Source organism: Phalacrocorax aristotelis, chromosome 7 (genome assembly GCF_949628215.1).
Source record: "Phalacrocorax aristotelis chromosome 7, bGulAri2.1, whole genome shotgun sequence".
Taxonomy (NCBI): Eukaryota; Metazoa; Chordata; class Aves; order Suliformes; family Phalacrocoracidae; genus Phalacrocorax; species Phalacrocorax aristotelis.
In genome coordinates this window covers 25,868,892-25,933,482 of record NC_134282.1, presented here as the reverse complement: position 1 = coordinate 25,933,482, position 64,591 = coordinate 25,868,892, and the positions used below count along the sequence as shown (strand labels likewise).

The window sequence follows — 64,591 nt, the reverse complement described above, 5'->3', positions numbered from 1 at the left end:
AGTCAAAAGGGCCACTGAAATGGCAATAAAGAGCATCTTAAACTCCTATAAACTGTTTAGAATCTATATAAGTAAAATCTTCAAATGGGGTCTGATTTCAGTCCTATCATGACTCATTACTCCTTCTATCAGACTTATTTCTAGCAACAACAGTAGCAATCAGACATTTTTAAGCTAGCACTAATATTAATGGTGCCTAGAAGATCTGCAAAAAATAACTATTTAAATCATGCCGCCTCCCACTGCAAGTTATTCTATCATTAACACCACATGGATTTTTCTACTTGTTTGCATTTTTTTTTTAACTGAAAGAACCTTTTGCTTTCATTGTTATGGCATTGGTACAGAGGAAAGACTAGAACAAATCATTACAGGATGAGACAGCTCAGGACCTGAAACAAAACATGAACCTGCCTCTTCCTCATGGAGACTTCACTTTTTTACTAACCACCAGAGTATTGCCCTTTCCTGTTCACAGTCAGTGACCAGCCCCAAGTACCCAGTGACCACAAGTCAAGCTTCAGAATTGTGAGAGTAATGCTTCCCCCCACCACCACCAGAAGGGAGTTTCTTGAATCCATATTTAAAAGCATTTTATGATTGCTCCCAAGATTTCCTCCAGGACTGTGGTGGTTAGAAATCTGTTTAAAATGAGAACCCTGGCTCCTCATAAATTGCTTGACTATGGACAGGGAGGCATTAAGACAGATAACGTTTTTTGGAGATACGAGTTTTATCAAGAGTGAAGAGCACTGGTCCTCCATATCCCTTCCAGTATTTCTGCAGCTAGGAAGTACTCTCTCATGACTCTTTTAAGACTCCAGGACCTGCCATCCTCTGGTCTTGCCCTAGTCCCCTCTCCCATTTCATTAATGAAACTTAATATGCCTCAAGGAAACAGGATGGAGCTAACCTACTGGAAAGCTGCTGCCTTCCGTGCCTTTCTCACTGCCTTTTGCTAAAAGATCACAATTTTGCTTTGTTGCATTTGTCTTACTCAAAACTCTGGTGCTTCTAGCCCTACAAATAGCATCTTGGCTACCAGAAATCCTACAGGGAACTACAGGGCCCTGAGCAGAATTCTTCAGCTGTTTTAGCAATCCCCCAAAATAGGCCAGGACACATTCTTCTGATTGTTCTGAACCTGCTGGCAATCCTCCATTATTCAGCATCTAAGAAGACAGAAAAGCCTCCCTAATCTGCACAGCAATCAAGGGATGCACTGTAGCAACTAGGTTTCTTGCAGTATTTGATGGACTGTTTCCATCTGGCTGGACTATTTCCCAGCATACTGCTCTGAGCTTTGTAACACCTCCTATTTATTCACAAATGCACTGCAGTATTTAGAGCCATCTCTTGCATGAGTTAGTCATTGCTGGGTGGCCATCCATTAAAACCTCCACTGGGATATAAACAGCAGACACATGTCTGCATTGGAACTGAAGGTGTGACTACAGCACACATAAACACACCCAAGTTACTGCTAGTGAACTGGCTTGCGTGGCAATGGCAGTAAAGCTAGGGACTTCAGCTTAGGCTGTACAAAAAAACCGAGGAGCTTTGAAATTCACTTGGCAGCCAGCATGCATGCAATTATGTCATCATTATCAGTGAGAGAAAAGCCAGGACGGGCAGACCTCTACCCACTACGTTCTGAGGAATACACAGCCTTTGTGCATGTTGCAGCAGCATTTTGCCTCATATTAAGGGAAGAAACTGAAAAACATAAGGCTTTCTCATATGAAGGCCTGTAAGTGAAAGGATTCAGAACTTGAGTTTAGCTAAATGTAGATGGCCAAAAATGTAGTGTTTATGTGAACCACACAGACCACAAGAGCCTCAAAAAAAAAAAGAAAAAAAAAAAAGAAAAAAAAAAAAGAAAAAAAAAAAAGAAGCAGGATACAGATATCTTTTGAGAGAAAGCAACTTTTTTTTAGCATACTCTCTGACATGTGCTGCTTGGGACAGCTATGTCCCAAGAATAGGAGCTCACTGTATTCTCAGACATCTGGTTCTTGTCACAGCAAGTTCGGAGAGGTGCGAAACTGAAAAGTGTGTGCGCTTAAAGTTAACTGGGCTCCTCTGATCATCAAGGAAGTTCAGCTCAGGTTTCAACCAGCAGCTTTCGGTTTGTCATGAAAGAGACTATTCTAGTTATAGCAGGATGTAAACAGCCTGTGTGAGCATTACTCTTCTTTGGGAGACCTCTGGCCACCTGCTTGAGCATTCATCCTCACTCCTAGCTTGTTAGAAGTGCCCTGGGATTTGGTGAGGAGGAGTGGCAGTAAACACATGTTTTGTTCTCTCTTTTAGATAGCCTTCAAATCTTTGCTATATACCCCAGGAGAGAGGTGAAAAAGCTAGTAGGTTTCCACAAATGTTACTGTGGCTCTACCCGAGAGCCTCACCCCATTTTACCTCAGGGTCTCCCAACCTGCCCCACCCCGAGCTGCACCACAGCCCTCACACTCCAACCCTGGGCACACTGGAGCAGGGCACTGAAGTTTGCTGGCAGGTCCCCAGGGCTGTCTGGGAAAAAATGTACCCCCACAGATGCCACCTGCACCCCAAGAGCCTTACCCCAGCCCAGCGCTGTGCCCCTCATGGGGCCTTTCAGAACAATCGCCCTCTGCCTTCCTGACGGGTCTCCGTGAAGCCTCCAGAGGGGTCTCTGAAGGGACCCACGCTCCCCGGTGATGGCCAGGGAAGAGCCCAGTCCTCTCCCTCCACCACCACCTCCGCCGGGCCGCCCCAGCCCGCGGCCTGGCTCTCCACAGCGAGGCGGGAGGCTGGACTGTCAGCTGCAGCTTCTGCAGCCCCTGCATGCTCCCTTGAGGGCCGGCTGGGAATGGCAGGTGGGCACCCTCCGGCCTCTCACAGCCCTCACCAGCCAAGGGGTCGCAGCCCCCGTTTCTCCGGCTTCCCTCCCAGCGCAGCCCCGCGGCGGGCAGGACCCTCGAGCCGCTCCCGCTCCGCCGAGGGTGCTGAGGAGACGCTGCCACAGCCCCGCGCGTCCCACCCCCGCGGCCGTTCCCGCCGGCGGCGGGTGGGCAGCTGGCAGGGCAAATTCCCCCGCAGCGGCCCGCTTCGCTGCCCCGTCCTTTGGGGACGTCGACGGGGGCGAACGTGGGCCGCTGAGGTGCCGCCGCCGCCGCCGGCGGGCGGGAGCAGCGGGCCCGTGGGACGACCGACGTGAGAGGTGGGCGGTTACAGGAGCGGTAAAGACACGGTTTTTTGGTGCAAGGCTGATGCTGAGAGACCTTAGGAACTGGTGGGTGCCTTACGGGAACATCCCTGCGGCGCAGCTGGCTGCAGCAGGGTAGCAAACTCTCTGGCGTTGGTGTCGTTCTCTACAGCTATGCAAAGCCCCTCACGTTGCTGCGTTTAAACCACGTGAGGGCAAGGCATGTGCTTGCTAGCACTTGCTAGTTAATCGGTGCAGCGATAAAAGTTGAAATCTGAGGCATAACGAGCTGCTCATCTGAAAGTAATCGAGGCTGTTTGTTTGTAATGGTGTGTGTCAGGGATTGAAGCTCATTTGTGTCTCACAGGTGAGTGCTCCATGGGCTGAACTCATGCGAGGAGCCCCAGGAGCTGGCACAACAGAGAGCAGAGCAGGTGCCTGCAGCTGTCTGGTGAGCACATCAGCACTCTGCTTCTGCTCAGAGTCTGGTCTGCCTGTGCCCTGCTGCCATCAACACCCATAGCCACGCAGAATATACATAAGACTGTTGTGGGTTGTTATCTGGCACATCCCTGGTGCATCACCAACACACAAGTTTCCTGGTGTTCTGCTTATTTCTGTAATCACAGCAATATGCCTTTCTTTGTTCCATATGGTATTAAGACACGTGCTCCTTTTTATTGTATCGTCAACTGGATTGTGGCCCTCTCATTTGTGTTATCATGCCTGTCGTTACCTTCTTCATTTTTTAAGATGATGAGGGTTCTCAGCTCCTGCTAAAGGCCCACTGATAGGAATGTGTGGTTTAGTACTTTCTCCGATTACTGTTGCATTTCAGGTTGTACCAGCTTTTAGCATATTGGTGTTGCATCACAGAATGATTTGCCTTTTTCCTTCCCTTTCTGCAATTTTCTTCTCAAGAGCATTAATGCATGGATACAATTCTATTAATATTAAGCAAGCTGTTGCTTTCAAAAGCCCTTGTAATTGAGTAACAGATGCTTATGGCTGAATCCATTTAAATACTCAATATAAGACTAAAGTTACTATTCAGGGACGTGGTTAGCATCTTGAGTACTCATCAACATTCGAGTGGAAATGCTGTGGTGATCAGCACCACACAGAGTCAGTTTGGAGTTCTCAGGTTAGAAAATATACTATAATGCTATAGAAGTTCAGGTGGCACTTGCACTGTATGTCTGGATGTAAATGAATCTGAAACTATGGTAGAATATGGATTAACAATAGTTTTATAGTAGTGTAACAGTTTTCTTCTAAATAGTTTATTTGTGGTAACAAAGGAACTTTTCCGCTAGCTCTTATTGCATTGTATTAAAGTATAAAGCTATAAATATATTTAAAACATGGCTACAGAAAACTAAATTGAGAAGTGTGTTTTATCAACTTAAAAAATGATGCATCTTTATCTTGCTGAAGTTTTGAAGTATTTCTAAATATCCTTTTACTTAAATGGTTTCCCACAGTTAGAAAGACAAGGCAAATATAATGTGCATCTATACTTAACTAGTGTTAAGCTTCAAACTGTAGTCTGTGCTCTCTTATGCCAGGTTTAACTCTCAATTTATTTTCTTTATTTCTCAGACAGTTAAGACTTACGAAGTTGAGACACTTTAAGATGTGCCTGGAAATTAGCACTTTCTTCAAGGAGTCGACCAACTGATTTATAAAGCATGCTGCAAAAGGTACAGATGAGCTTTTGTTAAACAGTTAGATCAGGACTAATTCTTCAGAGAGGCTGGAACTTCCCTTCTTCTTAAACATGGCACTTCTCAAAGCAGTAAGTGCCTATGTTTAGAAACTATCCACTTTCCAAATGGCATACACTTGATAATCTACTAACTTCCTCAGAATAAGATTACAGTAGGTAGTATTTTGATCTCAGTATTCTGATTCTCCCAGTACTGATTGATTGATAAGCCAGGTTCTTCCACACAGAGGAGAATTAGAGGAATAGTGAATTTTGGTTCCTCAAGCCTCATATATAGGCGAGGGATTTAAAAAAAAAAAATTCTTCATAAGCAGTAGGGTTTTTTTGCTGAAAAACAAATTTGCAGTGCTGGAAATAGTGATTCATTAATGTCATGTAAAGCAATAAAGCAGTGTTGATCGGAGACCAAACATAACACAGAATCCAAGTGACTTTAGTATGTGACATAGAATATGGTAACTAAAATATAATACATAAAGCATATGTACATCAGATATGACATATGAAAAATAGTTAATAAAATATGTTAAACAGCATATAAATGCATGTATCTTAGTTACAGAATAAATCATATATGTATTGAAAATTTTATTAATGTGCTACTCAGATTTTTAAATGGTACCTGCTTCAGATTTCTTCCCTATTCTTGAACTTAACAAGTTTGCACTACCCCTCTTTTATGTGCATGTACACCCTCATTATGCATGTGTATGTATATGTACCATGCACATACGTTGTCCAAGAGTACCACTGGTTTGTATCCTTTTCATTACGTAGAAGCTGGAATATGTGACATTGTTCGCTCTTAAATATCCCTCCATTTACCTGCAACTTCATTGTGCAGCCTGTGCATTTGCCGCAAAGCTAAGCATTTACAATATCTTGCCACCAAACACTCCAACTTATTTTGAACAATTAAATACTGTAAGTGAAGCAAAATGTTACTCAACTATTTGTTGCTAAGTTCACATCACTTATATTTGACTGGAATACCTGAAAGCCATTTTAATACTTTGCTTTTGGAAGGGACACTTACCTGACAGTTCATGTGGTTCTGATATTTCTTCCTACTTTTTTTCCAGGCATTTTTACTAGCATGAGATTATTAACACTCCAGTTCTGTAAAGTGGTGAATGCTCTCTCCATTCAAAGCAGGAAGTGGGGTTTTATTAAGGGTATTCAGGTACCTGTTCTATGTCCTGGGAGTTCCCAAAACACCTCTGAAACTCTAGAAAACTTCATTAAAAGAAGGAATGTCAAGGATTGATGTCTCTAGCAGAATATAACTTTTTAAAAAGAATTTTTCTACATTTCAGTGAACCATCAGAAGGGAAAAAAATCTTTTTTATTCTTTGGAGATTATCTTTAGCACAAAGATATTGTTCTTTTAATTATTATTCTGATTGTGTGGACATAACCGGTCACTGCTTCTATTCTTGTAAAAACAAGACATTAAATAGATGAGCAGTTTCACAGAAGCTGATCTGAAATTCTGTAGCCACAAAAGTCTGTGCAAAGTTTTTAATAATTTATCTTAAATTTTTGTATTATCTATTTAAAAGTTAAAAAGCCATCTAACACCAAAGGGGAATGTCAGGATGTTAGGCTGAAAACAGGTGGAAGGAACTTGTTCTCACAGCTACACACTGCATGAGAAATTGAATATTCAAATATATGGGTTAATTTCACCAGCATGTTCTCATTTCTTAAGGAGGTGTTTCTCATGTAATATAACAAGTTTAATCTAAAGATTTTCCTCCGAACTAGTTTACAGCCAATCTTGGTAAACCTCTTATTCAATATGATTCTGAGGAGGTAGATTTTCTGTTAGTTCTTTAAACGGAGAATGATTAAGCCCTGAAAATTTTTGAGCTTCCCCCAACATTGTACTAGCAGTCATGCAATTCCATGGGGAGAACTAGAATAGACTACCCACAGGCATTTTTTCCATGGTGTGTAATGCAGATCCACAGTTGTTCTCTTGGCAGCATGGGCTGAACCCAGGACGTTTGAATCTCAGAGCGCAATACACTTATTTCTAGAACTAGATGTGTCCATAAGCTCAAAGGCTGCAGGTGGCTCATAAATCTACATGCCTCCCTACTTCCCCAACAGAAGTCTGTGCATGTGGAACTGTGGGCTATGTGTGTCAACGCTGGGCCTGCATAAGTCCCTGTCTGCACTCATTCCCTATGGTTTGTATCATAAGGGAACCACTGTCCAGGCACAGACAGTGCCACAAAGCCCAGCTTTAAAGTCTGGGAGGAGAGCAGAAGGTGGCCTACAGAGGGAAGCTGTTTGCTTCTCTCTGCATGAAGGGCAGTGAGCACAAGAGAGGAGATCGGGATACTTTTAATATAAGCAGCAGCAGGGACTGGGTAGCTCTGACAGGTGAGTAGGACTTACAGGGAGAAGAGCAGCAGAAGGAGAAAGAAGGCACCAAACTGGGAAATAAATAATGTTAGACAAATGGTTTGTTGCTCTGTGCCTGTAAGGCAGGAGGAATAATAGTCTCCTTTGGAATATTGTCTCCTTTGCTTTGTGGCAGCAAAGTGAATTTTCTCCTTCTGTTGCCTTTCTTTTCCTCCATAATGTTGGTTACTCAACTTGCAATCCAGGGAAGAGATGAGCAGTATGTTACAGAGTAGGGAAGTTCTGCCTCTCTGTTTCTTTGAGGCTCTGTGTACTTTTACAAGAGACAGTTGGTGAGTGAAGGTAGTGAAGGAGGCTAGTGTAGTAATTACAAAAGGAAAGGGATCACTTTTATGAGGAACAACTAGTTTTTGTACAGACTCTGTCTGTTGCTGAAATGTTAAGCCCTATGTTTTTTTATTGTTATTTGATTAGCCCAAATCTAATGTGTCATTTAGCATTTCAGGAAAGAATGCCTATATGATGAACTTGGCATTTCAGGCTTTTATAGTTTAAATGGCAGATTTTTAGCAGTCCTCAGAGATGTAGTTTTGTGCCATGGAAGAGGGTCTTGGGCACCTATAATCTATATTTTAAGGAGGTACTGGTGGTAAATTGACTGCATTCTGAAAGTTGACTTGTATTAGCAGTCTTGGGATGTTGGAGAGAGAACCTCTCTCTTCTTGGTAATTGTAGAGTAATACTGAGAAAGTGCATATCGTATCTAGGGGATGTGGTTTCATCTTATAGCATCATAGTCTTGATGCATACAGTTTTTAAAAATGCAGACATCATTTAAATGCTGTGGATATATATTATTGCCATTATAAAAGATTTAAGGTAGAAATCATCTTAAATTTAGACATCAAAATTCAGGCATCTAATTGAAGGTATTTGTCCGGGAGCCTTATATTGTAAATATATAGAGAGAATTATTTCCAGAGAGTCTTTCATCAACCTCTGTAGTTATTTGTTGCCTTCTGTTTACTATAGACAAAGTATGGACAGTTACCTTGGCAAATAAAGCTAAATGAGATTAATTCCTTGCCACTTCAGTGAATTTTAGGAATAAGGTTGCCGTGTTCTGTACCAAGGTGTGAGCTCACTGTTGAGCCAGGAAGCAATTATTTTAACCTTGCTTCAGTGCCCAGCCTCATAGGTCCTTCTTCCGCTTTTCCCCAAGACAGCAAAGCTCAGGGCAATCAATCTTGATCATCTGGTTCCATCTACAAAGCACAGTTGGTTTTTTTTCAGTTTATTCTCAGAGTGTAAGGCAGCCAAGACCAAATTCGAACTGGGGTATGACTGTTCTGTTAAACTGACTCCAAGGTTGCCACAAAAAAAAACAAAGCTGGGTTAACAATGTATCCTACCTAGTACTTTGAGACTGGTTTTTAAATTGGAAAAAGAAGGCTTTGTATAAGATAAAGTACAGCTGTTGTCATGGGTATAAACAGCATGTTTTCTCTCCTTTAAAACAGAACCAAGAAGTTATCTTTTTGTTTATGATTTTCAAGTACACATCCTCATCCTATTCACCATTTCTGCTCATGATAAATACATGTCTTTGGACAATATAGGGCATACTATATTATGCTTCCTGATATTTTCATTTGTATGTTTACAAAATATCTTTCCCCAGGCAGTGAATCTTGCCATATTAATGTAATCTGCAGTCTAGAACCTTGTTTCTTTAAGATGGTTAAACAGTTGCCATAAAATATATAAAGTATTTCTGTAAAATTCAAGAAAAATTAGCACAACGGAGAACAATTTTATCACTTTATAACAACTGCCCAAGTGAATGCTGCAGATACCTGCATTTTAAAAATATAGTGGTATTCTCAGTTGTTGTGTGGTCCGATGTGATCGAAACATGCCATCTTTTTTTCTTAAACCTTCTTGTCATGGCATGAATTTTTTCACAAACCCACTGAAGGGTTTTTTGGGGTTGTTTTTTGTTTGGGTTTTGTGGGTTTTTTGTTGTTGTTTTTTTTTTTCCCCAAAAAAGACTGTTAGTTACCACCCATCTGCAGACACAGTTTCAGGGAGGTGTGGTTGTCAGGAACTCCTAACTATATTAATCAGTTAGACTAGCATGATTTTCTGCCACAACATCTCTAGTGGGATCTCTAGAGAGAAATCCTTGTTGATTCTGACATCGATACAACGTCATGGAAATATGTCATGCTATATTACACATGGCGGGGCAGCATCCATATCTACAAGTGGATTCTTCAGCGTTGTACCTGCAATATAAGCATAAACATCTTAAGTGTTCACATATTTATTTCAGGTTTTTACTTAACAATCTATTGCTGAAAAAGTGAACAAAGGAAAATAACTGAAACCAGAAATAGAAACTGGCTTCCACCAGAGTGCAACCAGGGCCAGATTAGCAATGACATAAGAATTTCCTGTTTTGTTGATTCAGAGTAAACACTGTTTCAGTCACAGAATACTGCAGCGCTTAGCACTAAAATCCATCTCTTCCTGGAACTCCAGTAAATCTGTTATTTAATGGGTATCAAGGTATCTACTGCCATAACACACACTGAGAATACTCTTACAGAGCAGAGGGTGAAAAAGCTGTGAACAGTGTCATTGCCTTGAGCTGTGGCATTAGAAATTAAAGGAGGCCCCCCCCAGCCAGATGCCAGGTCTTACTCTCATTTTTTCCCATTTTCAAATGTCAAGTCACAAGCCCCTGTGTACCTCTAAGCTATGTACAGTAGCTCTTTGTGGAGTAGGAAATAGGTCTTCCATGCTGGTGAGGATAAACAAGTACAGAGTAACTTGCCAACTTTGTACCATATGCCATCTGCATCTACCTGAAGTGTCTTTTTAGCAGGAATTTTGTCATTAAGCTTCTGAATTTTCATGAAATAAATAAAGCACTGCCTGCCCAGATCCTTCACCACTCATAAAAATGTGGTTATATCTTTTTCATGATTCTTAGTGATGCAGCTCAGTGGTTTCCCAGCCTTTTTTTCAGAGTGGTGGTGATCTTTGATCATTTCTGTTTGGCTTCAGTATTCCTCCACCAACTGCAGCTATCCCATCATCCCCCCTTCCCAGCCCAGACCTCTCAGCCTTCCTTTTATTTGACGATCTCCTGTTCCCTTCCCATGACATCAGCTGTTGGCTCAGACAGCAGTGACACTAAAACTGAGCAAATAGATTTGGACAGATCAATCTATTCCTCTCTGGTGTCATTCATGTGTCCTCTTCCAGGCCTGGCAGAGTCCTTTTCCAGAGCTCATGTAAGGGACTTACTTGCTTTGTGGGTTAGAAGGCACTGATTTAAAGAAGTCCAGGATTAGATGTTGAATGAGGCAATAGAGGAAAGTATATGCCTACTTTCCCCCCAGACAGTTCTTGCTAAGAAACTGCCTTAGGTACTCCTAAAAAATAATACCAAATCAGCTGGGATGGACCTCTCTGGTGTATTGAGACTTACGAGCTCTTATAGCTGTAATTCAGCTGCACTTTCAATTCCCTTGTGCCAGCTGCTAACCTCTGCCAGCTGTGAGGAGGAAGCAACAGAAATGTGACAGGCAGGCAGAGGAGGGCAGCCTGCCTGATGAACAGGGCAGGGCATTCCCAGGAGGGGACCAAAGTCACCTCTGTATCAGCAGGAGCTCACTCTTAACATGTTCTCAGTGCAAGCTCTTAAGTAAAAAACAGTTATTGCCCTCATACTATCTTTATTTATATTTCAGTTTATATAAAAGGAAGACACCTTTGTACTCTTTCAATACTTGTTATTCTTACTCAGAAACTCATGCTTAGGGTCTCCTGTACACAATCAAGACTGTCAGCTTCCCTAGGCAGTAATATAAATGGCTCCCCAGTTTGTACCCATGTTTAAAGTGGCTGGGAATAGCTGCATTCCTGCCTGCTCCCCTGACCCAGGCACGCTCCCCAAGCTGGGAGGAGGCCTAATCCTTTGAGAATCCCAAACACAAATACTGCAGTGGTATTTGGCAGGCCAGCACAGGAATTTGCGATATTCATAAGCTTACTACAGTTTATTTTCATTGGTCTGTAGACAGTTTTTCCAGGGGTTAAAAGTGACTGATGAACCAATTCGCCCCCTCTAGCACCGTGCAGTACAGCTGCCGGAGCGTGTCAGGTTCCCGGCGGGGTGAGGCAGGATTCCCCGCGGGAGGACAAGCGGCAGGACTGCCAGTGGAGCTCTGACACCTAGTGGCTGATCTCCGCCTTCCAGACCCTGGGTGCGTCACCTCTGCGTGTCTCTGCTATAGCAGTCTTAGGCAGCGGGGTCCTTGCTTCAATGTTTTTACATAATAGATTTACTTCTGTGGGTGGGCTTTGTATGCCATGATTGATGAGACCAGGACGACTGCAGTGTGGAATTTATCAGGTAGATTCCCAAGTTGTGTTGTTCCTAAGGTTTTTTGCTAACAAGCACAGTTTCTTTGCCATGACCGAAGTCATTCAGGATGCTTGCCAAAAATGAGAGGTTTTTGGCACCTGAAAATCCCCATGTAACCTGAATGTTGGCAGTCCCTGAAAAAGCAAAGAGGTTTAACATGTGCCTTGAAAAATTCTACAAACAGCTGCTAAGTGCAAAGACCTTCTTGAGCTGTTTGAATTGCTGTGACCTCCTTCTGTTGAATGTACTCTGCTACGCTCCCAGTGTGCCCCTGTCTTCAGAGAGGTGCTTCTGTCAGCTTGTAATGTAGTTAGCAGATCTCTAAAGTCCCATCTGCTGTAAAAAATCACACTGATGCCCTGTCACCCTGGTGAAAGAAATGTCATATCCATTTTAAAATAAGGTAAGTAAAAGAGTCAGGGTGGTGATTTGCTTATTCAAAAATCCTACGTGTCAGCATCAGAGTTGGTAATGGGATAGGGAAGTTCTTAATGTGCGTCCCGTGCTCTGGGCCCTGGGACATGGTTTTTGACAGCCCAGAAGACAAGGGCTGGAGACAATACAATTGTTCTGGTAGCAACTGTGAGAAATGAGATCTTACCTGATGATCTGAATTGCTATGAACTCAAAAAACTGCCTGTAATCACTGAAAAATCTGAAAACAACTGTGAGCATCTTGGCCTTCACAGGAATACAGAAAAGATTTTGATAGTACAGCATTCCAGTATCCATGTGCCCTGTTTATAGCTGTGTCACCTGGCATAGACTGCCGTGTACATGCTTATGGTCTCAGAAAGTTTAAGCCAGAAGGACTTTATTACATTGCTTGTGCAGTTAACCGATTTCATGAAGCAGTGTGTTGTCGGCTGGTGAGCACAAGGTGGCACAGCAGAGCAGGAGTACCAGTCGGTTGAACAAGAAAGGATTGCAGCAGGGCGGTAGGTCTGGTAGCTGGCTATTCAGGTCCTGATTGTGCCCGGCAGCGCAGGAGGGTTCTGCAGCCTGTAATTTCTGAGGTCGCCATCCTTACTGCTAAATCCAGTTCTCTGGTAGAGTGTCTGACTTTTTAATATGTCCTAGGCAGCTCAGTCATTTCATCAGCAGATTCCCTAGAATTTATGGGCGAATATCAGCTCAGCCTTTACTGGGATTATTTATCAACTCCTTCTAGCAGCTCCCCTTTTATGATACAGTTTTCATGACATCTCAGCTGTACCTGCAAATTAATACTGTGGGACAGTCTTAGTAGTGTCCTGACTCTCAGTTCCTTCCTCCTACAAGCACATTTGAAGATTTTTCTTGTCTCTGGTGTGACTTTTTCTTTTATCAGTTGAATTTCTAAGCATTGTTTTACATGCTTTGAATTTTTATGTTATTTTTCTTTTTGCATCATGCAGTTTTCTAGAGGTTACCTGAGGAACATATTCTAATCTTTTGTTCACTGCAGCAGAACACTGGCCCTTTAAGGCCAGAAGGGGTGTTTTGCAAGATCGGTTGCTCATGTGCCTAAGGAAATCTGTTTAAAAATATTTGATGCAGCCTTTGCTAGAGAGAAGAGTGTCTTGGGAGCTATTAATGTCAGAGGCAAGTTAGAATGTAGGGCCACTGGTCCCTTAAGGGCCTGGGATGAAGAATCTTGTAGTATGGCATTATAAGGTTTCTGCTTCTCCCATCTAGGACAAAGATTTGTCTGTGTTATCAGCCCCAGAACTGAGAGTGATTAGATGAGTGAAGTTAACCATGTATCTGAAGGACTGCCTAACCTAGGAGAAAAGCCTGCTGATTGCAGTTGAAGGGGAACAGGAGGAGGAGGAGATTCTAAATCAAGGAAGTCAGGACTGGAAGCCTAATAACAGCATCAGTTAAGAGATCAGTAGAGACCCCAAAGCTACCCCTCTCCCCCGCCTCCCCCCCTCCCCCCCTCCCCCCCAAAAAAATAAATTTAAGTAGCCTCTGGGAAAGGGAAATTGAGGCAGACTCTTTGCAGGAGCAGTTTCTACTATGAGGGAATGCCCTGAGGCATTCTTTGTCTAGCCTGGCCATTGAATTGCTGTAACCTTGATGTCAAGGTTATTTAATAGCTCTGCTTTAGCATTATCACACAGAGCTAATTGCTCCAGCTGGTTGCGTAAATTAGAAGTTAGCTGGGAATTTTCTGACAGAATGATATTCAGATGGGGAATACACTACATTTCAAAAGTTCAAATATTCTTTGTGAAAATTCAGTTTTACTGGAACAAAAAGATTCTTCCTGGAAAATAAGAAAAATGCCTCACTGCCTGGAAGATTTGCCAATTAGTAAAACAGAATTGACCATAAGCAGCATGCACAAAACAGACAGATAATCTATCTCAGTGGTCTGCCATGGACATATTCAGAAACTCCCTTTCCATGAAGAATATGGTTTTAAAATAATTGCCCAATTTTTTAAAAAATAAAATATTTTGCAGGAAGGGCTTTCATTTCCCAGCCACTACAGTTTCTATGGGCATGGATCATTTCTCAGTAGTGCCTTGAGTGGACTACTGCACACTAAAAAAAAAACAGTACTATGATTTCTATTCAGAAGCACACTTTGTAGGAAACTCCCAATACTACTGGCAATACTAGGTTGGATTTCAGTCCTGCTGAAGACTGACCACCCACATAAAAAGGCTGCAGCTGTGCTGGTGCCCCATGAGGTAAGAGGAACTCTGCGCAAGGGCCAAAGGAGCTTCATGTTATAAACTGGTCCTTTATGTAATATTATATCTCTGAACACTGTGCATTTTTGCTTGCTTGCAGTACTCAGATTCTCAGCCGGAGTCAGAATGAGCTTTAGACAGGCAAGAAATCCAGTGCACACTCCCTGTCCTTCTCCAGCCTTTATATGCCACTCTAGAGATCTTAAGAAGCCAAAGCAATGTTTTCTACGTAGAGAAGAGGTTGGTTCCTCCATAGCTCAAAGGCCAGGACTGTACTACAGATTTTGCTATGACACAGTGATGCACAGATCAGCACAATGGGGTGTGACCTGACAAACAGTAACGTTGCTAGAAGCCACCTGTGTAAAAAACTGACTGGTCACTCCCAGAGAATCAAAAAGTTATACTGTAAAAACTTTTTTTGCTCTTATAAGCTGTATCTGCCTTAGAATGCTGTGCCAGCATAATGTACTGCATAATATTATAATACATAATACCCATGCTGACAAAGCACATTCAGTGTGGACCCAGCCTACCCTGCTAGCCCCTGCTTTCCGCAAGCTACACAACAGAAAAGGCACAGAAAGAAGAAAAAAAAGACAGAGCCTCTTGAACTCTTTCTTGCTGAAGAAACATAGTCGTGTATTAGTAATGTGGTCCCTGATTGTTCTGCAGTTCCGAACAAACTGTTCAGATCAGTTTGTATCTGTCCCCATAATTCAGTGACAAACTGCAAATGTTAGGCAGCCCTGCCTTTCTTAACTGCATCCCATGTAGTTTACCAGAGACTGGTGTTTTCCTCTACCTGCATAACTACATTCTTTCTTTGAATCTTTTCATGTCTGCGGACCCATCCTAAAAAATTTCAGACCAGAAGATGAATTAGTGGAAGTATTTCGTGAGCATGTGAACAAATGGGATTATCACAAGGTCATAAAATAACTGATATATTGTATAGAAATTTATCTTCCTTTTTCTTTTTCTTTTTTTCATCACAAGTGACTTGAATAACATCCTTCTAAAACATTATCTCTGGAAAAATAGCGTCTGAGCTCTATTGTGTTTTCATAAGTACTCAACTGTCCCTGCAAGTTAAAATATCATCACATGCTTAGTGCACTTGATTACAGGCTGTCAGAATTTGTCTAAAATCTCTGATTCCAAAATTTGCAGTTTTGCTGTCTGCAACTTGTCCCCTTCCTCATTGTCTGCTTCACAGCTCACGTTCAACCTCTGAGTCAAGGTCACAGACAGCTTGAAAATCAATTTTCAATCCCTCTGTTACGCCTTCTTCAACCTTATTTCTTTTCTTATCTCTGTTTATGAAAATGCTGCCTGCACAGCCCTATGTCTGATGCACGGGACAAGTTCACATGTGCAAAATCTTTGCCAAATAGGAAGCCTATATTAAAATAGTCTGTAAATAATCTCTTCCTCTAGCTATCATGAGCCTTTCAGATCATTTATATTGGGTAGTCATTTGAATCTTGTCAGTGCTGCATTGTGCTGCTGTTGATTGAAATGGTAATGAATGCAATACAGTCTCTCAAATTCTTCAGTTTTAAAAAAAGGTACTGTTTACAGGCAGTTAGGAGTGTTAAATTGCATCTGTCTCATTGAGAAGTACAAGCTGGCTGTGTCTGCAGGGTACAGTCAGTCTGGACTGCAGCGAATCCTGTGTCATCTTTGTGTTGCACATCTGTGGTAATTTGCTGATTAGCTAGAGTTAGGGTCAGCACACAAGACCCTAGTAATCATTAGTAAGTATCAAACTGGTCTAAGTATGTTTGCAATTACTTTTCCTAAGCCAACTCCTTTTCTTTTTCTGGGTACAGCCCACTATCCTGCAAGCTGCTCCAGTGCTCTTTGACTCAAAATTCTCTCTGTTCTCACATCCAGACTGTGTCTGCACCTGGTCTATTCTGTACATAAAATCCTTTTATCCATATGACTAAGGCTCTAATTCATGTTCTGTTCATTTTGCTTCCGAGGTATCAAAATTTCTCTTTCTTCTGGCCTTGATAAGCATAGTCTTGCCTGTTTGTATCCGCTCAGAATGTTGTGGCAAAGATGGTATTTTTCTGTCTGCTTATACTAACCCAAATACCTGTCACTTTGCATGCTTCCCATCATTTCTCTTACTCTATTCACATCTATCATTTGGTGGTTGATCTCCCTTCCAAGGCTTCAGAAGGCCAATCCTAGTCTACCTAAATATTGATTCATGTTTATGGTTAGTCAACAATACCAGTCTGCATTGTCTCCTTGTTATGTTTCCAAAGAAGAAATTTAATGTTTTGTCCTGTGGGGGCTTCTGGTGTTCCAAAGTCCCTCCCTGAAAATATGATAATACTAGATGACACTTCTGTTTCTGATGGGCTGGCTGGTACCCTCTCATTTTTTCCTTGTACTGTACCATCTGTCTGTATCCATCTGTGGGTGTTTGCTTTGCATTGTCATTTCTAGACATCATTTCTAGCTCTTTGGAGTACAGACCCAAAAACTGGTCTTTGTTTAGGCAGCACTTACCATGAGGGGAGATGGAGGGTAAAGGGGAAGGAAGTCAGGCATCTGGGTCTGGAATATGCAGGCATGGCAGCAGCAGAAGTGATTACATGATAGTTATTCTTTCATTTTGCAAAACTGAAATTGAAATTTACTCTTGCCTGGATATTCTCCATGGTCAAGTAACCTTGATGCTATAGCTTACAAAGTCCTGCTCATTTTTATCTCTTTAAGGCCAATTGTTGTGACACTGTTTTGGTAGTAAGCATATAGATCTATATAATTTTTTGCTAAGCTTCACTAGAATGGAAATCTACATGAAGCAGGGATGTGACACACAGAGGAACAAGCCTAATTTTCCATCTGGAACAATTCCGCATTTAAAATGAATGCTTACTCTCTCAGGAAGAAATGTATTTCACTTCCTCTTATTGAGGAAGGCCAGACAGCAAGATATAGAGCTAGAGAGTAATTGCCAAGTGTTACATACAAATTTATGGGATTCATTTTGAGCCATGATGAAATAAGACAAATGCTTGACTTTTTCTGTCATATAAAGTATTGGGTCATGTAGAGTTTTTAGAGAGGTAAAAATAAAATTGAATCATTTCCAGTGCAGAACTTCTGCTAACTTGTCAACCCTTCAGCAGAGGAATGAGACTGACTGGGGCAGCCTTTCATACTAAGGGAGGAATATTTTATTCCAGGAACTTGTGGAAAGGGTTCGCATCTCTATACCAGAACTCCTCCCTCTGACAGAATGGGAAGGCATGAAAAGATAATAGCAGCTCCTTGATGCCAGGCTCACATACACTGCTTCATGGGAGATGTCTAAAAGTTCATAGGTCTCTAGTGTCAACTCAGAGTTTTCTGTGTTAGCCTTGAGGGGAGACGGTGCCTTTCTGAGCTCAGAGGTTGTGGAGCCCTCATGAAGAGACTTTTCAACACACTAATCTTTTCCGAAGAAGATAACTGTACCATTAGAGAAAATTGCACTCTCAAAGGGAGTTACTAGCAGGTGAAAATGCCTTACTAACAAAGTTCTTGTTTTTCTTGCAAGTGCCTGAATCACACATTGCAGGCAAGGTAGACTGAGGAAGCCATCTGTACCTCTGGGGCTTTAAAAACTGTTGTGGTGTTTGAAGGGCGATTCTCTAAAAATGCCTCTCTGAAAGTAAAGGTAAAGAGACCAGGTAGATTCATTAGATGCCAAGATCTGGTCCAAGCAGTCCAGGTTTGAAGTTTGGTGACAGGTATCCATCCAAACCCGTAAAAATTTTACTGTGAGAGAAACACTGCTGTCATCAGCTCCTTGACCTTTGTCTACAGTGCTCTGGAGAGAGCACCTGTCCCAGCATCTGGATTTGGATTCAGATAGACTAACAGTAACTGCAGGAGAGGCTGAGCTAGGACACGTACTGTATTGCACCTTCAGACAAAGCTGGCTGAAGTGTGTTTGGCATTTAACTCGGACTGCCAAGAACTCCAGGTTCTTTACCAGACAGGGCTGTGAGGGCAGCATTGGCCGTTGGATTTTATCTTTCTGGTCTTCAGCAAAGTCAGGCACTGAGGACCCTACAGTGCAGTTTTCCTTTACAGTCCTGCCAGTCTAATTTGTTTGTTGGCAATAGGAATATTTTCTTTAGTTGACCTTACCACACCTGGTAACTGTGTTTCTAACCACAATTCACACATTTGACCTCCTAACAAAGAGCCTAAGCATTAAAAATGTATGAGACCATGGTGAGGGGGGCAGCTGAATGCCTGCATTAGTGCTGAAGCTGAATTATTGATAGAAAGAGTGATTTTTACTTTACTTTTAGCTATTGAATAATAGATTAAAAGCTGCACAATAGGATTATTTTCATTACTCACGTAAATGACTTGTTCAGTTAAAAAGAGTGAGGAGAACAAATGAAAAGTGCCCTGGGGTGGCAAATATATTAGACATAAAATTTTTATGTTCTAGAGTATTTATTCATTTTGGACATATATTCCAATAAATGTTTTGATTTAACAGGTCTAATAAGGAATGTTTTGTATAATTTAGAAGATAAGATTATACTTGGTTTTCTCTGAATGTAACTATGATGCTATTACCAGATTGACTCATATCTGGACTTTATAATTATTACATTATTGGATCCCTCAGTCTTCCTATGTATGATGTGCCACACTGAGCTGTCACCATCTGTGTAGCCCTAGAGAAATAAGAAGTTTGTTTGATTTTGCTTTTCCTATTTAGTTTGGGTTCAGTAAAAATAATGCCTATTAAATCTTTTCAGAGATTAATAATCTGTTTGGCTTTCTACACTGCCTTTGGCTATCAGATCTCCTGGCTGGTTATAAATGTACCCAGCAAGAATCTTGTTGCAGATTTCTGTTAGTCAATCAACAGCATTGTTACTGAAGGTATTAGATGTCATCATTGCCGTGAATTTTGAATAGACTGTTGCTTTTGCATTTCCACTTGTGATACTCTCCTGCAGGGCTGGATGATGTTGACTTTGAACTGGATAGCTCCTTTTCTATCAGCTTTGAAATTTTTTCAGCACAGACTCAGCAAGTATCTGGTAGGCTGACTGCGTAGCTTTCTACTTATATCCCTTGGCAACAATTTGAAAAATAGGAAGAAAGAGCAAGTTTGCTTTAACTGAAATTATTCAAATTCATTACAGCCTCTATGGAAAAGTGGGACTGCCAAAATAGTGCATTTCATTTCTTCTGTTGGTATTTTCTTATCCAAAGAACCCAAAGTAACACAGCTACCAGTATAACTTCATAGAAGTATCTAAAAATGTTATGTTTCAGTCATGATAGGTATTGATTTAGAACCCACTCAAATCTCTGGAAAAATCTCTCTGGAATTGCAACAGTGTCTGCAAAGTCTGTTGATGGGAGGCATTCCATTTAATACAGCAAATTGCAATTAGATGTATGCAGAATTGTCCCTTTTAGCATCCACACAGGCTTGTTTCCTTACACACTCCTAGCTATTACTGAGTAAGCAATATCTATGCACCTCTCAATGCAACCTTCCTGGATGACAGCCATCAACTATCCAGCTTCAATGCCCATGCATTTTCAGATCATGAGTTCCCTAAAGGGATGCGAGAGTTTGGTAAATTTTGTGATGCTGAAGGCTGTCTGGTAAGAAGAGAAAGTCTCCAATCTGAGTTCACTGTGAGTAGGTTGCTGAGTGACTATCCAAGGGTAAAATAAAAATATGTACCACTGACCTACTTAGTGTTGAAAGTCTCCATATTCCATTATTGATGAGCTGATCTACTTAATGCCCTCCTTGTTGCCTGTAGTTAGTTCAGTGGCAGGATCATTTCATCTATTCCTTCATTTCTGGACTAATGTAATTAGAATTTCCCTGTTTTATAGCCTGATATTCAGACCCAATAGAATATGTACAACTGAAATATATAGGCTGAGTCAGAAGTTTGCTATAGGCTGAGTCAGAATATGCTTTTAAAATCTAAAGTTAGGCACACAAGACTAAATTTTAGTCTGCATGGTCTGATAAGTTCTATAAGGAAAAGCACAGATGATGCTCAAGTCTTGCACTTTGAGTTTGCAGTTTAGAACTGATTCAGTTTGGTAGGGCGTTTTTTAAAAGACAGTTTCTGCAGGATTCTAAAGTGTTGGCATTGTAATTTTGGTTTTTATATTATTAGACAAACTCCAGCAATAGATCATGGGGGTTTTTGTTAAAAAACTCAATTGCCTCTGACAAGCTAAAAAACAAATGGCGATCCTAATAAAACTATGATTTTGTTCTAAGTATTTAATTTTTTTAGTGTATTTTAAAAAGATCTATTTTCAAAACTTGCTTTTAGGTTCAGAGTATGTCATGCAGGTAACTAGAGAGATTAATATAGAGTTACATCCTAACTAGTAAAAGAGACTGTTCACATTGCTGAAGGAGGTGATTTTAATTTTGGAAGCCAACTTCTTTTTTTAACTGTCTGGGTTGAGAATCTGATAAACGTAGCTGTCAGCCATGAGTGATGTGGGGAGGAGGGGAGAAAGAAGTCTTCCTGTGCTATATTTAGCAGTGTTCATGACGTAAAACCAGGAATTGGTCTGTACTGCAGCAAGTTCTTTAAGTTTTTTGACCCTATTATTTAGAACTGACTGTATGGCTATATGGGTTTAACTTAATAGCAGCCTCTTAGACAAACAGGAAGGAAAAACAATGAGTCAGTCTAGGACATACCTTGATAAACACCTCAGGGTAGGAAAAGGGCAAATGCCCAAAGCATTTCCTTTTGGCTTTGTAACATCTAAGTGCCTGCCAGGTTGAATGGCTTGCATTGCCAGTGATGGGGTATAACAGATCACAAGGGCTATGAACTGTGGAACAGATTTTATGTTGAGAGATGAGCTCATTTGCCTTCCTGTTGAAGGGAAATGAGTGTCTCCCACAGACTCCTGTAGAGTGCTAAAGAAGTTAAGCCATCCTTGGCTTTTCTGCTAGATGAAATGCTCATGTGAAGTTAGAAATCCTGCAGACCCTTCTGTGGCTTAACATACTTCTTTTCAGACACCATGCTTTTTTCCTAATGCTAAATGTTAAACACACCATCTCTGTGTGAAGACTGACTGGCAGGTCTTTCTGTTAACAGTTATCACCAGGAGCCTGGTAGAGTGAGCTGCAGATGTTGAATCCAGGCAGATCTGCTTAGATGATGATGGAAAACACTCAAGGTACTCCTAGGGTTAGTGGACCTGCTCTAAAAGCAAGCTCAACCCAGAAGTAAATGAAAAGATGGAAGCACAAGTGCAGCTAAGTTTTCTGCAGTAGCACTTGAGCTGTGCCCAGCACTGCACTGAATGGAGAAGACAGTATTTGTGTGTCATCTTCCCATTCCTCTGTTTCAGCCATTGATGTAGGTTGCTCTGATGCTCTGTTGTTTCAGATCCTATATAGTTCCTCTGCCAACTGGAGAAGGGCCAATATGAATGTGAAACCCAGATATGTTGCCAGTTTTTCATAATACTGTTGAATGCTTTTTCTTAGCCTTCAGGTATTCCCTTTCCACACAGGCAGTCTTTGGAGAGAGGGTCCCTTCAATTTACAGTTCTTAATCAAACCTGAAAATCTGTCCTATGATTTACCACCATCTTGACTGCCCATTAAGGCTGCTCACCCAGTACTTTGTCAGAAAACGTTGAATCACTGACCTGTTTTCATCTCATAACCACACCACAGACTCTTTTGCTGCCCTTCCCCCCAGCGTCCAAAAATTAGGACACAGTCTATTGTAAACTTGCATGTCCATTAAATGATGTGAATGTAGAATGGGTTGGAGTATCAGGAAATTAAGTGTAAGGGTGCCCAACTGCAACACGATCAGCCAAACATGGCATTCTTCTTGCTCCTTACCTTCTGAGGAAGGGAAACACTCCTTGATAAAGGCAGACGATATACAGAGTTATAATTTGTGTTTAGTAAGCATTTGTATTCTTGAAGATGAATTGATAAAAGGCCATTGCATTGTAACAGCAGATGTACACAGTTACGTGGACATCCTGTTTAATTCAAAAAATGAAAAGTGGCTACTTAGACATCATAAATTAATAATTTGTCACATTTTCAAGTTTCCATTTGCATCCGCTTTGGAAAGTCACTTAGTTAGAAGGACACAGTGAGCAGAATTAAGTTTTCTATATTTTATGACTAAAATTTCTAATAAAAAATTGGAGAAGAAAGAAGAGAAAGTGATATCATATGACACATCATATGACACCTTGATCCTATTAGTACATAGCATATTGCTATGCTTTCATGATCTGATGAAAAATGTTAAGATACATCTGTAAGTTGTGTAAGTTTCTAGGATAATAGTCAATATTCATGTGGTATGTATTTACTTCAGAAGGATGACTGTTAGGAATGTGAACATAATCCATGAATGGTCCAAAATTGGTGAAAAGGTAATGATTCATTTTTTCACAAAATACAGGGAGTAATAGGCTGCTGAATATTGATGAGGCCATAGATGTAAAGTATGTAAATTTTTTTTCCATATAATGCAAAATTAAACTGTAGAATTCACTAGCACAGAATCTCATAGAGGTCAAAAGTATGTATTGGTTCAAAATGAGTTTAAATAGGTAATGGAAGATAGCTCAGTTGATTAAATACAATGGCATGAATATTGTTTGCCCTTAGTTTAGATAGCTTAATACCACTGACTGCCCTATTTTCATTCTTTTCCATAAGCATTCTCTCCTGGTCACTACTGGGGAGAAGGTAAATAGGGCTTTCATCTGCTCAGATATGGATGTTTTGGATATTCACATAAATGCAACTGTTTAGTATCAAATCTGTTAATAAAAGTATCCATCCTAAGAATCTATTTCTCTTTGTCATAACTGTCTGTGTATCATAACTGTCTCTGTCTCCCTTCCTCTCTCATTTATGAGAACAGAATTCCTCAGGAAGACTCTTGAATTATGGAAGGTGTAAATTCAGCCTTGTGAAATACTGCAAAAAAATTCTGGAATCTTGTCAGTTCTCTTACAATATTTTATTACAAATTGAGTCTAAGCCTTCATGCCTTGCTATTCTATAAAGCCTGTCGAAGTGAACCAAATTGATACCATGGATCAGATGAGCAGAAGTTTTCAAATTTTCAATTTTGATAAAAACACAAAGATTTTGTGAACGTTTTCAGTTCACTCTCATGGCACAAAAAGCACAAGGCTTCCAGAAATCAGTGAAGGGCATAATTCACTTTATACTCTTAAGTATTTGTATTCATGGAAAAGTGATTAAGAAATAATACCAAGTTATAAATTGTTGGAGAGTTCGGAGTTGCCACTTTGGAAGGTATTTGACAGTGGTGTACAAAACAGAAGGAAATTAGTCCTGCCAGTGATCCCTTCCCATCTTCAGAGACCGTGTTCAAAGAGAGGCCTGAGCCCTTTAAGCAAAATCAAATCCGTTGCTAGCCAGCATTGTTTGGTTTATGATTTTCCCTAACATCAGATTGATCTTTAGCATTCTTCAGTAAAAGGGAGTTCAGCCCATTACCAGTAACAATTTTAAATGTGGAAACCTGCATGAAGAGAGATCAAACAGTAGTCACAGGAAAGTAGAACTGAGTTTTCTTGAAGAAACAGATGTAACACCACTGCCCAATAAGCCGCTTGAGAAATCTCTAATTTTCAGTTGCAGTTGGGGAAATTAATAGTTTTGCTAATTAATGGAAGGGAAATTAGAAATCATACCTGAAAAATTGGCAAAGTATTCTAATAACGAGACTTTACCTATTATCTTCCCAGTACTATAATATGGGAGCTGCATAGGTGAAAAAGCGAAGAAAAAAATTAAAATTACAGCAATGAACGTTCCTGATTTTTTTGATGACACACATATTTTTGTTGTCACTGAGATACTTTTTTCAGGTATTCCCCAAAACCACAAAGAAATATAGTGTGCGCCAGTTTATAACTTAGTAGACATTTTTTCAATTGATTATGCTGCTTTAGATATTTATGTTACCGTAGATGTATGTCTAAGGAACTAAATAACTATTTCCTGTAAAAAGTCAGGAATGTCCTGTCAGAAAGCATACTAAAGCAAGGCTTTCAATGTACATGTCACTTGGTAATAGTTAGGCCCTTAATCAACTTAAGGATTTTCTTCCTGAGTGCTAGAGAAATCTCTCTTCATGGTAGGATTTTTTCTCCACTATGAAATATTTTCTATTGGGCCATTATTCATCACTGTATTGTGGTCATTTTAGTTTTTTATGCCTTTAATTACAACACTAAGTAGATAACTGCGTGATACAATGAGTGATAAATTGCTATTAGGGAAAGTTTGTTGATTTATATTCTTTGGATGATTGCCATATGAGGTTCTTATTAGATAACAGAATACTTTCTATAAATTTCCTGAGCTGAATAAATAAAATAAGGACTGAGGCAACATCACAGTGCCTTCAGGTCAGGTTAAAGGTGAGGTGTGCGCTCTGCTTTGAGGCAAAGAGACATATAGTTACAAGGAGTGCAGATGCACCAGTAGCAGCAGAAGATGGCCTGGAAGTCCCTTCCTGGATACCTTCCAGGGAGTCTTGTGGCTTTGTGTCCAAACAACATACATGGAAAGACAGAGGGAGGTGGAGAATGAGCTATTCTCTCTACAACCTCTTTCCTGGGGACAGCACATAAAGTTAATGCTGCTTCTAGCAATGTTATCTTCAGGCCTGCATCTCTTCCCCTCCTGCAGAAAGGAATCAGTGCTAAGAAAGGTGAAAGAGGCAGCAGAAGCAGAGCAGTAGCACAGAATTGTGAAGAGGTTGAGTCTGATGATTAGAAGTAAGAAAATTTGGTACCACATCCTAATGGAGAGTGCTCAGGGTCTACAATTGCTAAAAGGCAGGGTTTTTTTAAAAGACTATTTCTGCTGAACTGATTTGTTACAGATCAGTGTGGAAGACAGTCTAAAACATATTTAGGAATCCTGTCTTATTTTTCCCCGAACAATAGTTTGGTGCCACAGAGTTGCAAATAAACTCATCTATTCTAAATACATACTATCCCAATTTTTGTTAATTTAAAATAACTTTTAACAGCATTTTTCAAAAGCTTCATGAGTAATTAAAAAAAAAATAAAAGAAGGTTAGTGGTAGTTTACTAAGCCACTAATTCTTATAACTCAACATTAGGAGGTGGCAGTTCATTACTAACAATGCTACTGTTGTCTGAGTCCTTCTAGGCAAAGAACCAGAAAACATTTCCAAGCTAATTGGAAGCTACATGAAGCATTCATTCTTTTAACACATATAGCATCCCATCAGAAATCACAGCGACTAACACTGCATTTATTAATAGAACCAGCTTCAAAGACTAAACAATTCAGCTGATTTGAGCACTGTGATTCCTGGGCCAAGTCTGTGCCCACTCTATCCCACAGACATGCTACCATGAAGAAACTATGAGATGGCTGGGCAGTGAAGCAGATTGTGGAAAGGGGATGTAAAAGGATGGTGCATGGCCTGTGCACCACAGGGAACAGTGCTTTTCAGCAAATCACTGCATGGAGTCAGAGGTGATCAGGGGATTTGCAGTTACAGTTAATGTTCCATGATCCATGGGCAGTTACTCAGATTGTGGATAAAGCAGACTGTACACACAAGGCTAGCTTAGGTGCCTCACAACGTAAATACGTGGAAACATCTGACATTGTGCTCTCCCAGAACGTAGGTTTTTCTGGGTTTCTTAGCTTCGATAGCAGGCCAGCCCAGATGGAAGCTGTTCCATGCAAAAAACTTTTGGTCACAGAATCACAGAATGGTAGGGGTTGGAAGGGACCTCTGGAGGTCATCTCATCAGCACCCCTGCTTGAGCAGGCACACCTAGAGCAGGGGGCACAGGAACACATCCAGGCAGGTTTTGAATGTCTCCAGGGAAGGAGACTCCACAGCCTCCCTGGGCAGCCTGTTCCACTGCTCTGTCACCCTCACAGGAAAGAAGTTTCTTCTCATGTTTAAGTGGAACTTCCTGTGTTCCAATTTGTGCCCATTGCCCCTTGTCCTGTCATTGGACACCTGTGAAAAGAGTCTGGCCCCATCCTCTTGACACCTGCCCTTTAGATATTTATAAGCATTGATAAGATCCCCCTTCAGTGTTCTCTTGTCCATGCTGAACAAACCCAAGTTTCTCAGCCTTTCCTCATAAGGGAGATGCTCCAGTCCCCTCATCACCTTGGTAGATCTTCACTGGGCTTGCTCAAGCAGTTCTCTGTCCTTCTTAAACTGGGGGGCCCAGAACTGGACACAGTACTCCAAGTGTGGTCTCACTAGGGCAGACTAGAGGTGGGGGATAACCTCCCATGACCTGCTGGCCACATTCCTTTTAATGCACCCCAGGATATTGTTGGCCTTCTTAGCCACAAGGGCACATTGCTGGCTCAGGGTCAGCCTGCTGCCCACCAGCACTCCCAGGTCCTTCTCAACAGAGCCACTTTGCAGCAGGTCAGCTCCCAGTCTGTACTGGTGCATGGGGTTGTTTCTCCCCAGGTGCAGGACCCTACACTTGCTCTTGTTGGATTTCATGAGGTTCCCCTCAGCCCAGCTCTCCAGCCTGTCCAGGTCTCGTTGGATGGCAGCACAGCCTTCCTGTGTATCAGCCACTTCTCCCAGCTTGGTATCATCAGTGAACCTGCTGAGGGTACACTCTGTCCCTTCGTCCAGGTCATTGATCAATATATTGAACAGGACTGGACCCAGTAGAGACCCCTGGGGAACACCACTAGTTACAGGCCTCCAACCAGACTCTGCCCCATTGATCATGGCCCTCTGAGCCCTGCCCTTCAGCCAGTTCTGTCCACCTCACTGTCCAGTCATCCAAGCCACACTTCCTTAGCTTGTCTATGAGGATGTTATGTGAGACAGTGTTGAATGCCTTACTGAAGTCAAGGTAAACATCCACTGCTCTCCCTTCGTCGACCCAGCCAGTCACACCATCCTCCTGCAGCGTCCTTCTGAGAGCCCATATTATCTATGTTTTTTTCCACCATCCAGGTCTTCCCAGCCCACTGAAAAGCCGAAATAAAGGAGAGTTGTCAGCACTTGAAGAAACCTATGCCTCATAGGAACACAAAATCCGATGTTGTGTTGACTGGGGAGGACCGATACTGCTTGTGTGTCCTGGACATATGCAGGAAGGAGGTATGTGATCTTGAGAAGCATAACAAAATAAGTGCCTATAGGGTAGCTAAATTGTGCTGATTAGGTTGTTGCCAATGTTTCACCTGTAGGTTTCCCAGATACCAGTACTTCATAAACATTTTCATTGCCCTTTTTAAGATTATACCTGCTGCAACATTCCTTTAACTTCCTTCCTCAGTGTCAACTCAGCACAGTAACTATAGCTCAGTGCAGGAGGTCTGGCCACCACCTCCATTTTGGAATCGTATCAGTGGCTTCTTGAATTGCCAAAAGGGCCATCTGGTATACAACATTCATCCTGCCCAAGCCAAGTGATGCTATCTTGCAGGGGATTGTGTTCCTCCCTTTGTTGATTGCTCATTGCTGGCTTGCTTGGTTCTCAGTACAGGTAAAGTGTAACTCAGCTGTTCTGTTATGGTCGCCTCCTGCCCTTATCCCTCAGGCCTGTTTTGGTGACAGTAGTAAAGTACATAGTCTTAGACGGCATTCCTACAAGAGACTGGTTGTACTTTGCAAGAATTTATCTCTAACCCTTGAAGTATATAACCAGGGTAAAGGTAATGACTTATTCACTCTTGGCTTTCAGCATAAAGTTTTTTATATGTGCTAGATGAAAAATCATAATTGTGGGCTATATCCAGTCAGGTGATTTATGTACATTCATGTGAATTGCCTCATTTTCCATTCCTTCTGGTAGACTGTAAGGTATAATGTTAGATAAAGAAATGGAGTAACTGGTTGGGTTGTTTGTTTTAGGTTTTTTTTGTCAGCGCTGTCTGACAGTGTGGGCAACTTGGACGTTCAATCACCTATCTGCAGAGAAGTCAAAATACAGCTGAGGTCACTCTGGGTTAGGCCAATCATAGTATCCAATAATAGTTACTGCAGTTATAGACCTTTCATTTTTCCTTTAGCAAATAAAAGAAGATAGCATACCTCCTGACATAGGTCACATTTCAGCTCAGGGAAGAATCCTACTCTGCTCGTCTGGGGAGATAGAACACAGCTCAGTGCAGCATGGTTCACATGAGCATACACATGATGGGGATTAGTGAAATTGATTTCTGAGGAAATCCCACAAGTATTAAGAGCAGTATCCTATCAGCTTAAATAAATCAAAATTCCTAATGGTGTTTACTGGTTGTTAGGGCTGAAAATGAACTACAGGATTTGGGCTTGCAAAAATACAGCTTCCCTAAAACACAATTAAGGCATAGAGAGGAACAGCAGAATGGGAGTGGTAGACAGTGGTGACTGATAAGGGGTAGAACCAAGCTGGAAATAAGCTTTTATTGGAAGGTGGACCCTTCCTTCTCTGCTCATGAAATCTAGATTTTTTGGAGGGCTCAGAAGTACACTGCAGAGCAGCAGTTTGTGTTTTGGGTTGCTGGCTTTACTACTGGTGTATAAAACATTAGAACATGGCTAGTCAAAAATTTGAGAAAATAAAGAGAAAAACATACATTTTTCTAAGAAAACAAGCAAAAAGTAGAAAAATGGAAGTAAAGTATGAGCAATCAATACTTAGACTAAATTTTATTCAATTAAATGAATGTTGCCTGGTCTCTGGATTTCTTTTAAAAACCTGCTTCATCTTTGGATTTTTTTTTTAATTTTTCAAAGACTAAACGGCCCTTTAATTAGGTAAGTCTGAAACATTGTGCAATGGAGACTAGTCTTGCTTGGGAAACAATAAGCTGCCCCAGCATTTTATGTTTGTATAGTTTGATGGCTATTTGATTGAACCACTGTGAGCCAAGGGCATTAAAATTTCTATATACACTGATAAGTATCTTTACTATCTTTAATAATAATTTTTATTATTTTGAATTAATTTTAATTTAAATTTAAATTTTATTTTAATATTTAATTTTAAATTTTTAAATTTAAATTTTTAATTTAAATTTTTAAATTTTAAATAATTTTTATTATTTTAAATTAATTTAATTTAAATTTAAATAAAATTATTTTTTTAATTTTATACTATCTTTAATAATAATTCAACTATCTTTAATAATATTAAATGTGTGAGGTTCAGAGGTCAAGGAAGCAATAGAGGCAACTCTTCCTTTTAAGTGTCTGTATATATGTTTGTCTCTATAAAATCTAATAACATAAAGCTTTCACATTTCTATTATTAGCATCATACAGCCTTCAGTCAGCAATAAATGTCATTTTAAAATAAACCTTATTCATTCTTAATTTGCGTTTCAGGGATTGCAGTCATACAGTCTAGCTGTCATCTCCTTTAATAAACACTGAAGGGAAAGCTAGCATAACTTTCTGTAACAGAAAAATTACTTATTAGTTTTATTACAAGATTTTTAAGTAAAACAGCTTTTGAATTGTGAAAAAAATGCTAAGGGCATTTTTAGATTTGTAAGTATGATTCATTAGGTGTTCTGAAATTTTACAGATTATAGTTGAAGGGTACTTTTGAAAGCTGAGATTATTCAAGCACTGTCTTGTTATTGATTGAAGCTTTAAGAGATGTGGGGAAAAAAAAAAAAAAAAAAAAAGGATTTAAATTACAACCCTGCTGTTTCCTGGCATCTTTTTGCTATCTTAGCAGCAAACTACTTCTAAATACCTAATCACTCTTGCAAACTAACCTAACTAACGTTGCCCTGACCAGATAGACTTCCTGTAAAAACATTCAGTTTTTACTTGGGAAGCTGTAAATTTGTGGGTTTTGCAATATGTATTTTGTAGGTGGTTAGACCACCATCTTAATTATAAATGGGTTTCAGGGAGTTGGTTGCTATAGCAACAGTCTACTTAGTGCTTTTTTCAGAGCAAAACCCAACTTGCCTGTATGTTCGAGGGAAGAAAAAATGGATAAGGAAGGGAGATTGAGCTTCTATCTCTTCAAGAGCCACGAATTGCAGCATCCTCTATTTAAAGTATGCAGACAGGAGAGCTGCTCCTTTTCCTCAGTGTTTTTCCTGCCGCTGACAAGCCCCATTGGATGTTTGTGTAAAATAAAACCTTCCCTTATTTCAGAAATGCAGCTGCACCAGGGTTAATTTAGGCTAACACCCAGCTGAGTATTTCCTAAAAATGCAGCTGAAAACAGAGGGCACAATCTCTCTTCAAAAGCTGGAGCTGTGAAAATTTCTCATGCATTGTTTTTATTAGTGTCTCCTGCTGTAAATAAGGCAACATTGCCATCCTTACTGAAGTCAGATGGAATTTGTTTTCCCATTGATTTCTCTGCAAACATCTCTTTGGTTGGGTATCACAGCCCAGAAGCCACCTTGGCTTGATTTTTTCCCCTTTGTTGGCTGTGAGATGGAAAAACATAACAAAGGTGTTGGGAGGGGGGGAACAAAAGTCCTTAATCCTACCTAATCTTGGGTTGTGATTCTCCTAACTCTGTGCCCTTCAGCCACTGTCTGCACCTCTATTAATGTGTCAAAAGCACAGAACCCAAGGCTCAGTTCTGTGGCTGCTGTTGGGAGTTAAACAGAGACTGACTGGCTTTTATGGGCATGGCACTGTGGGTGCTGTGCAAGCCTGTCCTCATAGTGTGATGAGCACTAGATTTCATTTTGTGCATAATCATTTACAACATGCTGCAGGTTAAGTTTCTGCAGAGTTGGCACATTTCCTTCTCAGAATGAACAGGGAGGAGGAGAGAAGCCCATGATAGCAAAGGGCCAGTTCTAAATTATGGCTTTGCTTCCTCTGCGTTGAATTCCTTTCCCAGCTGTTCCCCACTGCTTCAGTCTCAGCCAGTGAGGCGGGGATGCACACGGATCTTATGAGTCTGGGGAGGAGATGGGGAGAATTTTCTGGGAGGGGTACTAAGCTGTGAGGAGGTGTCAGCTTGGCAGGCAGGTGGGAAAGGGCAAGGGCTTTTGAAGAATGTTCAGTCACCAAGAGGGAGCAGAAGGAATGTACAGCATGTGAGAGGAAAGAGTTGAGCCTGTTTGGGGCAAGTTAGAAGGAAAGTTGTCATAAAGGGAAAAAGAGGTATATTTGGAAAGCATATATCACACTTACGGAAGACTAGTAGAGAGGAGGTGGGGCAATACAATCTGCATCTTCCTACCTTGTTGTCCGTTTCAAACAGAAATAAGGACAAAGACAATCTTCCTTTTTCTTGAATTGTCAGTAATCTTCCATGTATCTTGACCTGCAGACTGACAGTTTCCCTTTGGATTATATAATTACCTCAAAGGAGGGGATAGCTGGTGGTGGGAAGACAGAAACTTGCTGGCTGCAATATCACGGTATCACTTGTGCAGTTTTCATTACTGGCTGCCACTACCATTAAGTGCCACAAGATCTTTTAAGCTTTACCTGAATAGGCCTGCCACAATACATGTAGAGAGAGGCCTAGGTTTAATGCCTTACTCCACAGGGAAAATCTAGCATCCAGTACGTTTTTGCTTCTCTCTATCCTGAGCTGTATTGCTGTCCAAGAACTGCGAACACCTTTCTCACCTTCAAACATTGTAAATGAGATGCATGATTCAAATGGCATAAGAAATTTGCCACACCAGATGTGTACAGTCTAGCTGTTCTTGAAGAACTGACAAGGAGAGTTTGCCTTCTGTCAGACCTGATGGGGAACCGTGTTCATTTTGGACATTTCCTTGGAAGAGTGCAGGCTCCCTGTGCTACTGTTCATGAGCACTGGCCGAATGCAACAGTGCTTCATGCCTTTCACTGTGATGGTCAAATTTTTTGCTCTTACTTTAGCCAGCTTTAAAATGTTTTGGTTTAGTTGTTTTGGGGTTTGGTTGCTTTTGTTTCTTTTTGAGAAAAATGCAGGAAATCCACTGGTGCTGAGGATTTCTGTGCTTTCTATCTCCATGAATTATCAGTCTTTATTTACACAGAGACCCCAGACTTACATACTGAAGCATGGCTTCTGCCCTGAACATACAATCACAACAGTGTCCGTAATCTCCCAACTCTTGTCCCACAAAAGGGACAGTGCCTGTTTTGGGGACAAACAGATGTCAGAGAAGGAGGAAATTCAAAAGGAACATTTTGGAAGTTTTACAAAGCAAAATTGATACATATAGCACAATGGACATCAGATTTTAAAAGGCGTTTGAAAGATGCATGCTAAACAAACTAAAGGTTCATAACACAAATTGGAAGGCTTTGAAGTTCATATGCTTAAGTAAGTTTGGAAAAGGGAGCACTAAACCCAGAAATCAAGGAGGAACCACTGTCTAGCTCAGAGTGTGCTGGTTGCCAGAAGATGGGAGGTTGGTTATTTCAAAATTCTCCATTTGCCCTGTTTCTGACACTCCTTTTCCAAGCATCTACTGCAGTCCATTGGCAGAGGTAGGATGCAGAGTTGTTTGGAGGGCTCTGGTTCTGCCCCTCTCTGCGTGTTCTGATGAGGGGAACAGAACTCGAGGTTTTACACTTGAGGTCCAAAAAGCTGAGGCTACCAAGCTTTTCCTCCTACTCTTTTTTACTTGCTGGCTGGTGAGTAGAAATGGCATCAGATCTGTACAGAGCATTCCTGAGCTGAGGATCTGCTTGCATTCAATGTCTCCAAGACTGTACTCCAGATGGGGCAAGGTTCTCTCCTGTTTGAATGAAGAAGCCTGCTCCGTAACTGGATACTAAGCTTCCCCCTTTTTCCCACCCTTATGCTTTCTTGGCCATCACAGCAAAGCAGAAGTAAAGTAGGTTTTCTTCAGAATGGTAACAACTGATTCATCCCTTCGTGTAAACAAATGGGGTGATGTTTGGCTCAGTCCCATGCAGATAATTTTAAGGTCTTCTATAGCCAAAACTTGACTGGTATTTTTGCAGTTAAGTGTCAGGCAAGACACTAAGCCTCTGCATAAGCAGTTAATTTGTTTGCATTCTGCCTTGGCTTCTCCCCATTTCTCATACAAAGGCACTGTGTTTGTTCATATGTCCTGTCACTTAGCCCATGCTGCTGCCCACAGTAACTATTTTCCTTTTGTTTTTTCCCTCCGTTGCCATCCCCCTGAAAATCTTACATTCAAGGCTGAAGGGGACTGGGAGCCAACTTCTGCTCTCAGGGTTAAATCTGGTTCCTCTGGCTTCAAATTTATGCTGGTGCAATGAAAATGAGAATTTAGCTTTCTGTACTGTTGTCAATAGGGGAAAACGAGAGTCCCTATCCTGTATCCATGGAAACCATTCTACTGCAATAGCGGGTAAAGCAGCAAATCAATTTCTTCAGTTTTAAAATTAAACACATGTAACAACATTATAGTGCATCTGCCATTTAAGAGATCATCTGTGCTGATAACTGTGTTGAAAAACCCTTCTCTAGCAAATAAGCTGGCAAGAACATTTCTTCCTCCTGATAGAATTCTGATTTTGGGTAGAGTAAGCACTGATGACAAAGTACCATGAAGACATTACAGCGAGACAGAGCCAAGTCCGGAAGCAACAGTGTTTAATGAAGGAGAAAATTGTTTAATTTAGCATTTAGCCCAAGTATCTGGGCACATGGTGACTAACACTCAGATGTATTAGCAGAGGCAGTGGCCTGTTACCTCTGTCTCCCTGCTCTTTCCTTCTGCGGTACTATGTGTGACAAACAGTACATTTATACTTTGTAATGCATTTGTCTGGACAGGACCATGTGTGTATGTGCTTGTGTGTGTGTGCGTGTGTGGCTGGTGGACTGTCAGATGAGATTTCAATATCTGGTTTAGTGCAAAATGATCTGGGCAACTCACATTATAAAGGTGTATGTTTCAGAGCTAGAGGCATTTCCAATGCAGAGAATGTGCCGGCTGTCTCTGCACTTTGTTGTTTTTACATTTCATCATGTGAGACTTGAGAGAGGGCCTCTTTGCTATGCCATGGAGGGAACATGGAAATATATGGATTTCTCACCCTAGGCTTTGAACATGTTAAGGTACTCTTTCCCTGCTATGTGCAGAGGGATTCTGCCTTTATTTTTTCACCTATTAAGGCATCTCTCTGACCATTTTGAGAAATAATACCATAGTTTATCAGACACTTGCCTATATGCAGATGAGGCTCCATTCTGCTTTTCCTTTTTATCAAATCCAAATACTGCAGTCTGCCTTCCCTATGCCTGGCAGATAGAGAAATACCACTCTGGGAGAAATGCAACCTTATTTAAGACAGAGGGAATAAAAAGCATTACAGAAATTGCCTATACTGCAAGTAGCCCTTCAGTTGGTGAGAATCAGACACACTTTGCAGTGTCTAGGCTGTATTTTAGCTGCTTCTGAATCACAGTTCCTTGATAACAGCAATCACGTATGCCATACCGTGTCCTTTTATCTACAGCTGCCCTATCTATTATGGCGATCCCGCTTTGATTGACAGTTATCTATTTTTTTCTGACCTGAGGGCAAGCTTATTGTAATGCACTCCTTTTAATGCTATCAATGAAACATATCCTAAAGCTTCAACTGGTGCATAACGTGATGGTTCAGCACTTGAATGAAGTGAGCACATATTGTTGGGAGCACGTGTGGTTTTTGTTGCTCTGCCACGTCTACCAGTTAACAGAAGACAGTTCAAACCACGTTAAGTGGTAGAAGTGGCTCAGTAGTCTGAAATGCTGTTGTTTGCAGAGAGTGCTTTGTTCTACCTGTGTCCAGTTGCTATGACATGCAGTGTTTTCTGTCTGTTTGGTCAGTTCCAGAGATTCTAACGGTCAGGAAAAGACAGCCAAACTAACTGCCCTAGGACAGTGTTCCCTTGTTGAGGATCAAGAGTTTTCATCCGGACAACATCTGGTCAAAAAGCATAAACTTCTGCAGTTTGGTTTCTATGGTCCATGAATACACAATCTAGGAATCCTTCCCATATTCAGGGGATGGTCTGCATTTACTTTCTAAGTCCTAGCCTTTTGATACTGAAGAATGAAAATTATGCCTTTCATTGCACTTTCTACTGATAATTTCCACCTTCTACATAACCCTCCTATATCCATCCTCATGCGAGGATGCCATTTGCCACTGGGGTTCCTTTACCATCAGGGTTCAAATTCCTGGTGAGCTCAGATATGAGGCATTTGCAAATTTCTCTCTGAAATTCCAGAGAAGAGAGAAATGGAGAAGGAGTTGGGACTGGCACTTCTTGTACCACTCTGCATCACAGTTGTGCATCTGCGTTCAGCAGAGCAGTGAAGCCCTGGAGACCAGGCATGGCTCAGGGGAATCCTGCACACTAGTTGGAACAGAGAGGATGGGGGCATTTGTTACTGTGGGTACTGGGACATGTGGATATGGTGGGGTGACAAAACCTGGAGATTTTAATGGCTTTTGATATCAGCTTTTCCTCTGCCCCATGGTAAATGACAAGAAAGTTGACCTTCTTCCAGGTCAGGCTTGGGAGTCCATGGCAGGAGCCAGGGCTGCATTGGAGCTGCTTATGCAGCAGTTGTTCTGAGGGACAAAGAAGGAACCGTCTCTGGATCTGTCACTTCACACTCGGGGGCTGTGAGAGGCCTTATAAAACAGTGAACCTTGGAGCATTCTTCAGGTATAAGCTCTTGGGGTTTGCACAATCATGTCCAGTGCAGGAGTGTTTATCAATGATGTCTGTCTCCACAGATTCAGAGGTGACATCATGTTTGTATGTTGCCTCTCCTACGCTACCACCCCCATGATTAAGAGAAAGATCCTGAGTCATCTCCAAAAAAATCTAAAATTTCCAGCAAACCTGTAGACCATCTGTTAATGTGGGTAGGCAAGAAGATACTGGGTAGGAAAACTCAGTCACATGGCAGTATTTATATCTGACACTGCAGCCATTTCTTTTAATTATGTTAATGCCATTTTAATTATTGTCTCAATTCTTTTTCTGTAAGAAATTGTAATAAACAGCAAGCCTGTAGTGAAATGATTCCTTGAAATGACACCATTCCTCAAAGTCACTTGATGAATACACAAATCCCATCTATATTTTAAAATGCCATTCTTTTTACTGTTAGAGAAACCTCTGTGAAAAATCAGCAGATCCCTTCTGGAAAAAACTTGAATTTTTTCTCTCTGGGACTGAGGTGATAGAATGTAAACTGCATCACATTCCTGACATTGCAGGTATTATCAGTGCTGACACATGGTGGCATACAGCAGCTGCCATTTGATACAGTGCAGAAGAAAGTGCCCTGAGTCCAGTAATGTCTACTTGAGATATATCTTGTACAGTATAAAGATACAGTCTGTTACCACTTCTGACAGTCATGACAGCTATGACTCCCTTCTCCGCTCCTACCAGAAAGCGACTCCTCAAAATTAGAATCCCTTTACGTTCCTAGCCTGTGAAGGCAGGGATATTCTTAGCAGTACCCTGCGGATTAATATTCACAACAAACTAAAAATATCAGGCCAATGCATACATTGATCTGCTGTTCTAACCCTAAAATCTGTGCCTAGCACTAGTTTCTTAAATACACTGTCTGTGACCGCAAACCTTTCCTTATCTGTACTGAATTTTAAATTTCAGAAATAATCTAAAAGAGGCAAGTAGTTCTAAGGACTATGGTGTGTCCTTGAATGGCAAGTTCTGCCCAAAAATCTGGTGACACAAGAAGGTGGCTTGCTAGTCAGCACTCTTTGCAGCATTGTTAGCAACAAAAATGAAAAAAACAAAATCATGTCTTTCACTAGAGGAAGACCTAGTTCACTGATGGACAGGTTATAACTAGACAATGTGTTAGTAAAGAGTATTGAAAACTGGCAGTCTCTAAGCCTTAACTTCATGCAGACCACTGGAAAATATCCCTCCCTGCAATGGGAGACTTGTTAGTGGGGAAGGGCACTTTCACGAAGATGTAAATAGCAAAGTGGGTGGCTGAATCTCCAAAACTTCAGAACATAAGGGTGTTTTTGCCTCATGCAGAGAGAGACACTGTCCTTTTTAGTTTGTGCTGCTTGAGAAGCCTTTAGCAGTCACGCTGCTCTGAGCAACAAGAGCCAGAGAAAAGTGTTGTGTTCCCTGGGTCCCTCTGTTCAATAATGAGCTGTTCCTTAATTCTCTATCCTGGCTTTTCCTGCAGCCTCCTCTCCTTCTTCCACCACCTCCAAAGGCTCCTTCTGAGAGTGCCAGGGCTGGGCAGAGTCCAGCCAATCTGTCAGATTTGGCAGGGCACATGACAGAGAATTTACACAAGTTGTATACTTCTATGATAGATTCTTCTCAGCAACTGGAGGACAGAGGATTTCTCAGCTGGCTTGAGTTAGAGCAGTCTGTACAGATAGTATCTGTTCTGACCTAAAGCCTTGTGTGACAGGTAAATCTGAACCAGGCCAAAGGCTGTGTACTTGATCAGCTTTTTTCTGTTTTACAGCAGAGGTGTTTCTTACCCTAAATCAGGGATTGATTTCTGTATCTCCCTATACTATGTAAACATGGCTCAAGGATTTTAAAAAGCTTGAGGTGCAGCACAGACCCTATAATCCCTCTCCTGAAGGACAGGGTATGTCTGTCTGCCCGCACTGTGACTTAATATTGCAGATCTCTGGCTTTCTTGTGTGACCCCCTGTGTAGCAGCTCACAACATCAGGACTCCAGTAGAGAGCTCTGTCTAATATCCAGTTATCACTCCAGAGGAGAAGCAGGGCATAAATTTTACGCTGTCATTATGTAGCAAGAGGATTTCATGAGCCAGTAGTGAGGAATCTGAGCTGAATGCTGCTGGCAGTCTGTGGCCAGGCAGCCATAGCCACCATGTTGTTCCAAACGTGGCAGGTCCTGGAGTGGGAGAAGTAAAAGTTTTCCCTGCTTCAGCTGGTGTGAGAACTGCCACACCTGGGTGGAAGATGGGGCTTCAACCTTTGCATGGGACTTGTAAGACTCAGTGAATGTGATACCTGCTATACATGGCCCCTGATTTGGGCAATTGTGTAATTTAAATTCTGATTACTTTTAACTACCATGCTGAAGTGAAAGTTAAGAACAATGAAACTGGAAACTAAGAAACCCTGAGTATTTATCAGGGTTTATCAGTATTTTAGGTTTATCTGTTTATCAGTATTTATCAGGGCCACTGCCGTAAGTGGCCCTCTGTGAAAAGGGAACAGATGTTACTTATTTTACATTTAGTTTCAGACTTCCCATAAGCACTCACCTTCTCAATACAGGTGTGTTACTGGTGGTTCCTCCCTGTCACTGCCGTGTCTGAGGTTGCTGCCTCTGCGTGAGGGGACAGATCGCTCCCTCCAGCCAGGCCCCTGCAGGGGGTCTCTGCATAACTCCACAGCCCTGGGCTGCACTGCTTGGCCTCCTGAGGCTGCAGTGAGTCAGCTAGAGAAATGGTGGTGCTGTATGAAGCTTGTGAAAAAGTAGCAGGTATGTTTGAGCAGACAGAGTTAAAGAGAGGTAAAAATGTTGGTCTACTAAGAGTTGTAGCAGGGGCAGAGTCATTTGGACTGAGATCAAATGTAAAGTCTTTTAAATAGGAGAGGGCTTGATTATTTAGCTGGGCATATTCAAAATTTATCTTGCTTCTGGTAACCTCATTGAGGATTTTTGCTCTACTTTCCTGATCTTCAGAGCAAATTTGCTCCCCATTTGGCTTCAGATGATACAGACCACTGGACTGGAAACTTGTCTCATAATTGTATTGGTTTGGGCTAGGAATACTGGAGTATTCTGGATTTTGAGCAATGCAGTTGCATTCATTTTGCAACAATAACTTGTTTTTGTACTGAGACATCTTATGAATGATATTGTTCATTTCATTCCCAATGCATTTGTCTTTCAGATGCTTGTTTTCATAGCTGATTTTTAATGATGCCACTTGTGTTACACAGCGCTCTAAGAGCTGCACTATGTTAGTGCTGCTCTCTGTTGGTGTGGGGCTAATGTAGCTCTGGAAGCGTCTGAGGGTAAGAGGCTGCAGCGTTTTGTCACAGGAAATAGAGAGAGAGTGATACATGGGTTTATTTCTGTCCTCCCTCTCAAGGGGATCCAGGAGTGAGGTCGCAGCAGTCTTGTAGGAGTAACATGATTCTACTTCATGACTATCATCTAACAAAGGGTTTTCAATGCTCTGGGAGCCACTCTCTCTGTTCAGCTTTGCTGGCAGTGCGTTTTTATCTCTCGATGTCTCACATCCTTCTGAAATTGTTGCCTTCTCATTCTCAGTTGAAGATGTCTGCAGATTGTCTCTGTTAGCCTGTGATTGTGGTGCATAACTTTGTGCTCTGGTGGTTTCCCCAGTCCCAGGCGCTGTAGATGAATCCTTGCAGTGACTCCCTTCCCTTCCTTGGAAATCCAAATTAGATGTGTTAGGGCAAGAGTCCAGGCTGTGGTCTCTTTCAGCAACCTTTACTGAAGAGGCCTGGGTTGCAGGTTTGCTTTCATCCAAAGACACGCATAGGTTAAATGTGTTACATTCTTCCTTGCTTGGTTTGTCCTGCTGAGCTTCTGTGCTCACTTTCTGCTCTGGACTGGGGCTGGGCAGGATCGATGTATCATTAGACTTTTCTGGCTGTGACTGAGGACTTTGAAGAGAGTCAGGGGAAGAAATTAGTCCCGAGTGTTTTCGCAGCCAGTTTATTATCCCCATGGTAAGTGAAAGCTCAGTATCGCAGAGCTTTAGCAAACATTCTTTGCCTTTCCATGTGCTGTGGAAGAAACCCTGGCTGATAATGTCTAGAGCTGGTTGGGAAGCCATGTTCTCCTCAGCTCCAACATGAAAGCTGTAAATGGACAAAGGGATTTCAATAGCTTGTTCTGAAATGCTCTCAGATGTGCACAAGTCATCATCTAGGACTGGGTTTATTTTGACTTCGTTTGGGTCATAGAAGAGCTCATAAAGGGCATCTCCGCTGTAGCTGTCTCTTGGAAATCTACCTGGGACCCCAGGGGTCTGAGCTTCCTTCACTTCATCATCTTGTCCAGGAGAGAATGAATCATAGTAGCCTTCATCACTTGTGGATGTGGATTCCTGGTTGTCACTTTTTGGTGTTCCTATTTCTGTGGAGTTCTCTTTGGAATTGTCACCGTCTTTATCAGGTGACATTTGAGGGTCTGTCACAGATGCAGCAGCCTGGCTTCTAGCCTTTTCCACGTCAGGACCAGGTATCTTCAGTAACTTCTTATCAAACAGAGCACTCTGATGTAGCCTTACTGATTTGTTGATGTTGTCCCAAAACTTTGCAAATTCAACAGTCTCATTCTGGCCAGGAGATGCCAACTGCTCCACACCCCCTTGGAAAGAGCCCATGACAGGGCTGTCTTTGTGCTTGCTTCGTCTCAGCAGAACCTCTTTGTTGTTCTCCAGCTCCAGGTGAGCAGAGCTCTCATCAGCAAAGATTTCCCCACAGCCAGTGAGAGAATCAAAACTCTTCAGCGAGGCAACATCTTCGCACAGGGTGTTGCAGCAGTCATAGGAAGAGTCAGACTGCAGTTCGCTGTCTGAGCAGTCTTGTGACAAGCAATCAGCTGCAAATGTTTCTCCGGTTTTGAAAAGATACTTTGCAAGACGCCCAGACAACTCACTTTTGCAGCCTGGAGAGGACAGATTCTTGTCCTTCTCAACCAGGAACGTGAGGCTTTCTGGTTTATTTTTTTTTATATGAAATATATCTCTGAGCCCTTTCTTAGATCTCTTGAGGGAAATCCTCTTCCTCGGAATGGTTTTTGCGACAGCTGGTACAAAAGGCATCTGTGGCACAAAGTTTCTGTAATCGATCATCTGACTGCTGCATACAGACTGGCTGGGGCTGACCACATACTCTTTCTTACTGCTGGAGCTGGACATCCCTGAAAAGCTGATGCTATTGACAAGTCGGCCCTTACCCTTTCCAGAAAAACCTTCTTCACAAACCCTGCTGCTGGGGCTACAGTGCTCTGTTTTGTCTGCCTCAGGAACGCAGTCATGGGTTTTACTCTTCCTTACAAATTTGTAAGAGGACCCAGATGATTTTTCCAGGCAGTTGTCACCAGACCCATTCCTTGCTCCTCTGGTGGAAAATCTGTAGTTCTTGTGCGTGGCCAAACATGCCAGCTGGACTTCAGCTACACTTTGGTTTCCCTCCAGAGCTGCCTTTTTGTCTTTCCCTGTATCATCTTTGTTGTTAGGAATTGTGGGCACTGGTGGCACCTTCTCATGTTGCACACTGGATTTTATGAAGGTCTTTCCTCTCTTGAGCTCCATACTGCTTCCTTACATCTGTTTCTGCAAAAAAAACAGCAGAATAAAAATATTGCGAGGTTGGTAGCTAGCACTTGTAAACTTTGAAAACATCTGGAGAACAAAGGATGGATATTAAGCGTTATATAATTGTTTTGTTTGTCACCAGAAACTTCCATCACTGGGTCATGGTATTGCGTGAGAAGCAGATCAAGTGAAACTGAAGGTATGTTGGCAATGGCTGGAAGATCCAGCAAGGAGAACACTGTACACAATATGGGTTGGTAGCTGAGACTCAGAGAACATTTTGTCTGTTAGAAATGAGGGGGTTTGGATTTCAGATTATGACTTCAGGATGGGTTTTAACAAGATAGAGGTCCTGATCCAAATGTAGAAGAGGCATCAATGAAAAGAAATTCCTGAGGAACCTTAACGTGAGGGAGGCAGCAGTTCATAAATTTGTACCTTTAAGGAGGACAAAGAGCTCAAAATGGGAAATCTCCTGAGAAAATGGATCAAACACTTGACACATGATGCTCTCTTTATATTAAAATAATCCTTACCTGCGAACAGAAAATCCGCAAATCTCACTACTACCCTGGGAAGCATGCTGAAACTGAATTACCAGTTTTGCTTCCTCCTGAGCATAATGTATAATTTTCTGCACTACTACTTTGATTGTAAAAAGTCAAAAATGTCACATTGAAAATCACTGCTAATTATGACAGAAGCATCATTTCCAATGTACAAAGATCAGTGTAGTACTCTCAGGCATTGCCACACTGAATCTGCATTTTGCATTGATTAGCTATTTCTAAAAATACTGTTACCTGTATCAATGCCAATTTTGGTCTCTGCCTGGATGGTTTAGTATTGAATCTGTTTTATGTTTTCATACATCTAATTAGTCATTAATTATTTTAGCCATGACACTTTCAGCTTTCTATCAGTTATTTCATGGACACATCTCATCCTTTCCTGCCTTATATCAACTTAAATATTAAGTCAATTGACTTACATAAAGGTAGGTGAGGGAAGAAGCAAGCACTTCCTAAAAGCCATTAGAGAAGCTAGATTTTTACTGGATGGGAAGCAAGACAAAAACTCCAAGTCCTGTTCTTGAAAGAATGTGCTTGGATCTTTACTTAATGAGACCTCAGTTAACAATTTATCTTTTTTTGAATAGTGTAGACATATCTAAAACCATTTAGAGCCATTGAACTCTGCAACACATACAAAAAACACAGTGCTAGCTCCAGCAGTCCTTGACAAACTGTATGTAACAGCTCTGGTGAAATGAAAAATTACCAATACTCCCTCGAGAACAAACTCAGATCACATCCCTGGATCTAGACCTGCACCCAATACAAAGACAGGCAGAGATCTTAAATGCAAGACCAAACCTAGCCTTTCTATGCTCTTAAAGTACAACTTAAAGCAGTCTTTAGTCACCTTGAACTGTAATAGCTGTCTGTAGCCTCCAGAGCCTTTCCAGTTGCCAGGGCTTGCTGGGAACAGCAACACTCTGACCAACACCTCACCGGATGCAGGGCTGCGTACCTGGGAGTTCTGTCGCCTGCAGCACTTCTCCAGCAGGCGGATCAGTGACAGCCTGTTCCTTATAGAAGCTGCAAACTGGCAGGTGATTAGCAATATTTACAACTAAATGTAGGTCAGTGACAAATGGTAGAAAACGTAAGGGTAAAGTGTGAGTATTTGACATCAAGAGTATGGCTGTGTGGAAAACGGGGTGGGTGGTGATAGATGAACTTCTATCAGTATGACTGAGATGTTGGCACATTTATTTGCATTTGGGGCTGCATGTGAGTATTGCAGAGCATTCCTAATGAAAGCCAGTAAACATTTTACTACACTGTCAGGTATCGGGAGTTCACTGATGCTACAGGAAACTTGTTTTGCATATTCAGAAATAGGTCACTGGGATATGATTACATTCCTTTTCTGAAAAGCAAAGTGTGATTGAGAAGACATTCAGTGCACAGAACTCCAGCAGAGTTGTGAAAATGATCAGAAACAGCTGGTGCAAGACCAATTATTAATATTGCAAAAGTAAAGCGTCTGACACCTCAGTCCTTTGCATTTGTAGAAGTAGGTACTGTGTCCCTGCGGGAAGTCCTGCTGCTGAGAAGCTCCTTAGAAGTGTGTGACATGGCAAATGCTAGCATTATAACGATGTTATGTAGGACTGCTTGAAGTCTACAGCTGTTTCTGTCCATTCTGAGTATGAAGCAAGGGTCATTTTTGTAGGAAATTGTATACTTTGGAAATTTTTCTGTAGATGCATTAAAAAGGCTTTTAGAGGTTTTATTATCAGGTATGAAACTTATTAAACCTAAGAATTCGGGGCACCATTATCTAATCTTTTGAATAAAGAAATCTTTGATCTGAATTGTGTCTCCGTTATAAGAAAAACAATGGATTACCAGTTTGATAACTGGGTCTAGAAACTTCAAGGCTTGATCTTCTGTCTTTTTTTATAGATTAGATGAACAGTTTTAACTTGAAAGTCTAAATAGTCTGAATAACATCTGTACTGAGAATATATGTAGTATAATAACGTAAGACACACTGATGGTAGCCTATGCTACCTTTTCAGTTTCCTCTGATAAGGAAAAATGTAAGTTAGGATGGTTTTGGGTTTTGTTTTTTTTGGGTTTTCTTTGTTTGTTTTTTAAGATCTACTATGCATATAATAACCAACTTTGTATTATAATTGTTTAATGTGTCTGTTTAATCCCATATATTCTTTTTCTCCTTTTTCTGCAGGATTCATGCCAGACTATTTAGTATCTAGTTCATTGTGTCATCCTGCTTATCCTGTTTGAAAACTGGCGGCGTGTCAGAAATCTTCCCTGTTAAAAATGCTATTAAAAATTAACACCAAGAAAGGGAAGATCTCCTCAGTCAACTCTTAAGGGCTCTTAAGGGCAGACTACTAGAGTCTGCAGATTTTTAAAAATATTTGTCTCACATGCTGTTTTGTCAATTACCATACTATGAGTTCCTCATATATTTATATCATCATATGCTCTAAATTATCAATGAGCTTCTTTCCAAATACAGAACAGAAATATTTGTGATGCTACTTTCTTTCTATACTGATTAATACTTTTAGCAGTTTTGGTTGTAATGGGCTATACCATGATACCTTTTTTCCCCTCTCTGCAGGGACACAGTCATATGTCTAACCCCGGAAGATGTACCAGTGAAGTTAGAAACAGATTAAAGTGCTGTAAGGGAAAGTTAGCCTCCAGTGGTTATGTAAAGCTAATCAAAATTCTGTGAAAAATTATTTTAGGCATTTAAAAAATGGTACATCTTCTCTGGGATTTCTTGACCCCTGCACTCAGCTACACTATTGCCTGTCTCTGCTCCTTTTTAATTATTCTCCTCTTGGACTTAACTTGCAGTATATCTTTTCTTCCACAGGGATAAAGAGTATATGAGGGACTGATTTCCACCTTTGCAAAAAAAAATATATTTTGAAATTAAAAAATCACTGTAAAGAACAGAAACCTGTGGAAACTAGCAGTCCATCTACAAAGGCTAGCTTGTTCTGTTTTCAACAAGCTCTGGATGTTTTCTTCATTAATGTTACTTGACCTCTTTTTTGAATATCTGTGAAATCACTTATGGAACACATGTTTAAATAGAAGACATCCTCAAATCTTATACTGGGGTACAGTTTAATTGTAATTTAAAATTATCTTAGGTGCAGCAGCATTGAGACTTCCCATCTACAGCAAACAGTACTTTTATCTGTCCTGATCATGCCAGCTGCTCACTTTTAAGATTTCACACGTGTCTAAGCAGGCAATTAGATCCGGATTTTGGGCTTATAATGGAAATAATGTTTTGGTTTAAATTTGGATAATATTGCTCATAAAAATATAGAGATACTTCATGTTCAAACATGTACCATCTGTGCAGGGTGGCTGACAGCCTTTTCATAAACACAGAAGGTTTTATTTTGTCTGGGATTCATCAAAAAGTAAGTGAAAGTTTTAGAATGGGAAGGTGAGCACATTCCTGTGGGCTGAGGAGACATGGTTTTAGGACAGTCACAGCAATTGCTTATAGTCTTAGGTTATGAGGACCTGAACAAGACTGAGTTAGGTAACTGTTCTGGTTAATAAGAGCCATATTCAGATGGCCTAAATTCTACCTAAGTCCAGGTCAACAGACAAGGAGGCCAAAGAGGGGTGCACTGGAGCTGGACTGGACATTCATTAGGAAGCAGGAGGAAGATGGGTGGAAGCAGGATTCAAACTGTTCAAATATTGCCTCTGATGTGTGGGTCAGAGAAAAGAGGGGTCACTTGCCTCTGCCCATGGACCCCAAAGCTTTCTGCCAGGCTGAGCTGTTCACAGTTTTAACTCTCTGGAGGAATTGGGAAAGACTTGCTTTGGGTTTTGGGCTGGTGTCAAAGTTATTATCCTATATCTTACTAGCTTATCTATGGTGGGAATGTTTGTTTAAGTTATCTTCTAAAAGGTAAAATAGATTGTGCTTTAATGTACCAGTAGCTAAAATAGCAGTCCTCCTAAGCATAACTCTAGGAAGATCATCCTACTGGGAAAGTAGAAGTATCTGCTTCAGTGATGTTGCATGGATAGAAATAACAGTATTGCAAAGAGGAAGATTAGATGAACTCTCTGGCTGTGGCAAGTTTGGCTCAAAATTACTTTTGCTTAAGTAGGAAAAAATATAATTAAGGTTCATTTATTCCAAAATCTTACCAGCTGTCTGTCTTGGACACTCTTACTTGCTTGTTTGATGTGTCATCTATATATAATTGTCTCTCTTTGGTACAAAAATAAGCAAAATTTAGAATACAGTCATCATTTTGCAGGGGAGATAGGAGTGTTTTCTGCTTCTTTACGTTTAGTTCATTCTTAAAATTGGCAGGTTGTGGAGATGGTACCTTGCTGTCTCTTGCTAAGCAGAATTCTGCATACGATTTGGAGTCTTTATTTCACCTCCCTCCAAGTGTTTTCCTTTTATTAAATGAAAGAGTTAATAAACATTGCATACTCTTTTAGATTTTTTTTAATTAAAAAAAAAAAACAACTCTGTTCAGACTGCTTTTATTTTTTAGAATGCAAGTTTGGAATGAGTCTAAAATCCCTTCTCCACAAGTGGCTTCATATCAATCAGGCTTAAGATCCTGAGCATCAGAGTTACCTTTGAAAATGGTACCCCTCCTTTCCAAACAAAAATGGTAGCATAATTAAATTTCCTGGAAACTTATATCTGGTTTGTGCATTTGGACATGTATTATGCTTAAAATGGATGCACTTAAAGATTAAATTATTTTAAAAATATTTTTTTATAAATTGTATAATGGGAAAGGGAAAAAGAACAGAGCGCTCTGGGAGGCTCTCTCTTCCTATGCCTTGTTAACCTTGGCAGGATTTCTGTGGGGCACCAGTTGGAAGTCCTAAAATGTAAAGACAAGCAAGCATGAGGTGATCAGAGCCACAGCTACTTTTAAAGTCAATGGACAATACAAATTTTTAATGTTTAGGATCTAATCAGTTAGCAATGCATAAAGAACAGCTGGTGCTCTCAGTAAAGTTGGGGCAGGGGATTATTTTTGGAATAAGATTTTATTTACAGTCAAAAGCCTTAACTCTCTATCTCAGAAGATGAAAGTTAATAATGGAAATACTAATAATCATGGCATATATTCCATTCTGTTAATTTGATTTTTAACTACAAAGCAGTAAAATGTTTCCTTGCTAAAGGGTAGTGATATCCTGCCTGCAGTAATTCTAATACTGTTTCTAGTAAGCAAAGAAATATAACAGTTCTTATGGTGAAAACCAAAGAGGATTTTAAAGCAGGGCTCATCTGCTCACTTAAACTGATTACTCTGCTAGTATCTCATCTCCATTAGAAAACAGAAAAGAACAGGGTAGAAAGGATGGAGGATGTAATCAGGGACGGTCATGATTCCGGAAACAGAAGAATGTTTATTTTTTAAGACGCCTGTGTGACACACAAACCTGCATTAAGATCATGCCTCTTGATAGGACTACTCCTCTCATCATTAGTGGCTGTACCTTATCATTCCCCTTAATCAATTTTCTCTCTTGGGTAACCCAGGATGACTAATTATTTGCATATACATTTAGGTCAGGCAATGGCTTTCTCATGAACACACAAAGTAAAATCTTACACCCTTCAGCAGAATACTAGAAGGATGTGTAGTTAAATGCTTAATCTTATTAGCAGTGTGGTATAGGGAAGCCTGAACCTTCCTTTAAGCCCTGCCAACTGTTCCGTGGAGCTCAGGATTTTTTGTAGTAAAATTAACCACGTTTCTACTCCCAACATAGTCCTGCTGTATGCTGACAGGAGGAATCCCCATGGGGCACCCATCGCTTCCCCCAGCCCCGTGTGGGGCGGGCAGCAGGGTGGAAGGAGGCTGAGACCATGACAAAAGGAGGCTGCCTCTGACAAAACCTCTGCACCCCTCACTCAGTTTTCTTCTATACCTGCAGCTGAAAGAAATGTAACTGCTTGAAATGTTCCAATTCCACCATGTAAAAGGGCAGCATAAACTCCTGCACAGGGAGCTATTTAGTCATCACTATTACAAGGAAAAGGCAGCTAAGCAGATTTCTGCTGTGTACCTGAGGAGAAAACAGGGCATTTTTCACTTGCTCTGACCAGCAGTCTGTTGGTACCAGACAGCAAAGTGTTAATACTGTCAGCTTTGGCTGTTTTCAGTAATTTGTTGCTTTAAAATGAGATAGGCTGTGCATTTTATAAATACAGGCACATACTTGTCAGATGTATGGAAAAATAAGTAAAAAAAAATGCTTCAAAAATGAGCAGTCATCCCAAATTAATAGTCCGTCAGAGTTCCTGTGAGTACCAGAGCAAAGGAAATGCCATTGCATCAGAGCAAACAATAAGGCATATCACAAAAATCCTACTCACCATGCTTTATCACTGAGCAGAAATCCTCTGTCTCCTAGCCTTGCTACTGGGGCAGGTCTTTATCCAGAGGCTCCTGTGATGCTTTTCAGATTCTGAGGGGCTGGACCACTGCTGCTCTCCGGTGTTACTCTCCACCCCCTGTCTTTTCCTCCTCCTTCTTCCTTCATTCCCACCCCCTCATTCCTCCTGCTTGTAGCTTTTTTGTACTTTACATAGATTCTAGGCTTCCACATGTAGCTTGATTTAGGAAAGACGCTTATTTCGGCCATCTGCTTGATGCCATGGAAATGCCTCCATTTCTAAGGAATAAAAGCCCAGAAGGTAAGCTTGGGAGTCCTGAGCCAGCATTTTGATTCCTCTCTATGTGACTGCTTATTAAATAGGGAGAAACACATCCAAATTAATTTAATTTCTCACATATTTTTTTTGTTTCTGGCTAGGGTTCAGGAAAAGTGGTCATAACATATTCTTAGGTTAGTGAGATGATTCACTGTGCATCATATGCAGATTATTGGACTGTACCACCCCTTGTAGGGCTTTTGTTAATTCTGAAGTTAGAGAGGATTTCATGTGGGAGCAAAGTGGCAGAGTTAATATTTCTGCTGCCCAAAGCTAGAGTACTTGATGTTGGCCTCATATTACCTTCATCAAACATGATTTACTGAATTCTCCTTGCAGTAAGTCTAACTTCTGCTTGAGTGTGCAGTGAAGTCAACATCTGATATTACAACATCATTCTTTTTTATATAGGTGAGTTTATTACCATCACAAACACCAGAGCTTTAATTTCACAAGAGTGTGAAGCTGGCATCCTTGCCCCAGCCCTGTCCCTGTGAAGGGCTTCCAACTTCATCATATCTTGATTGTCCCTCCCCATTAACTCTCCTCTGAGTCCTTTACATCAGTCTCTCAACTGCCCTGCCTTCTCCTTCCTCCTTGTTGAAAACCTTTATTGGGGGCATGGTAGGACCCTCTTAATAGCAGAAGTGTGTGCCATGAAGCAGTGGCTTAATCCACTTCAGCAGTTCTCCTGTAAGCTGCAGTTTAGAGCTGTACTCTAGGATAATGCAGTAGTTTGTGTACAGACTGGCATATCTGCAGGCAGTTTACCCTTCCGATGTAGGGGCTAACATCACCGTTGCTCTAAGGTAGTGAACAGGCAGCTCTCAGATGATTGAGACAGAGCAAGTTCAGAGAGGTCCAACCTGTGCACATATTTAGAAAATCCTCTGGCTTTGTATGAACTGAAGATAAGTGTTGCCTCACAACTGGAGCGGGTGCATCAGTCAGAGAGCTGATCTCTTCTGTCCCCACATGACAGCAGAAAGGGAACAAAAGCCTTAACGTGCTCCCTGTTCTCATCTTCCTTTTCACAGTGTGCTTTAGCTGAACCCTGGAGATGGGGGAGGGAAGGAGCTTAAACTTTTGTGCTGTCTAAGCTTCTAAAGCTGAAAAATCAGACAGGTAAATTTTAAAGGAGGCAGAACAGAGTCCTCCTGCTCTGAGTGTCATCCAGTAAGACACTCAGGTGTCCCCAATGGTAGAGACTAGAAAGTTATATCCTGGAAAACACCCCAGGTTAAGTCTAACCTTCAACAAGTAGAAAGCCTTTGTGTGACTACACCAAAAGACCGGCAGGATGGAAGAACAAGCTGTGGGTGAATCCTACTACCTCTGGCAAGTAGATTAAGACCAACCACGAGAGAAAATACATTAACTATAAATAGATTTGATGTTTTTTTGTTCTGCATGAAATATTTGTTTTAATATAGGAGGAAGCCTTTCTTCATGATGGGTATATGAAACCACCGAGTTTTCCAGTAGTACGTTGTTGCTCTGCAGTGATGTTGCTTTTGACAGCCTCTACTTTGTGCACTCTGTTTTGGAAACAGACAGCCTTTAAAACTTTGTAGTCCTTCTTTGTTCAAAGTAACACCAAGGCTTGTTAGAAATGCTGATAGACACGAGAGTCAGTCAGATGTCACTTCTGGTGCTGATTCAAGGCTGATGGCTGGTGTTGGTATTGTCTGAGCAAACCTAGCAAAACTAGGAGTTTAGATTTTTTAATCGGAAAATTATTCATGCACACAATTTCTGAGCTGAGTTTCTCAACTCTAAAGTGTAGGCATTAAAGTTAAAGGCACTATGCCACGTAGAGAAAGAAATAAATAACAGAGAGCACTTAAAATTGCATTTGAAGCCTACTTCATGTTCAACTCAAGCTCAATAAGGCAAGCCATCCTCAAAGATTTAGAGAAGAGAATCTGGTAAGGGAGGAGCTCTTAGCTCCAGTAGTGTTTCAGGTAGTTTCCATACCTGCTGCCTCTGGGACAGTCTGCTGCTGCCCCTCAGGAGCTGGGAAAGCTCTCGTACAGATGTCCCTGTTTCTAACAAATGGCACTTGTTGTTTTCCCTTTGCTGGAGGAGTTAGAGGAGGTCACTCTAGATCTGGATGAGATACCCAAATCTGTTCATGGTGACTCAGGTAAAGCATCTCCTGTGATGAGAGAACACCTGGGTTTAGGCTGTTTACTTTAGGATGTCCATATGGACAAACATTTCCGTCTCCTGGGCCTTTTATTTCCCTTCGTCACAGGAAGTGGTCTAAATCCATTGGCCAGCCACAGGATAGCTATCCATAGCTATCTGTGGCCATGGCCATAGCCATCCATAGGCGTAGCCTGCATTGGCCTAAATCACAATCTCATTACATGCACTGGTAAATGCACTGGTATGCTGAATAGCAGCTGAACCATGGTAGCCTTTTGCATTGCAATAAAGCTTTTTTTTTCTTCCTATATAGTTCTCGACTAGTAGTTCCATAAACTAGTCTTTTCTTCTATCACTTCATTTCAGGCTATTTCACTGTGGCCATTGAGCACCTTGGTTCAAAATGTTGACTCTTGTAGAATCTAATAATCCTCTCTGATTAATTCTGATTAATTCAGTCTGTCCAGAATTGTTTTTGGCATCAGTGGGCATAAAAGGAAAGGCAAATCAGAAAACTGTAAATGAGGGGCACACAGAACAGCTGCCATCTGTTTAGCAGAAGCACACAGCCCTTGTCATGGGGAGTAAGAAGAGGGCCCTTGAGAGAAGATGGACTAAGGAACGTACAGTCCCTGGCATGGCAAGAGTAGGGCAGCAGGGTTCCTTGGTATCCAATGAGGAGGACTGGGGAAAGGAGGAGAAAAATCCACATAAGGGGCTGTATGGAAACACACAGAGGGAGTTTTTAGATGAAGCAGGCCCAGTCTTCCAGAACTTGGAAGCCTACATCTCCCCAGTGTGGGTAGCAAATGTTTGCAGCAAGTGATTGAAGACAACTATTAGCATGAGCAACTCACAAAAGCAAACTATTTTAAAAAATCCTGTCATGGAAGAATGCAGCAGATTCTTTAACCCTGAGACTCAGAACAAAGCTGTTTGCTGAGATAGTTCTATTTGTTTCCAAGGAATTACTTACAGAGTGAATTTGACCAAGGCTATTTCCTGCCAGTGAACTAATGACGAGCCTAACATCCCCAATCCAGTTGAGCTTTCTGCTAACATCAGCTTACATTTAATTATTCATGGATTCTTATCAGTATTTCTTGGTTTTGCATGTCATAGGGAATTGGTAATGGGATATGGAGCTCTTTCTCTCCAGATTGCTAGCAGAAGACTGCCCTAGGTTGAAGGGAACAACCTTTGTTACTTATCTGACCACTTCCCAGGACTTACATAAAGTTAATTGCTACTCTTTTCTCAGTTACTTGGTGAGCTAGTGTCTGCTGCAAAATTTAGGATTGTGAATTGCTGTTAATAACATCAGTACTTAGCAAAGGAAATAGAAGGGGTTTTTATCCACAGATTTCTGTAAGGGTATTCCACCTCAACATCTCCTGCCTGTTTTCCCTGTGAGGCGCTGTTGTTGCCATATTTGCTGCCAAGGGGATGAGGTCGAGCAGGTAGGGTTGCAAGACCCCCTTTCAGTACTGGTATTAAAAAGCTTGGCTGTTCTGCCTGCCAGGCAGCCCTCAGAGTGCCTATAGTGATGTCCTTGAGGGCAGGAAGGAGTGTTGAGTGACTTCAAGATGGGACTAATCATGTTATCACCTCATGGGTGGTATGGGGGCTGTGAACCAAATCACAACTCCTGTTCTGAGGGAAGAAACCTCTTGGCTGAGTGTATAGTTGGTGGGACCTCAAGGAAAAAAGCATTACAGCTAGTTTGCTAACTGACAGGCAGCACCTTACTGTACGTAAAATCCCACTTATCTGCCAGTTGGTATTTAAAAACAGGCAAAGAAAAAAACATTTAGAAGATGGACAAAAAATGAAGCCTTTGAAATCACCAGCAGTGCAGCTGGTAGAAATGCAGTTAGAAATGCTTACGGTTGATTTACTCAGTTGAACATATATTTTAGAAACAAATCTGTGTGCTGGATTCATCTTGATGGTGGTAATGTCACAGCCAAGTTTCATTTTAAAGCAGCAAGTTGTACATCTTAGAATTGAATAAAATGCTGGCTTTTAAATGCAGCTTGCTAGCAGACCTAGAGATAATGTTTGGTGGTGTTTGTTTCTCTTGTTTCCTACCTCCTGCGTGCCAGCAAGGCTCTCATGGTAGTGAAATATGACCGTTAATATGTTTTTGCAGTTAGAGTAAATAAAGCAGTAAAACTGAAAGAACTCAGCTTCTGACAAAGTGATCCATTAATGTATCATGAGTATTGACAATGCCAAGGTCATCATTTGGTTTGCAGATACACTAATTACCAGCAGGTTTTAAAAAATGGTATTTTATGGGTCTTCTAGCTGGCAGGCTGTTTAGAGAGGGGTGATTTGCTGAGCACTATTCTTTGGGCTTTATCCTTTCGTGGCTTTGGCTTTGCTATAGCTCTGCAACAAAACAATCTCTCCCAGCTGTTTGATTTTTTTACAGTGGGATTATTAACATTTCTAAGCGAGCCGATATGCCTAGACAGTATTCAAGCACATTAACCTGTTACATATTTCTCTTATGAATGTGCAGTAGCCATTTTCCAACCAATAGCCAAGTGCCAGTGCAAGCCAGGGTGGTATGGTGGCTGGGAGACAGAGGAACAGTGTGTTTGAGGACAGAAGTCTGGGAGCTGAGCTCAGCTGGGGCCATGCAAGTGGCGCTATCTTACAGTAGGGTGGATACTCTGTTCTTAGTTGCTGTGTGTTGAGGGGGGTGGTAAACTTGTGAAATAAGACGCCTTCATTTGGGAAGAGCAATTCAGAAGTTATTCTTGATTTTTGATACAGAGATGGTAATTTCTTGCCCTGCAGATACTTTTTTAAATACCTCCATTTCTATTCACCTGGTTTGAAACACCTTACAGGGAGTCCAACTCTTCTTGAAAATCAGCCGCCTTAAGGTGCTTCAAAGCCCTTTATGTGTTATGATTTTACTGTGAAAAAAACCACCAGGAGACTGCTGAGTTCACAGAGCTTGAGTGGAATTAAATGAAATTATGAAAGAATATGAAGTGGGGAGTGCTGCTGACTGCATGGTCATTGCTACATAGTCATTTGAAGCTTGGCAGTGTTTCAAAAAGCCTGATCCATTCAGAGCTGAGAGTGGTATCCCAAAATGGACAGAAGCCAGCCACAAAATGAGTTAACTTCTTCCTCAGCTCATTAGATGAATTGCCCAGTCAAGAATGAAGTCTGGGTTCACATGTAGGTACGTGTGTTGTCACAGAAATGGCATGAGAATGACAGAGGGATGGGGACCTTGATTTCCTCATTTGTTGCTTTAGCATGAAGTTTTCTGTTCAAGAAATGTTGCTGCATCTCCTCGCACTGTGTAGGGCAGGGGATCTGTGGTGGACACCCTGCAAATTGGTCACAGGAGTGCTAGTACTGCTGGTTGGAGCTGGAGGAGGCAGATTTCTCTGCCTTTGGCTGTTTCCTGTTACAGATGTTTTCCCTAATGCCAGCATGGATGAAAATCAGGTTAGTGTGCTCCAGATTGGGAATCATTGCCCCAGTAATTAGAAATTACCCAAAATAACAAGGTGCTGCAATACCTAGGTAGTGGAAGGGCCCAGGTAATATGCAGAGAAACATGAGTCAGGACGGAGGCTAGCTCTTAACCGGTGTGGTCCTCTTCCCACAAGTGCTACTGCCCGCAGTGGTGAGTGGGGGAGTGGGCAGCCAGTGGGCAGGAATTGCCTGTTTTCCCAGCAGCATCTCCCAGGTGAGTGTGTGTGCCCAGTGCATGGCACAGTGCTCGCAAGGCACCCTGGTCAGGGCTCCTAGATCCTCTGATAATATTATTTTCCATGTCCCATATAGATCTTTCTTCAGCACCTAAACAGGTATTTGAAGTTGTGAATTTTGTTGCATGACCTACCTGATGTGTGCTGCTGTTTCCACCTGAAATGCCTGATGTATTTCTGATTATTACGGTGCTAGCCTGCTCAAGGGTGTGGGATGAGCGGATCAGCAACGTGTTTTATTTCAGGGTTCTCATCTTCAGCTGTTCGTAGGAGGACAAAAGCCTTCCGTGGAGACGATATGCCTGTCAGACCATGGCAATCATCAGCACATTCTGTGAGGAGAGGGAGGCCAGATCCACTGCTGAAGCAAACAGGCATAATGACACTGCTTTTTAGCTCCCCAGCAATAGATTATCATCTGTGCTCCAGCACCCCCATTCAGAGCTGTGGGTAGCGTACTGGTGACAGACTGGCTGTGCAGTGGCATGGCCAAGGACAGGAGGCAAGGGAAGGGGAGCAAAGCTGCTGCATCTACAGCTGGGGCCTCTGTGATGTGCGGGAGCTGCCTGCGGTTGGTGCTGCAGCAAGAGAGCTGCAAAAGGCCATAAAGCAGCTCTAGGGTCTCTTCTCCCTGGTTTGTGGGCAGTGTGTATACAGTGCACTCATGCAATAAAAGGGAAGTGGAGTTAAAAGAAGCTAGAAAAAATAGCTCTTGTTTAATAAACTTTTGAAATTTTTCTAGACAGAAAAAAAATGTGAGGATTTATTGTTCCCATGAATTCTTTGGGCTTTTTCTTTTTGCTGAATTAGGCATAATTTGTATTAATATGTTAAGTACTGTGCTTATAAGAGAGATGCTTGTTGGTTAGAGAGCAGTCCAAACTACACTCTCAGACACTGCATGTTCTTTTTTAATATAACTGTGTTTTAATTTGCTTCATAATAAAATTCTAGTATATATGATATTATAATATTAATAATATTATAACCAAATTATATTTAATAATTATGTATATTTAAAATATCCGAAGTCAGCTTTCATGGAATTAAGTAATTGGTTGCACACTCTTAAAGCATTTTTAACAGGAAAATTTATAACAATATTGTAACTTCTTTATAGCTTAATTTCCAGATCAGCAAGATTTATGAAATCTTGTTGTTTGTACCCGCCTACTTGTCTGTGCCTTTGAATAACTTCTACACCTATTAGCCAGGTTTATCCTCACTCGAGATAGTAAGAGAGCTCTCAGAAAATACTGCCTTTTTTTAAAGGTTTCAGGAAACTAGGTGGCAAGCTGGCAGAGAGGGGCCATGTAAGTACCTCCACTGGAAAAAGGCTGGAAAACAAACTCAGTTTTTATTAGAAATCAAAAAAGCAGCATTGCAGGCAGGTAGACCAAAAGCAGTTAATCAGTGACAGATTACAAGGCCCTAGAAAAATAGGCTTTGGTCCAGTGCTTGAACTATTTACTTCGTATGTAAACCAATGGGGAAAAACCCCCTCTGTTAAGCAGCAATTTTTGTAAGTTTTAATGCAGTAGTAAATAAAATATGAGAAAAAGGTAAAAACCTAAATATGAGAGATTATTCCATGCTTTTGAAAATTGTAGTTGTTTTCTAGATTCACAGTGGGATTTATAGGTAGCCCTATAACTGCCGTAAAACCTACTTCTTACCCTCCTCACTGCACAGATGGGTAGCTGGGTAAATTAGTCTGAACATCTCTGAAAAGACTCCAGTATTTTCTGGGTTATCACAGTCGTCTGACCAGAGAATCTCACTCAGAACACTCGATATTTCTGTGAAAAAAAAATACTGTCAGCCAGCACACCTATCTGATTAATTCAGTCAAATACCAGAGACAGTGTTACGTATATACTAATGCCTTTATGCACCATCACTGTATGCTGCCTGATAGTGTCGCGGAGCCTTTTTTGAACTTGTATTAATGAGAACGAAAACTGAAACTGTGTTTTGCAAGGGGGACTGTGGGGGTGGTGTTCCTTTTTCTTGAGGAAAGCTTCCTGAAGTCATTAGTCAAAGGAAATTAACTTTAGGAAATGCATACTTTGTTGCAAAGGATCCTGCAGCAAGACAGGCTTGATTTCTTGTTCCAAAGTAGATGCTGTAGTGTCTCAGCCTGGAAGCCTTCCATCTGAAAACAAAAGCTCGTAAAATGCATTTCTGAGATGTTTACAGGCAAAGATGCCTTTGTTCAGACTGTTGTAAAATACTGCCTATTATTTGGGCTGTTGTTGCAAACGAGACTTTCCACTAGATGGCCCTCCATATCAAACATTGAATATGTTTCCATGTAAATATGGAAAAAATTTCTTGGCTTTGAATTTCACTTTAAGCTTTGTCAACAATCTCTGTCCCATGATTCACATAGGCCAAACTCAAGCCTTCTCCAGACGCTGGGCAGCCCTATTCCTGCAGCCCAATACCTACATTAAAATACCATGTCTTTTTTTACTTTACTTTACTGTCAACCTGTACTCAGAATATGTATGCTTAAAATCCTTCCTTCTCGTATATGAGAGCTATAAAAGTGGCTGTTAAATGTTCTTTTTATCCACATATAACAAATTGAGATCTGGGACTTAAGGTGGCGAGGTTGTCACGCATGTTCATGAACAAAAGAGAAAGCACTGACATTACAGCCTTGTGCTTTCTCTTGTTGCACTGTTCTGCTTAAAATTTTTACATCTGGCAAGGTTTCATGTGGGGAAAAAACACAGACCTAAACTTTCAGAGGATGTAAACTGACATTACTCTATTAGAATTTAAAGACTTGCATTAATCAACCTCAGATTTGCCTTTGGCCAAGGAAAATTGAGAGAGATCTACTCTAAATATTCTGCCTATGACTAGCCAACAGGAGGCCATTTTTGGAGGTTTCTTCCTTGGAGTGTGGCACGGAATACTCCTTGTATTTGTTCCTCCAGGTCACTGCTGTTTGTCCAAATAACACCTTTTTGTCCTTCGTATGTTTTGCTGATACTGCCTAGTGTTAAATAGCAGTCTCATCTTCCTGCCATGGGCTCCATGTAGGCAAACTCCTTTCATACAAAGCTCTTTCCAGTGCTAGTTATTCCCAGAGGACAACTCACCGTTAGTGGTACACAACCACTCCAGAGCTTTATAAATGAGCCTGATGGTGGATATGTAGCAGAGACTGTGTCTAATTCTGTTGGTGCACAGGTGCTTGCGAAGAGACTTTCAACAAGGAGCTGACCAGGAGTTAATGTGAAGCAGGTCACTGTTGCCAACTTGATGCTTTGTGCACAAATGGCAACTGGCAGCACCTGCAGGAACCACACAACGATTTAAGAGATGGAAAGAGGCCCAAGGTATAGAGTGAGACTGACGGTAAGGTGTTGTTGAGCCTGGGTGTGTTTTAGGCTGGGGTAAGGAAGGGGTTGGGGCTAGGTTTATTGGTTGGAGACTGCAATAAAAGGATGGGATAGAAGAGTTTTGTATCCTGCCTCAGTGCAGTGCATGTAGCTTGTTGCAGAGCTGGGTTTTATTGCTGTCCTCTGAGTTGCTGCTGCTAATAATGGTATCCCAGCTAGGCAGGTTTGGAAATGTCTGTACTTAAACAAAAGCAAAAGTCTTCCTTCTCATTTTGTGAGTGACCTGTGGAGCTAGGGTTTTAAACTGCTGCAAAATATGAAATAGGCTCAGGACTATTTGAAGTAATGAGTTGCTTGACAAGAAAAGAGTAAACAATGGTGCAGGGCACTAACAACTGATGCTGGTAATAAGTAAATTAAAACTGTCACTAATAAGGTAAGTGTAGGGGGCTTTCACCAAGTAATGCACAGAGGGGTTAAAAAGTTGAAATCAAGTTATTTTGACCATTAAAAACAAAATAAGAAAATGTGCTTCTGTGAGTAGGCAAGAACAGGTACGTTCACTGGGAAGGAAATGCAGGTTGATAAGAATGTGAACTAATATTGCTGTGGTCCCTGGTGAGTGCTCTTTGTTTCACTGTGCTGCCTTCAAGGGGCTGGAATCAGTTTTCCTTGCTGAGAAGGGTGGTGTTGCTAAATGATATTATGATAACACAGTGAGAAATCAGAGCAGCTAAGTCTTGACAAGGCATCCAGCTCAAGTTAATTAAAATAGAGAAGTCGTATCATGGTGCCAAGGGAAATAGTAAAAACACAGATGGGGAGATTTGATTGCTTACTGAAGAGATGTGGGTATGTGGATTGCAGATAAGACAATTTTAAGAGTCACTACCAGTGTGAATTTGTGAAGGAAAAGGCAAGCTTTAGGATTAACCCAACCTTTCTCTAATTATTGGAGTAGGGTCTGGGAAAAAGGGTGCCTGTACACAGTCATGGCCCATCACAATAAAAGTAATTATGCTTATACTGCAGTAGAACCAAGCCCAGACCAGATCGGTTATCCTGAGCCAAACTATTCTCATTCCAAGCTAGGCTGGCCCACCCTTTTCAAAGTTACAAGGCAGATGTTGTTCAAAGCGTACCTCAACAAGCCAAGTGAGTCTTGGAGGTGCCAGTCACAACTCTGCTGGTGTCCAGTAGCAAGAACCTGTCTGCTCTGGCCTAGAGGGGGGGAAAAACACATGTAGCGTAGGATGAAGCGTTAGTGGCTTTGCTGTGCTGCTCGCAGCAGCCATAATCCCCTAATGCCTGCTTCCCACAAAAGTTCATAGTGCAGAAATATAAGTAGATAAGATGTCTTCCATGCTCTGTTTGGCCTAAGAGCCCAGAGGACACTGAATTAGATGTCTATAATCTCTCCTCTGCGCAGCCTCTCATATTGAGCTTCATTTCTGCATTCATTTGGAGGCATTGTACATAGGCTTATTGCATATGTTGCTGTCTTCACTGGGATTGCATGGAGATAGAGGAGGCCTGGGCTGATCAGCTACTAGGACAGAATTGCACAGAAGAGCCTCTACCCCCACCACCCCAGGAAAAACAAGCAAACAAACAAACAAAAAACCAAACCACTCAACCCAACCCAGTAAAAGCTCAGGGCATGTGTGATATTTCCCTGAGAAGAGGAAAGGGTTTGTCTGGAGGCAGAAGAAGGAAATTCCAGAGCAGATGAAAATGGAGAAAAATTTCCAGATTAAGAGGGGTCCTTAGAAAAATAAGATGCATGAGTATAGGAACATGTTTCTTCCCACTCTCCAGCAGACTAACCTCTGATTGGCTCTGTCAGATTAGAGATCTTGTGCCTAAACAAAGAACACAGGCTTCTTGTTCCTAGGCTACTATATGAACTGCAAACAAAAATACTGAATTACTTAGTAGTTCAGAGCTGCTTTTGTTGGGCCTTTTGTTGGAAATCAGTCCTGATTACGCATAAATTGCCAAAGAAGCTGGTGATGAATAGCACACTAAAAACCAGACAGGAGAGTATGTAGGGAGGGTAGGAGGAGCTGACCCTCCTCCAGTTCATTTACAAAAACAAATACCTTTTTATAATTCTGTATCCCTGCAGAGACTCTGTGAGGCTCCAAGGACCCTATCTTGAGTCAGAAAAAGAGACACTGCAAGCTGCTCTCTGGCAGGGCGAAAGACTTTGCTTGGTGAGGGGAAAGTCCCCAAGCTGGTGTTTATTGATGGCTAATCATGGGACAGACCTCTCTCTATTTTGGGAACAGGATGGGTGGGCCTGGGAATCTTGCCAGTAAGCAGCTTGGGGTGTAGCCTGCAGGGCACTTACCTTCCCCTGGTCTGTCCTTACATGCCATTTCTCTCACTTCAGGGCTGAGGTCACTGCTTTTGTAACGTTTTTAGCAAAGTGTCAAGGTGAGATCCTTGCTGTGAAACTGAATATAGACCACGTGGCAGGCAGCTGCTATGTCAGCCCAAGCAGGCAGCAGGAGTTCAAGAACATTTGGTTTATGTGAAAAGCCTGTACTACTGGTGGTGCAGATTAGAGGCTATGGGAGCAGAAGAGTGTCCCCTTGTACTGAGTTCTCAGCTTCTCAGGCTGCCAACAGCAGAAACAGCCTTAGATACACTTTTGCTTTGACTAAGAGTGGGGCTCAGCGATGCGTATGAGAAACAGCCTCACAGAGGGTGTTGACAGGGGCTGAAGTGGTTCAAATATAGACAGTATAGTAGTCTTTCAGGGCAGATAGCTGAGGATGAAAAGTGGCATTATGCATCTCTTTTTCATCATTGCTTCAATCTCCAATAGCAGGCAGGAGAGAGAAATAAGTAAAGAGACAGTCTCAGCTCAGAAAATGATGTGGGAGAAATTGGCATGATATTTGGCAGGAAATGAAAAGACACAAGTGGCAGGGGTTGAGGTGGTGGCCTGGGGGATGGCACACACAATTCTACAGCTGCTGTGCTAGAGCTGTAGCTGGCACTGATGTAACAGCGCTGTTTTGAACACAGCTTGGGCAGTATCCAAAACCAAGAGAATACTGTGGGCTTCCCAGGGAAGCCAAGTGTTTGAAAGGGGAAGGAGTCATCAGGCAGCTAGTATTGGGGTGACCACCAGAATATCTGATGGTGGTAGCACTTCCAGGAATGGGAGCTGCGCAGAGGGGTGTGCCCCTGAACTGCCTCAGAGCATCGCTGTGGGGCTTCAGTGGGGGAACCAGTGCGGTTCTGATCTGGTTCAACTCACAGGTCATTAAAATGGGTTGCTAACTCATTTAAATTTTCTTCCTGTATATGTTGTCTTGCAGCTTTTGTGATCTGTAGCAGTTTTGTGCATCTTTATGTTCATCTTAGTTACTATCCGTTGTGCTGGGCTGGCACTGAAATGTTTTCTTTGGAGCAAGAAACTGCTGCTTCATGGGAGGGAAAAGCAGCTCGATTAAAAGGACCTAGGAATTCCTGGGAAAATGCTGAAAATGGGTTAGAATAGTTGTTTTCTAGTTGCCCTCAGTAACTGTAAATATAATGAATTCTTACAGGGTGGGCATTTGCCTGTGGATAGCTGAGCTGTATCTGAGCTACCCGGAGGCAGTCTGGAGCTGGCTACCATTCTAGTAGGTAGCAATGCTTACACAAGCATAGAGAGAATGAAAAGGGAGTATGATATGTTGGCCCTGAACCAAGACTCAGGAGATGAAATTCTAATTTCTGGCTCTGCCACTGCTTTTCAGTATAATTTGTGTTAAATTGCTGAAAATGCATCTGGCTTCAGTTCTTCATCAGGTACCATTGTGCCTTTGTTCACAGAGCCTTTGTTGGCTCTAGGCACTGCTGAGGACAATAGCAAAGGAAAAGAGAGGATGTATCTTCTCTGGTGCTCCTCATACGCATCCTTTAATGAGCTGGAATTTGGATTGGAGAAGAAACAAATAATTAAACTAGAAATAAAATTGACTGTTTAGTGAAGATCTCAAGCTTGTTGGCTGCCTTCAGCAATGTGTTCTCCATGCCTCAATCTCTCCCTGTCATGAGCTGTAACTGCCAGTTTGGTGAGAAGTTCTGGGCATATCAGGGGGTGATGTGCCCTCTGCTTCATGTCTGTGGCGGTCACCAGGAGAGTGACACTGATGTGGGCTTATATAACCCAAACACTGGTAGTCTTGCCTAAAAAAAAAGAAAAAACAAAGCAAACCAAACCCTCTCTTCTTTACAAGTTGGGAGCATTTGTGTTCCAATATTTGTGTTCCTCTTCCCCCCTAACATTGCTTTCCTGCCATGAAGCCTGAATCTCCCATGTGAGAGGACAGGGTATTGCTATGGAAATGAGTGGGAGCAGTACAAAGACGCTGTTAGAGGACAAGGCAGAGCGAGGCTTCGTGTGGAGAAAATCTAATTTTTAAGCACCTGTGCTGGAAAAGTAACAAAGGAGCTGCTGGGAAGGGACAAGAGAGCTTGTGAATGGCACTGTGTATTCAACCCACATCATATCCCCACTTGGCTAATAAGAGATTGTGACTCTTATTCAGCACATGCTGGCAGTTAATCTCTCTGCCATATGGCGGCTGTGCCTGGCACCTGCTTCATCAGTGTGAGATAAGGTCAGCATCTCCCTGTGGGCAGAGGTATTTCAGAGAATCAATGTTGCTTCAGCGTCTTTGCCACCCAGGAATGACTGCCACTCCTAGGTACAGTGCTGGGAGCTGGGAAGGAGCATCTTAACTTTGTCAGTGAGGCTCCTTCCTCCTCAGGATGGTGCTGTGCCTTGTGCTAGTCCGTGCCATGTACAGATTGTATCCATTCATTCACAGTCTGTCATTAGAAGGCATGAATTGGAAGAGATATGTATTTTCTTTCACACTGTTTTTTTCCTCTCTTTTCTCTATTTCTTCTCCACTTCTAGCATGTTCTTTCCATCTTGATTCCTATATTGTCTTTGCTTGTACAGTGTAGGCGAATGCTTCCCAGCTGTCATGGAGGAACTGTGACACTGTACAGCTGTGGCTGGGGTCCTGCTGTCTGCTGCATCACCGTTAAAGTCCCTGCTTGTCTGCCTGCATATGCCAACCTGTCTCTTCTACACTTTTTTTCCTTCCATCGCTCTTCTGATATTTCATTTTATCTTGCACTTTACACTCTCCAGCCATCTGTCTCCCTTCTCATCAAATCATCCTTCAAGGAAATACCATGCTAAACCTCTCCTCGCCTTTTGTATGAGCCCAAACATGTTAAGACAGGGACAGAGCCAGACAACTTCTGCTTCTGTCTGCCTACAGTGGTCCTTTCTAGGTGATGTTGGAGATCATTGCTGATGAGACAGGACAGAGACAGAAAATTTTTGGTGCCAAACACAGCCAGAAACACAGACAACCTGAGATGGAAGGATGCTTTTGGGAGGTTGGCAGAAATATGTATCTTCCCCATTTGAGAAGCTTTCTCTCAGGAGGAAGAGTTTCCTCCCTGACTTAAAGGACGAGTCAAGGAGCCACAGATTCAGATGTGTATTTCTGTTTCTGCTCATAACTCTGAGTAATATTGGATGTGGATTTAATATCTTTTAATAGTTGCTAAATCCTCAGATAAAAGGGATATGGTATTGTTCTTTACCTAAGGCCTTAGATTTCTACAGGTAACTTATGTTAGCACCAATGTTGTGTAGTGTTTTAAATTCTTTTAGAAAGATTCCTCACAAATTAAACTGTTTTAGGAAAGAAGGATGATATTTTAAAAATAGACCTTATTTAGTAGGCCATTTGTCCTGTGTCACAAATGCATTGTTATGAAAAGTAGTTAGGCAGGAGAGTTAAAGCTAAGAAACAGTCCCAGACTATTTCTTGACTCTGTCTCAAGAATCTGTCCATAAACGACCATGTGAAACTAGCAGTGGTTTGGCATAAATCCCTGGTCATATCTGCAGCTTGTCTCATGAAAACATGTTAGTGGATGAATCATCTAGGTCCTTTCAGCACTAAAGAGGCACTATGGCAGAAGAGGAAAACCTGTCCTGTTTTGCTTTGCCAGGCTCAGAAAATGAAATCAGATGAATTCTCCTAGCTGCAGCTCAGAGCAGTCAGGGCCAAGCAGTGGCCTGCAGGAAAGCAGGTGGTGTCTGGGACTTACAGGCACTTCTTTTTCTCAGGTTGTGTTATTCTCTAACCTTTTGTTGAAATATTTGTCAAATATTCCAAAATTCTGTTCTTTTGGCATCCAGCTTAATTCTCAGTATTGCACCTGCAAGGCAGATTTGGTATAAAATTTACCTTGGCTTTGTGATCACCATGGCCTAAAGGCATTTGGAAATAGAAAAAGTGATGCAGAAATTTAAGTCTGA

At 41.5% G+C, this 64,591-nt stretch overlaps 1 protein-coding gene across 1 annotated transcript; it reads right to left on the bottom strand.

The window, feature by feature from the left end:
• Positions 1 to 4,483: 4,483 nt before the first annotated feature.
• Positions 4,484 to 48,744, bottom strand: AMER3 (APC membrane recruitment protein 3). Its single transcript, XM_075099357.1, has 3 exons — positions 48,651 to 48,744; positions 38,670 to 41,726; positions 4,484 to 9,574 (listed from the first exon to the last, which is right to left on the bottom strand). The coding sequence occupies exon 2, from the start codon at positions 41,703 to 41,705 to the stop codon at positions 38,688 to 38,690; it is 3,018 nt and encodes a 1,005-aa protein (XP_074955458.1). The 5' UTR covers positions 41,706 to 41,726; positions 48,651 to 48,744; the 3' UTR covers positions 4,484 to 9,574; positions 38,670 to 38,687.
• Between the last annotated feature and the right edge of the window lie 15,847 nt (positions 48,745 to 64,591).

What these genes read in the sequence shown, in the direction of transcription:
- AMER3 (XM_075099357.1), bottom strand. Translation starts at nt 41,705, where the DNA reads ATGGAGCTCAAGAGAGGAAAGACCTTCATAAAATCCAGTGTGCAACAT.